The sequence below is a fragment of the Podarcis gaigeae genome (genome assembly GCF_964106915.1).
Source record: "Podarcis gaigeae genome assembly, chromosome: 4".
Lineage (NCBI taxonomy): Eukaryota > Metazoa > Chordata > Lepidosauria > Squamata > Lacertidae > Podarcis > Podarcis gaigeae.
In genome coordinates, this window is record NC_139677.1 from 26,454,178 (window position 1) to 26,526,266 (window position 72,089).

A 72,089-nucleotide genomic window follows, 5' to 3' on the forward strand; every position below is an offset into this window, starting at 1 on the left:
ATGGAAAGCCACAATATGACTGAATTGTAGAGTCCCACCCCAGGAAACTTTTTGCCCAATGTGGGGCTTGGACTCATGAACCTGAGATTAAGAGTCTCGTGCTCTACTGACTGAGGGGGTCATAGCTCTAAAAATATCTTTTTGCACCTGTACCAGTTCTCTGGAAATCTAGGAGATCCATGCAAGTGAGCACTGCATCTATGCATTTTATTATAGAGATCACTGTTTCATCACAGTCAGACTCCTATATCTATAGGACCTCCTTAGGATTCTTTTCAGAATATATCCCAGTAAGTTGGCTGCCCAGTGTTTGTGGGATGGGTTTACTCATTAATTAATGGGAAAAGGTAGAGGAGAATTTTTGACCCAGTACTCGACCTCAATTCAAGGAGTATTCATGGCACAGCAGGTGGGGGACTAAGTGCTGTGAGTTTCAAATGCACTCACAAAGCCACACAACCTTATTTTTAGCAAAGATTTCTCATTTGAAGTGAAAGGCCTAATGCAAAAATCACAGCTATCAAATACATAGGCAAGTGACAAGTCTGAAAGGGCACAGTCTCTGTTTGGACTTCAAAATAAGAACTTTGATTATGAATAATGGTCTAATCACAGAGTCCTATGAAGCAGTGCGCTTTAGGCCTAATTGTAATCATTATTTTTAAGCAGTTAAAATTACTTGGCCTTCACCTTTGTGTCCTACAGAACTAGCAAAGCCCGCTGTCAAATGCCAGCAAAACCAAATATCTGCCATGTTGATTAAGAAGAATGAATGTGTAGATTCTAGCACAATGTGTATGTTAGCCTGAAACTTTCATTTCCAAATATGTGTTCCCCTTTTCCTAACCACTCCTCCTCCTCCTCCTCCTCCTCCTCCTCCTCCTCTTCTTCTTCTTCTTCTTCTTCTTCTTCTTCTTCTTCTTCTTCTTCTTCTTTAAAATGGGAAGAATGCACAGTAGCCCAGTCTGTTTTGTTTTGTTTTGTTTTGTTTTGTTTTGTTTTGCAATGGACTAGCCTGTCTTGTCCCATGAACATGTTCATATGACAGATGACTTAGCAGAAGCCTTGGAGCATTTTCATGACTTGATGACTGCAGCATCCAGAGATTATTTATGTGCATGGACCTCAATGCATAGACCTCTTGTGCTGCCTCACATCACTGTAAGCACAAGATGGGTGTTTGCTAAGGAGATTGTTCCTTATGGATTCATCATTTCAATGGAATGACCTATCCTCTCCCCTTGCATGCTGTTTGGGGGGGGGGGTTCTTCTGACCCCCCAAGCAGATCAAGGGGAGAGACAGGGGCATGCATTGTGCCAGCAGGAGTCATGATGCTGGATTCACAAGCAGAACTGGGTAGCTGAATCCAGTAGAGCCAGAAAATGCACTTAAGCTGCAAACCTAGCCCCTCTTTCTAGGATGTAAGCCCCACTGAATTCAATGGGATTTACTTCTGAGCAGACATGGTTGTGACTAGCAGCTGGCTATCAATCCTAAAGTGTATTGCAACTGAATATAGAGGGATTAAGTGTTATGTGTTCGTGTATGAACCAAATCTTGGCATCTGCCATCTGTGGGCAAAGTGTGGCAGAGTTGGTTGTTTTAGGAACATAGGAAACCGCCTTAAACTGAATCCGACTATTTGGTCATATTTCCCACGATTTGTTATGAACCCCGGGGGTAGCCAATGGGGGTAGCTATCAGATGTTGTTGGTTTTCCAATTCCACACAGCACCGGCTTGCATGGCCAATGGTCTGGGATGGTGGAATTTGTAGTCCAATGACATATGGAGAACATCACATAGTCCCGATCTAATCTAAATAGTATCAGATCTCCACATCACATGTCCCTTTTACCTGGGAAGTTTTGCATGCAAACCCTGGACTTTGATGGGATCCTCATAACAGAGGGTCCTGGTTGCGCGTGGGACCCAAGAGGTCACCTGATAGGGTTAAAATGGGGGGGGGAGCAAGAAGTCCTGGCCATTCCCCTGGGATCACACCAGGTGATTTTAGCCAATAGCCAGTGGGTGGCATGATCCCAGGGGCTTTAAAAACGGCAGCGTGATGCAAGGAGGGGCACTTGCTTCACACTGTTGAACACCCGCCCACCCTCCCTAGTTTAGTTAGAGTCGCTTGGCCTTGCTTTGGTTTGGGTCGCCTGTTTTGGAACAGGGGCTGGGTAGGAATTTTTCCATTTGGCAGATTGGCTTTAGCCATTTGGTTTTCGCCTACTCCTTAGCAAATCGTCACAACTTGTAAGGTGGCGGTTAGGCATTGGCTCAGTTGGATTGTGGGGAGGGGAGGTGTGGCCATCACCTGCCCCTCCAGGAACTGGGTATTCCATTAAAGGAATCTGGGGGTCCTGGATCTCGTCTGAAGTCCGCTTGAGGGGCTAGGGCCATGCCAGGATCCCAGGAACCCTGGGGTGAGCTTAGGTTGGTCTTCATCGACCTGGCTCCCTCGTTTGGTTTACTCCATTTGACGATCACCCTGAGAGGTGGAGCCAGTTATAGCGAGGAGTCAATGCCTAAGCCAACACCGCTCACGTGATTGTATTTCAATAAAGTTATGACCAAAAATTTTGCCCAAAAACATAAACTAATATAAGTGTCTGTGTGTATTTATTTTGGGGGTGGGTCTTGGGGCCTCGAGACGCAACCACTGATTTGCAGCCATTCCCCTGGTGGCCATCTTAAAGTGAAAACATATAGCAGCACAAATGGCTTGGGTGCATATGCAGCAATGCCTATTTCAAGCTTGATGGTTCATGTGGAAGAAAAGGGTCAAGATGGAAAGCAAGCATTAAAAGACCTTCAACCAACTGATGTGTCTTCTTGTGTCTCAAAAGCGCAATCTTGTGCCTGGCCAGCTCTCTGACACAGTGTTTTAAAATGACAAAGAGAAGCACAGCTGCATGATTCTTTAGGAAGTGATACCCCCTTGGACCTTGTTGCTGCAACACTATACTGGAGTGTTGTACAAAGGTGTTAAATGGTGATGAGGCTAGGACCCACGTTTATTTCACAGCAGGTTAAATATATAGACTTTATTGAACTGAGATGTGAAGATTGGTTTGTGAAGGGCAAGGAGGGAACGCTTGGCTACCGAATGTGTCAATGTGTCAAACCTTCCTTTAATAATTCAGCTACAAAGAGAAAAAATCTCTCCATTCTGTGTTCCTGTCAACTTAGAATTTAGCTCCAGTTCCTCTCAATGCTACAGACATTCTGTCATACGCTTTTATGGTACAATCCTATGCGTACCGTTACTGAAGCCCCACTGAGCATATAGAGACTTGCTCCCAGGGAAGTGTGCATGCAGCTGTATGGCACAATCCTCTATATGTCTACTTAGAAGTAAGTCCTATTGAGTTTGATGGGACTAACACCCAGGTAAGATGGGATAGGACTGCAGCTTCAAACATGTAAGAAGCAGTCACTCCAATGAGCTTTGATTTTTGTTTATGTGATGGTGATAGTTGTAGAAATTGAAATTACTTATTTAGAAAAGGGAATTCTATACTGCCTTTCACATGGTGAATCAAAGCAGTGTGTAACAAGCTTATAACAATATTACATTAAAAACAAATGTGTAACAAGTACATGAACGCACCTACAGTGTGGTGGTGCAGGCAGAGAAGATGGTTCAGGCTGCCACCTCTGCATCTTCAAGTAGCTGTCTAGTTTTTGAAGGTTGTCCAGGGTGTTTTGACATCTATCTCAGTCAAGTGAATCCCTTGATCCTTCAGTTGCCCATTGTGAGCTACTCCAAAGGCATTTTGGACACAAAATTGCTCAACTTCGCAACAGTCCTGGCACTGTTATTATAGCGACTCCAGATGAGGTGTCTAATATTACATCCAACCAAGTTTTATGAGACTAGTTTTAGTTGATGTGGCCCACAGATGTGGACAAGTATTCATCCATCCATCCAGGCTTTTGACCATTGTCCATCTTGGCTGATTGAAGCTAGGTTAGACTGTGTGGATCCAGACAATAGTGAATGTGTCATTACGTGAAGGAATAATGCATGGAAGCTATTCTATGGCCTCTCCTGAAGAAGACAACTTTAGATCAAACTATTATTGGTGGCAGGACTATTATTAACTAGAAGCTAATAGTCTTTTTGGTGGCACTGACGGTTAGTACATTATCAGGTTAAGTTCAAGGGATGAAGTCTTAAATGGCCTAGGACATGGTTAGCTGAAGGACCACCTTGTTCTTTACACACCAGCCATCGAGAGAAGCCCTTCAGACAGTCTCACCTTTATATCATCTTCATTTCATTTCTACACAGCTACACAACTTTGTGGTATATGAAATGTACACGCCTGTGTGCACGTGCCTTTTTGCTTTTCTTGTTTCTGAACTGCTGTTTGTTGGCAAAGACTGACTATGTGCACTAAGATGAATCTTAACCATGTTTACTCAGAAGTAATTCCCACTGAAGTTAATGAGGCGTACTTTCAGGGTTAGGATTTCAGTTTTAATCTGGCTCCTAATATGGATTTTAAAAATCAATTTAATATATCAATTATTGGTGTTCTTTTCACACACAAAGAAATGATCTGTTATGTAGGTTTAAACTGTAGCCTCTTTGTCAAAGTTGTGAGAACCAGCTGGATTTGACTGCTCATTGTTGATTACCCTTAATCTCATATTAAGTGTAAATTTTAATTTTAAATCCCCTTCCTTCTTTCCCTTAAAGTTTTATTGACTTACAGCAAAACAGCCCCTTTCTGAGGGAAAGGAGATAGGATGACAAGTTTATACTGAACTTTATAATCAAGGTAATGAGATTGACCACAATCCTATGGGGCTTACTTCTGAGTAGGCATGATTAGGTTTGCAGCTATAGATGGCTTAGCAATTGGTCCTTGGTCATTTTATTAGCTATGCCTTTAAGGCTTCTTTTGCTGCAAAACAGAACCACCACTTTGTAAAATTCAGTATCTTTGAAAGGGAACATGAAGGGAAGGTGATTAATTTGCAAATATTTGCCTATAGCTGAGATATACTTTAACATATTTATGTAGCACATGCATATTTCCACATCAGCAGATGATCAAACGGAACACAGACTTGTCCAAAAGAAACCAATTGGAAAATACCAGCTATAAGGGTGAATGAATATTGGAGTAGACTGAGGCATGTTCATACATCCCTACATCCACCACTTCTAAGCACAGAAAGCTAAAATCTTGTAGCTATCTCAGCTCTCTATTTTTATGAAGTGGCCAGAAGCAGAAACCACTCCAGTGGCTGCTACTGCTGAAAATTAGGGGCATAATCCTATTCACATTCACTTGTCAGTAAACCTCATTGAGCACATTGGGAGCTACATCTAAATAATCATTCTTGGGATTCAGCTGTTAAATGAAAATTGATTTATGTGTAGGAATTGGACGTGATTCACGGCGATTACTGGAATACGTTATGCTACGATTTGTTAACAATTCTGTGGTGTTCCAACAAAACAGCCTAAGAGTGGTTACTAACATTACTAACATCTGTTACAGCTGACAGGAAGGGTTGTGTGTGTTGAACATTAGAAGATTCAGGCCAACAGGTAACCTATGTGTGACCTGTTTAGTAGGAAAGGGATATGTTTAGAATTTTCCCCCCTTATTAAAAAATGTAAGTGCTTCATTCTTGGAGAAAGGAGAAAGGTTAAGGTAAAACTGAACTTGCACTTATTAAAACAGTCCATCATAAAAGGACAGATATAATAGAGTTTGACATTAGTTTCTCATCTCAGCCAGACTGATTTTATCTTTCTCCCATGGTCTCCCTTTGGTTTCAACAAAATGATTTCTTTGCAAGTCTTTCCCCCTCCCACCTCAAATGACCAATGAACATTTATTTCATTACTGGGAGGAATCTACCCCCTCTTCCATCCCAAAGCTCAGAGAGTTGTTGACGGTAAAGCAAAAGCATGGCCAGTTATTCTCAAACTGGCAGAGATCTTCACTTCTTTTCCAAATATCTCTCCCAGTTTTTCCCAGGTTGTGAAAAGAAAAATGAGAAGTGTCCTTCAGATATCTTATCTACAGCTACCTTAGGGTACAGCAGCCCTGGTGCATATCAAAGTGGTCTATTGACTGAAGAAGAAACCTGCTGCCTTTTACAAACAACTGCTTGTTTATTCCAAAGACAAGACAAGGCCGAGAGTGGAACAGACGGCAATGCATTTGAAATAGTTTTTGCCATATATTTAGATCTCTGTGTTATATTGATTGGAGGATGAGCATATTGTAGGCCATTCATTGGGCTAATTTGGCACACACAGAGAGAGATTCCCCTGTTACTTATGGAAGCAAGTCTCTCCCAACTTTCTTGAAAGCCTTAGGAAGATCTTGGTTTCATGGGTTCACAGAGAGTAAAGGTTAAGGTAAAGGGACCCCTGACTGTTAGGTCCAGTCGCGGATGACTCTGGGGTTGCGGCGCTCTTGCTTTACTGGCTGAGGGAGCCGGCGTACAGCTTCTGGGTCATGTGGTCAGCATGACTAAGCTGCTTCTGGCAAACCAGAGCAGCGCACGGAAACGCCGTTTACCTTCCCACCAGAGCGATATCTATTTATCTACTTGCACTTTGACGTACTTTCGAACTGCTAGGTGGGCAGGAGCTGGGACTGAGCAACAGGAGCTCACCCCATCATGGGGATTCGAACTGCCGACCTTCTGATTGGCAAGCCCTAGGCTCTGTGGTTTAACCCACAGTGCCACCCGCTGGGTTCACAGAGAGTAGAGCGAGCCAATAGATAGAGGGAACTCCAGATAGAGGGAACTATGACCCCCACCAGCCCTGTCTGTGGCAATGCTAGGTGGGGCTCATGGGAGTTGTAGTCTACAACTTCTGAAGAGCCCCATATTGGCTGATGTTGAGCATGAAATGAAGTTGGATATCACTAAAGCAGCGAGGTTGTGACTCCCCCTCAAAACTCTATGGATGTTGGACTAATGGAGTAATTAGGAAAAATAGGGCAGTTGCTCTAAAGCACTTCACACCAAAGTGCTCAAAAAGAAAGGGATAGTACTTGAATTCTTAGCCTTGGTTCATATCTTACTTGGGGATGGGTCTGTCCTCGTGTGACTCAAGAATAAGCTTGCTGCCTCCACTATGAAGATACCATTTCATGCAAGCCAATGATACTTGATCATGCAGATGCACAGTTTGAGAGATTATTTCCCTGAAGAGAGAGAACCACGTCAGAAAGGGGAGGTCAAGGAGAAGGTAAATAGCAACTGGGGGATTTCAGCGGAGAAATGAATGCAGGAGAACGGGTTCAAACTACCTCGCCCAGCCTCGTGATCCCAGTTGAAATTGCCTCCTTCCACAATCACTGTTCTACAAAACCACAACTGAAATGTGCAGTGAAACTCATTGGTATTACCTATTCAGGCTTCTGGTAGGGAACTTTTCAGAATAAGTTATTGGGAAATGAATGCTAATGTTCCAGGCTGCTTAGATATAGATAGATGCCCTGGTGACAGACACTTAGAAAATGGCACAAGCGAATTTACATGGCAACTTCTTTCTTCCTTTTTGCCACATCAATTGTTATGAAAGAAAAAGCCCGGTTTTTATCTGCCTGTGAATAAATCTAGCTAATCTTTAAGGACAGAAGGAAGCAACCCTGTTTTATAAATGCCTCTCGGTGTGATCTAAACAATACTTTCCATCTCATATTCTTAATGGCACTCATTTTACAGCAGGATGTAGCTGTGATTGAAAATAGGATTCCAATATCCCAATGAGTTGTAATTAGTGTAATTCATTTATCTGGAGATTTTTATCTGGTGGAAAGCTGAGGTGAAGAAATGTGCTAGAGGACTGTCCAAGACAGTCTAAAAATCCGCTGTTTGAAAAATCAGAAACAAAAAACCCAGGGCTCTCTGCTGTATTAGCTGTGGCTTTGTAGATAGACATCTAGTGGCTGGATGTCAAGGGGAGAATGTCAGGAAACGAGCAATATGCATTTTTTAAAGGTTTCCATTTCAACTGTAATTTTGCCACCAGTATTTAATTAGCATATTCATGAACATATGTGAGAGTTAGGGATATTTTTGTTATTGAAAGCACTGCCCCTTTGAGGTGGAATGGGCAGAAAGTAAATATCATTGGCCAACGAGAGATTGTGTCCTTCCTCAAAGAGGGCATGTGGTGAGACCTGGAGACTGACCCCCTGTGTTGTGGGTGGGTTTGATTGGTTAGCCACAACACCCGATTGGTAGGTCCTTCAATGTTGGGTTCAATCAGACCAATGGGATGCAGTCTAAACAGTTCGAAGGACCTATTTATGCGGATGCACATGACCCAGAGCTTCCTCTTTCTGTGCGTGCATTCGGAACACCCGCCCACCTCTCCCTACTTTTAGGGCTTTACACTTGACCTTGCTATGCCATTGCGTGTTGTCTGTCATTGGGGCAGGGGCACTGCAAGAATTTCCCCATTTGGCTGATTGGCTGTTGCCATTTGGGTTTTGCCTGCCGCATAGCAAATTGTCACATCTTGTAAGGTTGCAGATAGGCACTGGTTCAAGGGATAGGGATGGGGGAGGAGTCTCGCTATCCCTATGTGAAGGGTAATCCATTAAAGGAATCCAGGGACTCAACTGGTTTGATCAACCCCTGAGAGGGGGTTGTGCCCGTACCTGAGTCCAGGGAGGGGGCATCTGGTTGGTGAACAGAGTCTGTACCTGGCTTTTCGCCTTCCCAGGTGTTCACCCTTGGCTGACCTATGCTGGTGCCCTGGGTCAGCGCTGCTTGCAAGAGTGCAGGGTGCTAGTCGAACCAAAGCCTATGCAACCAGTCACCTTCTGTAATCAATAAAGTTGTGGCCTAAATTTTGCCAACAACCAAAACTAAAATTTGAGTCATGTGTGAATTTATTTAGGGGGGAGATCTCTGGGTCTGAACACACAACAACAATCTCAGGTCTCAAGGATTTCGGTTCAAGACCTGTTCAAGACCGGCAATGACAATCTGAAGGTGGGCAGAACGTTGGATGTGAGTCCAGAGCTAGGGTAATCATCCTTGGGCTTTTGCCTACATCGTAGTGTTCTGCCAAAAGCCCCCTCTCCTTTTTTGTTACTGATGAGTGCTGCAGGGTGAAATGTCAGGTACAAGTGTAAGCTATAGAAAGAGCAGCCATGTTCCCAGGTCTGCTTTCTCCTGCTAAGAACCCAACATGCAACATTGCTCTGGAGCATTGTGTGAAATTATAGTGACAACTCCAAAGCATTGTACAGTGGTACCTCGGGTTAAGTACTTAATTCGTTCCAGAGGTCCGTTCTTAACCTGAAACTGTTCTTAACCTGAAGCACTACTTTAGCTAATGGGGCCTCCTGCTACTGCCGCGCTGTTGGAGCACGATTTCTGTTCTCATCCTGAAGCAAAGTTCTTAACCTGAGGTACTAGTTCTGGGTTAGCGGAGTCTGTAACCTGAAGTGTATGTAACCCGAGGTACCACTGTACAGGACTGCTGATGCTGTCTCACCAGGTAAGCCTGCCAAAGGCTCTAACATAGGAGGTTCCCACTAGAAGACACTATGCAAACAGTCCCCGCCAACCTGGATCCAGCCCTTCTGTCAGGTAATAGGAAGCATAGCTTGCATTTGGTTTACAGAAACATCAACCTGCCTTCCTCCCTCAAAAAAAATTGCATTGCATCTGCAGACACTGATATGCCACTCCAAAGAAGGGAGGAATCCAACTGACAGTGCCTAATAGGTATCTTCAGCAAAACCCTTGCTCTCCATATTTAGCAATTTTGTGTGTGTGTCAAATGCACCACATCAGAAAGAAAACAAATTTGTTAAAAGCTGAATTTTAAAACGATACTTGAAGGAAGTTAAACTAATCCAGAAGATTTTGTTCTAACCCTGCGCTGAGTGTTTAATTTTCCCTTAGAGGCTGGTTCAAAGGGCGAAATGTCATGTACAAATGTAAGAGCTATAAAAGCAGATATGCTCCAGGGACTGGCATTCTCCTGACTGGAAGTATCTGAGCACTGAAAGAGTATATTGAAGCTGCAGAAGCAGACTGGAAATCTTGTAACTTTTGCAACGCCACCTGCCACGCAATTTATGCAGCAGATTTCACAGCAGTTAAATTAAGAAACCATTTGTCTGTCCTCAAGACTGGAGACAAGGCATCCTATCACATGTGCTGTAAACTGGATACATGAAGAAACATTAATATCTTATTGCACTGAGACGTTGTCTTGGAGATCCAGACAACAACTTGGGAACGAAGTTGCGAACAGGATCCACACAAAGGAACAGATTATTGCTGGCTAGGCCTGGAGAGCCATAGCACCCAACATTTCATAGCTGAAAACAGAGACAGTACCAGATACCTACCTATTGCCTTGATGGGAACTTAAAAATTAAATTGATCATCATCAAGAGTGCATGGGGAATGCACTGGAGAAACTCAGCTTCCAGCCCACTGCTAATGGTCAGTAAAATGAACATATGGGCATAAGAAGAGTCCTGTAGGATCAGAACAAGGCCTTCTGCCTCACATTCTGTTCTCACAGTGGCCAATCAGATGCCCTTGGGAAGCCAATAAGCAGGAAATGAGCCTAATGGCACTCCACTTATGAGTGCCGTCATCTGGTATTAGTGCGGGACTACTAAATAGGCAAGGGATGTGTGTGGCGCTGTAGGTTAAACCACAGAGCCTAGGGCTTGCCGATCCGAAGGTTGGCGGTTCGAATCCCCGTGATGGGGTGAGCTCCCGTTGCTTGGTCGCTGCTCCTGCCATGTCAAAGTGCAAGTAGATAAATAGGTACCACTCTGGCGGGAAGGTAAACGGCGTTTCTGTGCGCTGCTCTGGTTGCCAGAAGTGGCTTAGTCATGCTGGCCACATGACCCGGAAGCTGTACACTGGCTCCCTCGGCCAATAAAGCGAGATGAGCGCCGCAACTCCAGAGCCGGCCACGACTGGACCTAACAGTCAGGGGTCCCTTTACCTTTACCCTACTTACCTACTTGTGAGATGCCAGGACTGAGTTCTGGTAAGTTCTTGCTGGGGGGAAAAAGCCCCAACTAGCTGCAATTGATAACCTTATCCACCAAAGTCTAGATTTGCCTGTGATGGGTGGATTAACAAAAACAATTCAAAAGAAGAGAAAGCGTACAACGAGCAAGCAATGTAGCAAATCAGTGGATAAACTTCTATTGGAATGCACACTGTATGGACCTGTAAGGCTTGACAGAAGTCTTTCTGTAGGTTTTGTTGCTAAATCTACTATGTTTTCCCTTGAAAATATATTTGTAAAGTCTTCATTTCATCAAAAGTTCTCTCCCCCCCTCTAAACCTGCTGTGTACTTGAAACAGCCCTATGCTCACACCAAGAATTACGGCCTGGATGAATTGAACCTTGCCAACTTTGATGCTTCTCCTTTAACCCTGACAGATGAAACTAAAAACACTGCTGGATACTTAAAGCAGTCCTGCTCTCATGCTAGATATTGCTGCGTAAACAGCCTCCTCTCCCAATAGTCCACCTTGCAGGATACCTACCATAGAGTGTATTTCCTTACTTTTGAATCTAACCTGTCCTGCGCAGTATTCAGAAGTAGGTGTGGTAAGAAAACGGCGCACAACAGTTTCCTTTTAAAAACAAGCAAATCCCAAGCTACAAACCCACACACTTAACAGTGTTTAATAGAATATTCTCATTGTGGCTGCATTCTTCTCAAAGAACATCTGCAGCTTGAAAATGTTCTGCAACACCTACTGTTCAGATAGACAGTCATGGGTATGGCCCTATAAATTAAAATTAGCTGCACATGCTCAGTGAAGTATTCTCAGTCTGCCAGCCTCCTCTTTCACTTGGTGCTCTTGCTGTGGCGGTCTGAGTCACCTCAGAAAAATTTGCTAAAAATTAAAATTTCAAACCCTGAGCAGCTTAGGAAGATATGTATTTAGAGTTTGAAAATGACCAAAAAATGTCAATAATATTTGTCTGTGGCTGACTTGTAAAGGGTAAAAAACAACAACACATTTTTCTCAACGCTTTTTGTAAAGGGTAAAAAATATATATTTTTCGCTAGGCTTTTTGTGCCTTGCCTTCAGGAAGAGAAAGAACTGGAAGGTTACATCTTTAATGCAGAAGATAGGAACATCTGGACAAGGATTTGAGGAATAATGATGTTAACAATAACAACAACATCAAAAACATGTTATAATTAAAAATGCTTATTTATTTGGTTTGATTGCCTCTTGATCAGTTTCTATGTCAGTCCATATAATTTAAATTCCAGTTTAAAATCAACAAGTTTTTTTTTAAAAAAATGTATCACCCCAAACCTTCCAGGAACAGGTACCAGAAGATCACAGGGCAGTTTACAATATAAAAACACAAAAATATGTAACATAACAATAACAATAGCTCCCTCCCTTAGTTTAAAAGGCAGTAGATCATTTAATTAGGCCTGGGAGAAGAGGAATGTTTTTGCACAGCGCCTAAAGATATGTAACAAAGGTGCCAGGTGAGCCTCCCTGGGGATGGCATTCCACAAGCCGGGAGTCACCACAGAAAAGGCCCTTTCTTGTGTTGCTGCCCCCCTGACCTCTTGTGGAGGGGGCACATGAAGAAGGGCCTCAGATTATGATTGCAGCAGTGCTTTTTTTCTTTAAAAATGTTACGTATTTTGACTCAAGAAAATCAGCATTTTGTAGTTCAAATCGGGGAAAATAAATACAGTAAATGGACAAAAGTACAAAGATTCACAAAATGTTTAGGGGTATCCGTACCCCTGCATTCCCCCAGAAAAAAGCACTGGGTTGCAGGGTCCAGGTCAGCTCATATAGGAAGAGGCTGTCCTTGAGGCATCAGATGTTAGGAAATCTCTTAGCCATGTCAGAGGAATGTGCCACTCTCCAGGCACCCGGCTAGATTTCCTGTTGACCTCCCCGTCTGCGACTCCCGGCAGGATACAGGCGAGGTGTCTATTGGCGATCCTCCTCAACGTGAGAAGAACACACCACTCCTCCCTCCTCCCTGCCTTTCCCAGGGAGGGGAAAGAGACAGACAGAAATATATTTACATGCCTTTATTTCTGTCTTTGCAGCAGTACAGAGAAACACGTCTGCACTCTCCAAACACCAACAGCAGAGAGACTCCACCCCTGTACTTCCAGTACAGGTCAGATGACACTCTGAGCTAACATCAGTCAGATGACACTCTGAGCTAACATCACTGCTCAGTGCAGTGAATAGACTGTCCCTTTGTTACCACGATACAGTCCCAAACATCAACATCCTGTTTGGCTTTCCAGCCAGCTGCAGCTCGCTGCTGCATTGCTCCTTTTTCGTAACATCACACTCCCAAGTCATTTAAGGCTTTCTAGGTCAAAACCAGGACTTTGAATTGGGCCCAGAAACTAAATGGCAGCCAGGGCCAGGACTTGTTCAAGCCATTTTGCCTGGGTGAGCAACCTGGCCGCGGAATTCTGCACCAGCTGAAGTTTCCGAACCATCTTCAGAGGCAGCCCCGCATATAATGTGTTGCAGTAATCTAACCTAGATTTTTATTACTATGGTATCTTGACACTCAGGGTTGCATCTCACTTATAATTCAAGACTGATCTTCAAACACAAACATTTCTGAAAGAAACTTAAATCCAGCTTAAATAATTCATCCAAATATTGATTGGCTGTTCTTAGACTTGGCTCTTCTTCCTGCCAGAATCCAGAATAACCAACAACAATCTTAAAATACAATCCATATATCATAAAATAATAATTAGAATGGCACCAATTTAAAACCCAGAGGAAGGACAATAGACTCTCCCTATTAGAAAGCCATACTGAATGGCTTTAAAAGAGGTTTAGACAAATTAATGGAGGTAAAAAAAGGTAAAGGACCCCTGGACAGTTAAGTCCAATCAAAGGCAACTATGGGGTTGCAGCACTCATCTCACTTTCAGGCCGAGGGAGCCGGCGTTTGTCCATAACAGTTTTCCAGGTCATGTGGCCAGCAGGACTAAACTGCTTCTAGTGCAATGGGACACCATGACGGAAGTCAGAATACATGGAAGTGCCATTTACCTTCCCACTGGAGTGGTACCTATTAATCTACTTGCACTGGTGTGCTTTCGAACTGCTAGGTTGGCAGGAGCAGGGACTGAGCAACGGGAGCTCACCCTGTCACGGGGATTCAAACCACCAACCTTCTGATCGGCAAGCCCAAGAGGCTCAGTGGTTTAGACCACAGCGCCACCCGCGTCATGGAGGCTAAGCCAGAGGCTCTGCTTGTGTTATTAGGTGCAGCTACATGTCAAAAGCTGGTCTAAGCAAATGCATTCTAAGAGGATGCCTAAATGTCAACAATGTGGGGAACCATTAAATTCATACAAATGGACTTGAGTAGCAGAATACTGGGAAAGGAGCAAGCAAACTACTGTAGACACATGAGGAGTTATTTGCACACTGGCTGATACTGAACTGCCTCTTATACCTAGGAAGGATGCCTGCAAAAGATCTCCAGAAAAGATGCCCAATGGATGGGTGAGACCGGCCTCACCAAATTCAATTTTCTATTGTGCCGATCTAGCACAATATCCATTTCTTTTACCACTACTGCTCTTTTGCTCAGCGTATAATACCTATATAGGTTTTGAAGAAAAAGATTGAAATAAGCCAAAAGCTTTCTTCTTCCCCCCCCCCCTTTGCTTATCATTGTTAATATAAAAGACTGTTATTCTCCTCTATCTGCTTTTGTTCATCCGCTTTTATTTACCTGAAAGACAACAGAACAATACAGGCTTCTGAGAAGACTCACGTTTTATGGCCCTGGACATTGGTTCAGTTGACTCATTGTCATACAAAAGGCGACTATTTCAAGTGCCAATAATAAAACGCAGAGGTTAGGGTGAGCAAACTCTTAAAGATGAAAAGCTGATTGACATTTCCGACGCTGGCCTCAAAACTAGATTATGTGTCACCAAATATTTAGAGAAGCAGCGAATGTCTGTGGTTTTCTCTTCTTAAAGTAAAAACTAGGCATTTGCTACATCAAATAATTGTCTAAAATGTGACATGGGTATTAGCTACCTGAAGAGAGCCCCAACATGTAGATGAAGCTGTATGAGGTGTGTGTGTGTGTGTGTGTGTGTCCAGATGCTCCAGTGAAAGTATATAGGATTTGGAACATAAGGCAAGCCAAATACATTTTCCTTCTCAAAGTGCTCTTCTCCAATTCCACATACACAAGTTAACTGGACTTGCAATTGAATCATAGCACAACACTCTTCTTCTTTCTTCTGTGGTGATCACTCATAGCTCAGTAAGATTGTCTTACATAAACACGGTTTTAAAAGTGAGTCCATAAGTGACTGTGGAAGCCTATTCAGGATCCACACGTCCTTCCACAGTGGGAACAAAGGTTTCTGGGCAGGAGTTGATCATAGTGAGGGTTTACCAAGTGTGCCTTCCTCTTGACATGTTTCTCCCTTTCATCCTGAGTTCAAGCATCTTCCAAGCCCATGACACCTTTGGTAAAGGCTGTTCTCCAACTGGAGCACTTACAGGCCAATGTTTCCCAGTTGCCAATGTTTTCCCAGTTACTACATTTTTTTTTTTTTAGATTTGCCTTGAAAGAGTCTTTGAACCTCTTTTGCTGACCACCAGCATTATGCTTTCCATTTTTAAGTTTGGAATAGAGGAGTCACTTTGGAATACGATAATCAGGCACCCGAGCAACACAACCAGTCCAACGAAGTTGATGTTGAAGAATCATTGCTTTGACACTGGTGATGTTTGCTTCTTCCAGTACACCAACATTAGTTTGCCTAATCTTCGCAGCACAACACTGATGATGGTGAACAACATCTTCCTTTTCCACCATATTTGAGGGCAGCAGGTTAGCTTAGGACACATGGGGTGATCACAGCACCATCACTTTGCTCTTACATTCTGCACCCCTGTATCCGTCCCCTGAGGTAGCCCGCTCACTCTGCCAAATAGTAGAGCTGGCTCTTGGGGGGGGGGCAATCCTGCCACTGCACTGCCACTCTCCAATGCATGAAGTTTACCCTGAATGCCTTTAAGTATTTTTAGTTTATTCAAAAAGCTTTGCACACTGAAATCTGTACTTGATATAGCACCATAAGACCCATCCTTACTGCTGAAACCGTTGCTAAGAAGGAAAATGCTACAGCTCCTGCAGAGACTATAAGACAGGCTTCATGTGGTGCAAATGAAACAATAGAATTTGGTTTTCAAGTCATCTTGCCAGGCCATCAATTAAAAGCCACAATTATTGGGTGCATTCCCCCCTGCCCACAAAAAAATAAAAAAAATCTGGTATTATTGCACATGGATATATGTATGTTAATGTGCAAAGAAATGTTTAGTAAATGATACGGAAAATAAAATGATTATCTGCCTGTACCTACTAGTAATTTTTATGTTCAGGCAATTACAGCTGTACAAAGAACTGTCAATTTGTCTTGAGTGAATTAAGGCTTAATTAACCTCACATCCCCTTAAAATCATTGATCTGGAAACAGAAAGCCAGTAATTGGAAGAAGTTACTTCTGCCACCACCTTGTTTCTTGGAGTAGGAAGCAATTCGCTTTACTAAGAACTCTCTTCAATTATTACTTAAGCTGTGGCTTGCAGTAACATGCTGCCATGCAGCTCTTTTGCTCATCCAACCCATTCTTAAACCCCATGCCACACTTCTTGGATAATTCAAAAAGCACGCTGCCTTTTAGGGCAAATGTAGCTGGTGGCAAGGGCCTCTGGGAGCACTGCCTAACTCACCACCACCAAAGTGTGGTCAGGAAGCAATGTTTCTTGAAAGCTATATGTAGGAGCAAGATCCAAGAGCTTGGTTCATCTTCTCTGGAGGATGCTTGGGAGAAGAGACAAGGTCGCGGCCCTGAAACTGCCTTTGTCATCCTGGTTGATGACATTCATTGGGAGAGAGATCGGGGAGTGCTTGTTTCCCTCAATATCTCAGCAGCTTTCCATACTATTGACCATGGTGTTCTTCTGGGGCATCTCAGGGATCAGGCATTGGGGGCATTGTGCTTTGGTAGTTCTTCTCGTACCTCCAGTGCTCTTTCCAGAAAGCAGTCATAGTACTCTACTGTGCAGCACCATGGGAGTTTTCCTGTAGTGTCCAGAGGGTTTTAATTGTGGCAACCTGCCCTGGGACCTTAGGGTGAAAGGTAGACAATAATGATGGTGATTGTGATGGGTAGCATTTTTAATAGAGCCTTTGCCTCGGTATAAGCATTGACTTACCTGGTTGGAGGGTAAGTTTGCTTGGGAAGAGGGAGTGGCAGAAAGAGATGGTACAAGCTCCCAAAAACTTGGTTTTGTTTATTTCTTGGGGAGGAAATGGAATAGGTATTCCCCATGAAATCTCAGGGGGGAAACCCACAATTCATTGCAAAATGGAGGGGATTTTGTCCATCTGTAAAATTCATTCATTTTATTTGTATGGTGCTTTTCCACAACAGAATCATGATTGAAGAGGCTTTCAACAAAGAAACAGGGATGTATTTCCACACTACAAAAACAATTTCATAAAAACATAGCAGAACAATTCAATAATAACGTAGCAAAAAAAAAGAATAATACAAAATTTCCAAAACAAAACATTTCAATGCTATCAATATAACAAGATTGCTTAAATAACATGAAACATCCAATAACAAAAATAACATGGGAGCTTCACACTTTCACCTTAGTCCTAGAAGCACCCCTCCCATGATGTTGCTCACATTTTCCATCCATTGTATAGTTATGTTCATTCAGGTCCCATCGGTTTCTGTGGGGCTTATCAGAATATAGACTGTACTGAGGCTCCAGCAGACACAGAACAGAACTTTTTAGACGAAAAAGGGGCGGGGGTGGGGCAGTAGTAAAGCCTAAATTCCAGGAAGCACATTTCTAGTGCACCTGTAGACTAATGACAAACATGATTTAGTAGGAAACTACCATGGAAGGACTTGCTGAAAGAAATGAAGGCTTGGATATTGCTTTCAAAGCGTGATGCAGTACAGGACTGTGTGACAAACGAGATAAAGTAGTAGCTCAGTTAGGAGGCTTTAGAGAAAGGGAAACACCTCCACACCCTGTAGCCTCCCTCTTTTCTTCTTTGTCACTGCTGTTTGTGAGACTTTCTGGGCAGCTGATCATTTCCTGAATCCAACCATGAAGTTTTCTTGGGCCGCAAGCAAGAAGCCTGCTCTGACTCCCCAGCATGCTTTATGAATAGTGCCAGAGCTGTGCTTATTGGAAATGCCTGCTAACTCGTGCGGCAACCATCAGCAGCACATTGACACGTCCACGTGCTGCTACAGTTGTGGATATGGCAGCTGATTCACCCTGCCTGCAACCTGAATCCTGCTAACAATTTCTCACCTGCAAAATGGAGGTGCTGAAGACTGAGAGCTGATCATTAGGAAATCTGTAAGACGACTACGATGATGATGATGCTATGCTCACACCACCACCCCTTTGCTGATATGGGTGGTGAGGTTTCTTCTGAAGCATATTTCACTTACATGAAAACTAGGAATGGCTCACCTATGCAAGGCAATTCGTTATATTCTCTAAGGCACTCTCTTCAATATACAGTGGGACCTCGTGTTACATAGGCTTCAGGTTACATATGCTTCAGGTTACAGACTCTGTTAACCGAGAAATAGTGCTTCAGGTTAAGAACTTTGCTTCAGGATAAGAACAGAAATTGGGCTCTGGCAGCGTGGCGGCAGCAGGAGGCCCCATTAGCTAAAGTGGTGCTTCAGGTTAAGAACAGTTTCAGGTTAAGAACGGACCTCCGGAATGAATTAAGTACTTAACCCGAGGTACCACTGTATTGTACCATGTAGAAAAACCCACTGTGTGAATTAGACTTAAGAAAGATATAGTCAAGTCTATAAATTCTGGCAGAAGGATCTATGCTCCTATACTCAGTCACCATAGGTACCTTCCTGCTTGCTTCTGGTCATTTATTTAAATACACATAATTTTAAAGTTGATTTAAAATGTAGTATTATGGGACCTTTCAAAGCTTGGCTTTAAAAAAAAAAATCATCTGAAAGCTCATGGAGGATTCAATTGTTCAAAATACCCGAGGGAGTGACAAAAAAACCCTGAGCCTCTAATCTCACATAGTAGGGTGTAATGTGGCTTTGTGTGCTGAGCACACAAAGGTGTCATTCATGCCAACCTTTCCTCAACAGGGACGCCACCTGTGGTCTAAACCACTGAGCCTCTTTGGCTTGCCAATAAGAAGGTCAGCAGTTCGAATCCCCACGATGGTGTGAGCTCCCGTTGCTCTGTCCCAGTTCCTGCCAACCTAGCAGTTCAAAAGCACGCCAGTAGATAAATAGGTACTGCTGCAACAGGAAGGTAAATGGCCTTTCCATGTGCTCTGGTTTCCATCACAGTGTTTTGTTGCACAAGAGGTTGTTTAGTCATGCTGGCTACATGACCTGGAAAGCTGTCTGTGGACAAACACCAGCTCCCTTGGCCTGAAAACAAGATGAGTGCTACAACCCCATAGTCGCCTTTGACTGGACTTAACCGTCCAGGGTCCTTTACTTTTTTACACCACCTGCCAAAATGGTGGGTGTAAGAAGTGCCTGCTGGATCAGGCCAGTGGCCCCTCTAGTCCAACATCCTGTTCTCACCTGGCCAACCAGATCCTTATGGGAAACCCACAAGGACGACTTGAGATCAAGAGCACGATCCCCTCCAGCAACTGGTTTTCAGAAGCATATTGTCTCCAGCTGTGGAGGAAGACTATAGCCATCCTGGCTAGTAGCCGTCAATAACATGTTGGAAAAGTCTTGATAAACAAGTAATATATTTTGAGCAATGCTACAATGATAATGAATTTTTGGGGCTGGCACACTGGCTGTCTAGAGAGATGAGATCGATTGGGGAAAGGGAGGAAAAAATAATGAGAGATAATAAAAAGGGAAATATAGAAATGCCTATCTCTCTCTCTCTCTCTCTCTCTCTCTCTCTCTCCTCTTAATGCGACTTGGTCTTGGTCTATGAAGAAACTAGAATGATAAATGTAATGTTGTACTTCCTAATAAATGCAGCAGTAGAAAAATGAGAGATTTACTGGAGACAGATGCCATACTGCAGAGATTGCATTCTTTAGATTATGTGCAACAGGTGCTTGGAGAAGGCTGTGTGCATGCTGCGGGTGTGCATGTATCTAGGAAAAAGAACACCATACACTAAAACCTGACTGACATGTCGCAGGTCACCATCAGATGGATATAAATTCTAGTTTCTGAGCTATCCTGTTCCAAGCAACTGTTGGGAATGAATCAGCCTTTTGCTTCAGTTTTAAAACTGAGCATTCCCATCTCCTTCCAGTTGTATGCTACTATGGCTACAACCCAGATTTCTTTCAGAAGGGTGTGTGTGTGTTTAAGGTTATGTGTAGTTCAAGGCATGTGCATTTGTATTTGTGTGTATTTATTAAAATGTAAACCACTTACTGAAAACAATTCTCCGAGCAGTATATGAATCCAATCAAATATAAAACATGACTAAAATGCACGAAGCACTTAAAAGCAAATATACATAAACCATCATTGAAAACAAAGCTAAAAATTATTAGAACACAAATGTAGCTAAATCATGTGTCTGCATAGGCTTCCCAGAACAGAAAAAGGTTTTTAGCATATCCATCTCTAGATAGATGGATAGAATAGATACCTAATAAATTTTGCACATTATTTGTTAAATCCAAATATTGAAAAGGGAAAAGGAAGCAGAAATTGATGCAGTTCATTGGCGGTCAGGAATGGAAGTCAGTCAGATGATTAAAACCAGTTCTTGTTCACAGAGTTGTTGTTATTTAAAGTCTGCAAATGATACACAGATAATGAGTTTTGTTACATTGCTTTGACATTTTATTTACATTAAAATGAATGTTAAGTTATGTAACTTATGTAAAGGGTGATGTAATTTACATAACTTACATTAAATAGGGGCCAGCGAGATGAATAACGTCGTATTTGGTGGGAACCAAACTACAGTGGAATGGAAACAGCATTGATTGTGACAAACACAGGTTGGAATAGAAACTGCTGCCTTCTTATATCCCTAATTAAACCCAAATGTAATATGATGGCACAAAATTGATTTGTTTAGACCTGGAGCTCGAGTCAGGAGCAGAAAGCAGACTTGGCTGGGGACTGATTTTAAGAGTGAAAATGTATGCAGGGACGAAGTACTAAGCACTCTTGCAATCCATGTCATGTCTCATGGCAGTTTATCCTCCCTCAGTGGGGCTTTGGTAACAGAAATGAGGCTACCTAACAAAGACTACCATGAGGTCAGCAGTGGACAGAGGGGAGGTTATAGCATCCCTCATCTATACATAGCTCTTAAAACTGGATCCTATTTTTCTATGTGATTCAGGGAGTCTAGATTGAAACAATAAAAAATGGCACCATTACAACTAATTTGACTAGATGATCCTCAGGGTCCTATGATCCTATGACCCTGTTGTTATGGAGGATAGAGGGTGGTGCTGTGGTCTAAACCACTGAGCCTCTTGGGCTTGCCAATAAGAAGGTCGGCAGTTTGAATCCACGTGACTGGGTGAGCTCCCGTTGCTCAGTCCCTGCTCCTGCCAACCTAGCAGTTCTAAAGCACGCCAGTGCAAGTAGATAAATAGGTACTGCTGGGCAGGAAGATAAACAGTGTTTCTGTGCGCTCGGGTTTCCGTCACAGTTCTCCATGCACCAGTAGCAGTTTAGTCATGCTGGCCACATGACCTGGAAAGCTGTCTGTGGACAAATGCTGGCTTCCTCAGCCTGAAAGCAAGATGAGCGCTGCAACCCCATAGTCACCTTTGACTGGGGTCCTTTACCTTTACTTTTACCTATTGTTATGGAAAAATAACTATTTGTCCTCCTTACTGCGGTTTGGGAAGAACTGAGAAAGAGCTTCTGTTTGTCAAGCATTCATTACATCTGCCCCCCCCCCCCAAAAAAGACTGAAATAATCTTGGAATCAAACAGCCAAATCTTTTATTTCTGGAGTGGGTTGTTAAGGCTTAAAAAAAAGCAAAAAACTCAGATAGGAAAATTGACAGCTGTAGTATATTGCAATATATTGGAGTGAATAGTGAAGGGGCTTTACTTTGTCAAAGAACCTAGTTACTTGTACAGTGTCTTTGGCATGGTATCACTCAACCAGCTGCTAAGATGTATAATCACAGAGAAAATCAGATTGGTGATGACAGCAGAGAAAAGGCTCCTAGCCAATGGAGGAAATATGCACATGAAAGACAACATTAAATAATATATAAGAACATAGCAATGAATAAATAATACATGTACATAGGAACCAAATGGGATGTGTCATAATTATGACCCACATACAGACACTGTCCTGTATGGTATGATATTTCATATCTAAAGTAATATTCTTTGCTATCTTTCATGAATTAGTCCAGACATCCGCCACCTACCCCCCCCCCCCAGCAACCATGGAATTGTTTCCATACGTAAAAATGGGAATTAAATTTTACTATTAGAAATAGAGGTTTCAGGGGTATTGACACGAGGTCCCTAGAGGCTTATGGATGAATTGTAATATTTGTGATTCTTTGCAAATATACAGGTTGGGCCCAGATGGAGACACAGCTTAAATAAATATGCCAACAGACAACATTCACTGCTCCCATATCAAATCTCTTGGCTGAGGTGGGATGGAGGAGATACACTGGCTTATCTCTGGATGAGCCAAAGATGAGGAAGTTAAGCTGCAACAGGAACCTCCTGGTCTAGCCAGAGATGATATGGATTCTAATCCAATCATCCCAGTAGATCTTGCTATAAGATTGCTCCCCTAGCTTGTTTAACTCCAACAGAACACATTAATGGGACATCAGGACCACCAACACTCTTTTGTCAACTCCAGGAAGTATTTCTGGTAGTATCTCAGGTCTGGCTTCAGGGCAACTCACAATAATAGCCCTACTTACAGAAATCTGATAGGGAGTCCATGGCAATTAATTTTCAAAAACCAATTCTCTTTCAGTACCATCCCCTCCCCGTCATGTCCATTAACGTAATCTATTGTACTGTGAGGGCTTTACAGAACATAGGCATATATAATTAAATTGCTCTTAGTCACACGGAGCCTTCAGGATAGGTGGGTGGGATATAAATCCAATTAAATAAACAAAAAGTGAAGTAGATGGAAAAATATTCACTCACCATTTATGAGATGGGATTAGGGGAAAGGTTGTTTACGACTCTTGTACTCCTTAGGTGGGGAGGCTTTTCATTCCATGAACAGAAGTGATAGAAACTTTCCTGGATGGAAAATTAGCACGAGGCTGTTAAACATTCTGTAGGGAATGAGCTTTCATAATGTAATTGTGCTTCCTCATCAGTGTCCCCTAAACAGAGCAAGGCGCCCTGTAATAATTTACAACCTCGCACCAGGGAGAGGCTTAAAATGATCCATTGCATTTTCAAGCTGTGAAGCTGTGTAAAGTGATGGGCAGAATGTTTTCAGCTGAGAGAATTGCTAGCAAATCACAGTGGCTTCAGCAGGTGAAAAATGGTAATAATATCAGGTAAGTGGTTTCCCTGTTGAGAAGAGGATCTTTCAGATTCCCTTTTTGTACGAGCAAGGCTTTACTAAAATAGATTTGTGCTCCATGTGAATCAATATAGAAGGACCAGGGAAACAAAATCAGGCAGTAGATTAATTCAAATATAAAAGTTATACTTCACAGAAACTTGCCTTGGAAAAAAGCTGAATCTCTACTACATCTCTACTACATTCACTGACCGCTGATTAAAACTGAATAAAATGCAACCACTCCTTCTCCCCACACCCTTCACAGTATGTTTTGCATGAGGGCAGTATCACGACATATGGGCCTCACCTCCTGGGCCCAGCCCCTGCCCCCACCTGCACAAGTCCATATACCACTCAAGAGTCCAGCAGCAGATAAAGTCTGGCTCTAGCTAAGGAGCCAGACCAGGTTCAGAGCCCACTGCTAGACAGGAGCCCCCAGGAGAACCTCCCAGACCACCAGGGAACATAGGACTAGAGTCCAACTGCTATTTGGTGTTTTCTCCTGAGCCAGAGGAACTGAATGCCTCCACATTATCTTACCAGTCCAGCAGAAACATACCAAATGAGAAGTTATAGAATAGAGGAGGAATTCCCATCTCGAGGCTTGGAAGATGGCCCTATAGGGATCTGAAGTTATCTGCAATGGGGCAGAGTCTACTAGACGTAGTTTGGGAATAGAGGCTTGAAAAGGCTCAATTGGTTCTCAGCCTTTGTCAGAACAAGTTGTTCAGCTGGAACTATCCATGGTCCTGAAACTCCTGAATTGCAATGCCCCATGGCATCTGGTATCAGACCAGAACACTAGTATTTTCCCCCTTCAGGTAAGAAGTTCCCATGTGCTCTGGAAACCAGTTTGGCCAGATGTCTTGATCATGTAGAAGCCTGCTCATAATGTAAGCTTCTTCCCAGCAGATGATCAATCTAATAATAATTTAATAATGTTTATTATTTATACCCCACCCATGTAGCTGGGTTTCCTCAACCATTCTGGGCAGCTAATGTGTCAGTTTGGGTCATCAGTGGTAGGAAGTGTGACCAGTGACAGAGCCAGAGCCAAAAGTGTAGCTCCGTTTTCCTGTAATCATATAATGACCATTTCATGTGGATAACAATTGGATGCATGCTTGTTAGCAAGGTTAAGGGAGGATGGGAAATATGTTCATTACAAAGGAACACCATGGAGGGTCAGGTATGCATTATTTATTGATGTAACTTGTTAAATTAGATACTTATTTATTAAGTTATTTTATTAAAAGCATTTATATCCTGCCTTCCCAATGCAGAGCAATGCTCAAGGCAGCTCTGCAATACTCAAACTTTATGTCCTCAGTCATGAGGGTTGTTGTGTGTTTTTTTTTAATTGAAAAGTGAATCATGGCATTACATTTTAGCAATACTAATGTGGAAATGAATGATTGCCACACACACACACTGGGCGGAATACTTTCCAAGTAGACCTTCTGCAAAGGAAGATGGCAGAATAATAGAATTATGGAGTCCAACTCCCTGCAATCAATCTCAACTTGAATAAAATATTGGGGGTCAGATAAGCCCCACCCCACATTGTCAATCACATGATGTGGTGCATGCAACCATTTGAATGGCAATGTCCATCAACTTTTGGGGGCCCCAGCCCCCTCACATATATTATTGGGGGGCAAAGACCCCTCAGCCCCTAGGAGTTGGTTCCTATGCCTGCAATGCAGGAATCTCAACTAAAGTATCCTTAACATACAGCCATCCAACCTTCTTAAAAAACCTCTAAGGAAGGATAGTCGACAACTTCCTGACGGAGTCTGTGCCACTGTTGAACAGCTCTTGCCATCAAAAAGTTATTCCTGATGTTTCATCTTGGAACTTGAAGCCATTGATTCGGGTCTTACCCTCCAGAGCAGGAGAAACAAGCTTGTTCTTCAGAGCCCTTCAGATATTTGAAGATGACTATCATACCTCCTCTCAGTCTCTTCTTTTCCAGGCTAAACATACCCAGCTCCTTCAACTGTTTCTTATAAGGCTTGGTTTCCAGACCCTTCATCAGCTTGTTGGCCCTCCCTCAACACTTTCCAGCTGGACAATATTCTTAAATTGTGGTGGCCAGAACTGGAAACATGATTCCAGGTGTGTTCTGAACAAGGCAGAATAGACTAGTACTATGACTTCCCTTGATCGGGACACTTTACTTCTGTTGATTCAGCCTAGAGTAGCAATAACTTTTTATTTTGCTGCTGCATCACACTGTTGAATCTTATTTTTGCCTACCTACAGAACCTTAAGGGACGCGGGTGGCGCTGTGGGTAAAAGCCTCAGCGCCTAGGGCTTGCCGATCGAAAGGTCGGCGGTTCGAATCCCTGTGGCGGGGTGCGCTCCCGCTGCTCGGTCCCAGCGCCTGCCAACCTAGCAGTTCGAAAGCACCCTCGGGTGCAAGTAGATAAATAGGGACCGCTTTCTAGCGGGAAGGTAAACGGCGTTTCCGTGTGCAGCTCTGGCGCGCCAGAGCAGCGATGTCACGCTGGCCACGTGACCCGGAAGTGTCTTCGGACAGCGCTGGCTCCTGGCCTCTTGAGTGAGATGGGCGCACAACCCCAGAGTCTGGCAAGACTGGCCCGTACGGGCAGGGGTACCTTTACCTTTACCTTTTTACAGAACCTTAGAAGGCTGATCGCCGAAGAATTGATGCTTTTGAATTATGGTGCTGGAGGAGACTCTTGAGAGTCCCATGGGGGTTGCAAGAAGATCAAACCTATCCATTCTGAAGGAAATCAGCCCTGAGTGCTCACTGGAAGGACAGATCCTGAAGCTGAGGCTCCAATACTTTGGCCACCTCATGAGAAGAGAAGACTCCCTGGAAAAGACCCTGATGTTGGGAAAGATGGACGGCACAAGGAGAAGGGGACGGCAGAGGATGAGATGGTTGGACAGTGTTCTTGAAGCTACAAACATGAGTCTGACCAAACTGCGGGAGGCAGTGGAAGACAGGGGTGTCTGGCATGCTCTGGTCTATGGGGTCACGAAGAGTCGGACACGACTAAACGACTAAACAACAACAACAGAACCTTACATTTGTCCTTATTGCAACTCATTTTGTTTGGGCCCAGTTCTCCAATCTGTTAAGGCAATCTTGAATCCTGCTTCGAATACCAGTTTGGTGCCATCTGCAAATTTGATGAGAGTTCCCTCAATTCCTTCAACCAAGTCATTTATAAAGCTGTTGTTTCCTCACATTTAGAATTTGCTGTGAACATCAACAACTGTGTAAATAGAGTGATTCAGGGGACATCAATTCCAGGGACTTTCAAAGGCATTTGATTAAGTGTTTTTCTGAAGATTGCTAAGAAAATCTGACAGTGATGGGATAAGAAGATCCACTTGACTCCATATTTATTATTTATTATTCACTCACATTTAGCTCCTGCCTTCCTTCTGGTCCTTTTCTGGACCTTCTGGACCCCACCATTTTCTCATTCAAAGGTTGTATACCTGAGTCTCAGGTGTTGGGAACAGATAATACAGAAGGGCATTTGCCTTCAAACTGTGGTTGAGAACACACAGGAACATTTGTCTGGATGCAATTAATGATAGGATTCTGGACTATATGTACCTTGAATCCAGCAGGGAATTTTGTATGTTTGGAGCAGATTTTAGCTAGGGCCAAGCTGAAATGTCTTGGAACAGAATTTTCTTGACAAATTTGTGAATATCCCCCCTTTAAAAGCTTTACTTGAACTGTTGGAAAATTTCAGTCCTCCCCTGGAGAATATTTAGAAAATGGCCTCCTCAATTTCACCATCTGCATATTTTCAGGATGGCTATGGATCCAGGTATTTAATATAATTAGGATATTATCAACGGAAACAATTGTCTGGTTATGTACTCATTCCAGTGATCCTTTCTTAGTCTGCTGCTTCTTTCATCTACCAATATGAACCAATAATAAAGTTCCATTCAATATTAAATGAGTCTAAGTTTCTCAGAATTGTCTGAGAACATTTTGAAAATGTTATTATTATTTTTTACACCCCTTCTGAACTGTTGGAGAATTTGGGGGAGCCATTTTGTCTCAGCTCCAATTTAATCACCTCCTCTCCTGTGCCAGATATTAAACTCTGTAAGAAGAAACTTGGTAAGGAAAAAATGTCAAAATACAAGTACACTTGACAGGTCAGTAGCTAGCAAACAAGAAACCAGCAGCACGGCTCCGTATCCAATCTCAAAGTTATATCAGAAGAATATGAGAACTTTTAAATCAGATGTTTATTCAAAAATTGTCACACTGTATATGTTTTTCACTGCATCTGAAGTGATCAAGAAAGGTGACGCTCATACCCTAAGTTCCCTTCTCTCCAACCCTTCTGATTACTGCATTTCCCCCCATAAATAAATGCTATATTTTAATTATACCCATTGAGTATAGAACAAGATGGAAATCCTGCTAAATAAACTATATGAAGCTTTGAACTCACACGGCAGGCGACTGAAGTGAGAATTAAAGCTGACATGTTCTTTAAGTTCACACATTTTTAATATTCTACTTCAAGGCAGCCACTGATGGTTAAGATCCCTCTAGCCCTGTGATATAATTAATTGGTTTAATTTCAGATATTTCAAAAGCAAACAAGTCCTTCATTCTGTGTTAATGAGGAGCCTTCACAGGAGCTAAGTATTTTGTTTGCATATAGCAATGGAAAGTATCATTAAAGATCCGGGATACCAATTACTTTTACATCTGTTTAGAAATAGAGGGTCACGCCTTGACCTTTCCTCACACCCTTTCAACCCCACTGACACCAGTTCGCTTAATTATTTTAAGCAGCTTTTGCACTTTGAAGCCTATCACTTGAACATTCTCCCGATACGTACGGGAAGGCTCGATCTCCCTCCATTGCTAAAAGTGGAACAAAAGGCCTGTTGAAGCACACAAAGAAGAATTCAAAGAAAATTCATGCTCCTTTTGCCACAAGCAATAATTAATTCAGCATAATACCCCCGGCTTTGCAAAGCAAGGAGTGATATGGAGCCATCAGCAGGATTACTTGGCACCTAGCGAGATTTCACAGCTAAATATTGTAATGGACAAATGAGGCAGCTTTTTCACGCATTTATTGAGAATGGTCTGGCATTTCCAGTTTAAATGATCTCAGGTGGCTGGGCTGGGAGAGAGAAGAAGTGGCAGGTCTCAATGAGAGTCCTTGAAGAGCAGCTGCCTGTCTAAGCAGACAATAAGGAGCTACATGGCATGGCTTTCTGATGCAGCATAAGACAGCTTCAGGTGATGAACAATAGTCTTCTTGGTTCTCTGCAAAATTGTTACAGATTGAGAAATCTGTGGAGTTTATGATGGAATCTGTCAAATGCTAATAGGATGAGACATTCTGTATCCATAATTCAAGACTTTCTTTTTTTATTTTTAGATCCCATCTTGAGCATTTTCCACGTCTGAATCATTATGTGAAGAGGGATTGTTTGGGAGCAAACTTTCAAAGTGTGACTTTCTCAGAAGGTTCCTATGAAATGACTGGATGAAAGACTGGCAAAGGATAGCTTTTGGAGTATGCCAAAATGGCAAAACTGACTGGAAAGCTCAGGAACCAAGAGGACCAAAACTTTAATAAAGAATGGGGGGGGGGGGATTGTAATTTATCTGGGAGACCACTGTAAGCAGATGGAAACATCAACAGGATTTTAATAGCATTTGTAATGTAGCAAATATCATCAACATTATATATTATATGGACTATGAAATAATATGCAGTTGAAAAGGTTGACAATAGGACCCATGGAGGGGAAGGTGGGAAGAATAGAGATTCAGATAAATCACTAAATATGGATGTGTATTTTGTTTGTTGTAAAATCAAATAAAAAATATTTTTTAAAAAAGAAGAAGAGAGAGAATGACAAAAGACGAAGTCAAAAGCTTGGCTGGGCTGTGTCACTGCTTTGACGGCATTGCATCAAACTTTTAAAAGAAAAAAATATTATTATTATTTAAGAAAACAACTGACACAAAACTGTCTAAGTTATAGTTGCGCCCTCATTTTTCTTACTAACTTTTATTTGGTTGATAAATAATTATATTGTTTTTTTTTAAAAAAATCCAACTACCATAGAGGGGGAAATGTGTATGTTGATGTCACTGTCCATAGCCTCTCTCCACTATCCCTCCCCACTTTCTCCAACACTGCATCCCATTCCAAGTGAAATATACCAAATGTGCTTCATTGACTGCTTTATCATTCACTTGTCACCACCACCACAGTTGTCCAGACGTCCTAATTGCTTATGCATGTGTAACTTTCTTTCTTCTTTCTTCTTTAAAGGACAAAGTCAGGCCCTTGTCTTGTTCACTTAATTATTTTTGTGCCAAGGCAGCTGGTGGGAGGAGAACCAGGATTGTGGTGTCCATTAATCACAGCAAAGACGACACCAGACTGCCTCCTCCTTTACTATCCTGTAATCTGGTGGGTGGGTTCCTCTGCTGTGGTCCTGGAGGAAAGGAAATGTCAGACGGCAAGGATGCATCATTCCATCAAGCTAATGCTAGCCTTCTCACCGCCAGTGTTTTCAAACCTTTTCCACTTTCCTTTCCACGGCTACTAAAAGAAAAGAAAAAAAGAGGCTCTGCACGGAATGAAAGGCGTGATTCGTCCTCCCCCTGCCCCACTTCTAACTAATGATATTGGCACCCTGTTGAATACAGGAAAGCTTCAAAGAGAAGTGACAGGGCTGGGGTCATGCAGCACAGGGCAAGGGTATGGGATGCTGCTGATATTGTGCGTTTGTAAGACTTCATCTGGGCTGCTCTCCAAACACAGACTTAGGGGGCTTGTCTTATGGCAAGCATTCAGTTCCCAGCTGCTGCTAGGGGAACTAAGTCTGCTACCTGCCTCCAAACTGCATATTATGAGCAGCTAAGTAATAATAATAATAAAAGGAAATAGTTTCATTGAACTGTAGCTTAAGAGAAAGTCATTACAGTGGTACCTCGGGATAAGTACTTATTTTGTTCCGGAGGTCCGTTCTTAACCTGAAATTGTTCTTAACCTGAAGCACCACTTTAGCTAATGGGGCCTCCTGCTGCCGCTGCACCTCCGGAGCCCGATTTCTGTTCTTATCCTGAAGCAAAGTTCTTAACCTGAAGCACTATTTCTGGCTTAGTGGAGTGGGTAACCTGAAGCGTATGTAACCTGAAGCATATGTAACCTAAGGTACCACTGTACATATTTTTTTACTTCCTCATTTTCTGTTCAGCTTTGATTTTTGTTTTCTTACCCCATTTCTTATATTATAAACCTTGGATGAACATTCTCTGATAAGAACTTTCAGCTCAGATTTGTGGGAGAGGCAAAAGTGAGGGTGAAACCAGGTTCCCTTTCACATCACCCCCCACAATTTTCTCCCCAAGAAGCTGTGGAACGATGCCTTGTCAAATTCTTCCAGGGCCTTGCGGGGATGCGGGTCAGGAATGCAGCTAGCTGTCACTCCAAAGTTTGGAGCAATTTTGTCACAGCACTAGAATATGAAGAATGCAAAAGTGGCATGTCATGGTCACAAAGAAAACACGATCCAGCCTTTGGATCTCACTTCAGATCTTCTAACTCTTCTTCGTTGTCTCTGAGAACAGCAGTTGATTAAAAGAAATGTCAACCCCTCCAGTCCACCCCAATTCACTACATGTATTTATTTTTGTTAATTTAACATTTTGTAAACTGAACCCAGACAGAACCCAAAATGGCATAGAATACTAAAAATGACCATAGAACAAAAATACAAACAATATATAATGCCTAAGATTCACAGCAGATGAAGTGAAGGAGAAAGCACTGCTGTTTTTCCTCTATAGTTACCACTTCTGTTTCATACCTGAATGATGGTGAATAGTCGCTGGACAATATCTGTCAATCCATTTGTAAACCTTTCTCTTCTAATGAGAATCCTCAAAGACCACAAATGTTCCTTTACTTCAGGGTGGGCCCCTTGCTTCTGAAGAAGAAAGTGTCCCTTATCATCACAGGTTTCCTCTTGCTGACTCTTTAAAAGCATTCAAGTGAATCCCCAGCTATAGGCAGAGTTTCTCGCCTAGCCCTCCTCCCCTTTGTGCGATTCCACTGCCTTCTGTATCCTCTGTGATCTTTCATCTCCTCGGAGCAAGATAGCTTCCCTCTTTCCCCTGTACCTCTGTGTTTCTTTTTTCCAGTCCTTAGATCCTCAATACTGCAGTGTTCAGAGCCAACAGTCACCTCTGTTGCTTCTGATAGATGCTTTTTATGCAGCCTTAGGAATTGCCAGAGAATCCCCCTTGATTTGACATTTCTTCGGCAATCCAATTGCACCAGTTGGCAGAAGCTGACTCCACGCCCTGCCTGACCATGAGGCAGGGTGAAGCAAGCACCTCAGGTGGTGGAAGCCCCCAAGGTGGTGCCCTGTGAGTGCCCTGCCAACCCCACCACTGGGAAAGAATTGTCATCAGCATTGTCATCTTCATCTTCTTCACCATCATCACTATATCCTGCCTTTTTCCCTGACAGGGACACAAGGCAGCCAGTGTGGTGTAGTGGTTAAGAGCGGTAGTCACGTAATCTGGGGAACCGGGTTCGCGTCTCCGCTCCTCCACATGCAGCTGCTGGGTGACCTTGGGCCAGTCACACTTCTCTGAAGTCTCTCAGCCCCACTCACCTCACAGAGTGTTTGTTGTGGGGAAGGAAGGGAAAGGAGAATGTTAGCCGCTTTGAGACTCCTTAAAGGGAGTGAAAGGTGGGATATCAAATCCAAACTACTATTCTTCTTCTTCTTCTTCTTCTTCTTCTAAAATGCTATTTTATTCTATTTATATGTGGAAGGTGTTGTACATGGTTCCTTGCCCTCAAACATTTGTTCTTTACAACAATCCTTTGTGGTAGCTTCAGTGGAGAGGTTGTAATTGGCTCAGGGTGACAGATGTAGATGTGTATATGATGTTGATGATATCTGGCAAGATCAGAAGCTTCCTGATGTAGAATAGGGTGTCCCTATTTTCATTGGAGAACTGTTAGAGGGTATGTAAAGACAGAACAATGTGCTATTGATGGAAAGGGGTTTGACAGGGAAGGGAATAGGCAGCATGAAAGATGTGGGTTAGGCTGTGAGTATGAATGTCATGTGAACCCTCATATGACATTCATAAGGTAAAGGTAATGGGACCCCCGACCATTAGGTCCAGTCGCGACCGACTCTGGGGTTGCGGCGCTCATCTCACTTTATTGGCCGAGGGAGCTGGCGTACAGCTTCCGGGTTATGTGGCCAGCATGACTAAGCCACTTCTGGCGAACCAGAGCAGCACACGGAAACGCCGTTTACCTTCCCACCGGAGCGGTAACTATTTATCTACTTGCACTTTGACATGCTTTTGAACTGCTAGGTTGGCAGGAGCAGGGACCGAACAACAGGAGCTCACCCCGTCTTGGGGATTTGAGCCGCCGACCTTCTGATTGGCAAGCCCTAGGCTCTGTGGTTTAACCCACAGGGCCACCCACATATGAGTATGACATTCCTACTCACAGCCTAATCCACATGCACATATGCATTCACACAGAAGTATTTTGGCGACCACTTGTAGCTGAGTAAGATTGTCTTCCATGAATATCGTCTTACGAGTCCATTAGTGACTGTGGAGGTCAATTCTGAATCTACACGTCCTTCCACACTGGGGACATAGGTTTCCGGGCAGGAGTTGATTACGGTGAAGGTTTGCCAAGCGTGCCTTCCTCTCAGCACATTTCTCCCTTGTGTCCTGAGTTTGAGCATCTTCAAAGTCCATGACACCTTTGGTAAAGGCTGTTCTCCAACTGGAACACTCGCAGGCCAGTGTTTCCCAGCTATTGGTGTTTATACTACATTTTTTTTAGATTTGCCTTGAGAGTGTCTTTAAACCTCTTTTGTTGACCACCAGCATTACACTTTTCATTTTTAAGTTCGGAAGAGTGTAGTTGCTTTGGAAGACGATAACCAGGCATCTGAACAACATGACCAGTCCAACAAAGTTGATGTTGAAGAATCATTGCTTTGACACTGGTGATATTTGCTTCTTCCAGTCTGAATTCCAGTTTGCTTCTAGCCTGTCTGAATAGGTTTATGTATTAGAGATAGCGTAAGAGACATGGGGGAAGTTAATACAGGGTAAGGTGTGGGACGCAGGTGGCGCTGTGGGTTAAAGCCTCAGCGCCTAGGACTTGCCGATCGAAAGGTCGGCGGTTCGAATCCCTGCGGCGGGGTGCGCTCCCGCTGCTTGGTCCCAGCGCCTGCCAACCTAGCAGTTCGAAAGCACCTCCGGGTGCAAGTAGATAAATAGGGACCGCTTACCAGCGGGAAGGTAAACGGCGTTTCCGTGTGCGGCTCTGGCTCGCCAGATGCAGCTTTGTCACGCTGGCCACGTGACCCGGAAGTGTCTCCGGACAGCGCTGGCCCCTGGCCTCTTGAGTGAGATGGGCGCACAACCCCAGAGTCTGTCAAGACTGGCCCGTACGGGCAGGGGTACCTTTACCTTTACCTTTAAGGTGTGGCTTGAGGAGAGGCAGTGTGGCTGGGGATGTGTATATGGCATGGAGAGAGTCCTGAGAGAGCCAGTGTGGTATAGTGGTTAAGAGCGGTAGTCTTGTAATCTGGGAAACCGGGTTCGCGTCTCCGCTCCTCCACATGCAGCTGCTGGGTGACCTTGGGCCAGTCACACTTCTTTGAAGTCTCTCAGCCCCACTCACCTCACAGAGTGTTTGTTGTGGGGGAGGAAGGGAAAGGAGAATGTTAGCCGCTTTGAGACTCCTTAAAGGGAGTGAAAGGCGGGATATCAAATCCAAACTCTTCTTATGATGATGATGATGACCAGAGAGAGTCTTTGAGGCCAGACTTTGGTCTTGACAGTGGCGAGTTGTGAAATTTTTCTCAGGAGAACAGTTAGGGCCAGAGGTGCCAACTTGCAATGGTGATTTTCGGGGGGAGGGGGTGTCATGTGTGAGCATCACGCCCCCTTCCCTAAGCTGGGCAGAAGCTTCCTGGGCTTTGGAAAAGAGGCACCAGGGGAACATTTAGTAGACTAGCCTAGTCCTCCTAGTCAACTGACCGCACACCACTGATCCCAAAGCTCCCCACTTCTGAAGTATGGAGTGGGTTTTCACAGTACATAGCAGAGAAGCTCAAGGAACAACCTCCCCCTTTTCTTTTAGAGTTAAGAGACAGCAACAGTTTCTTTTTGACTTACAGTCAAAGGTGAGACTGTTTGCAAGACATATAGTTAGATTAATGTGGAACAGAGGAAAGGAAAAAGCAGAGCAACTGGTTCAGACAAGGCATCTTTTCTATTACTTTGTCCTATTGATCTCTCACACTTGCTGGTGTGTTCTTCCAATGTTCCCAGGCAGAAGAAAAACAACAAGTGGGAAGCAAATGCTCTCATACCAGATAAGGAAGATAACAAGAAAAAGACAAATCCTCCACACAGCATTTGTTTTGACTGAATTGTGGGCTGTGGGGAGGGGGTGAAATAACTTAGGTGCAGATAATAATTCACAGGACAGCTCTGTGAATCGTTGTCCTCCTCCATAACACCACTGCTTTAATAAAAAAATACTGCTAAACATCTTACAAAATAGACCTTCTGGTGGGAGCCATTCTTCTTCCTGCTTTGTAAACTCCACTAGTATATCCTGGCCAGGGATAGTCTATCTCTCATCCTTGGTTGAAGATGGAAAAACAAGCCCACAATTTTCTACAGTCTACTGTGCATTTGAACATTTAGACAGCAAGCTCACATTTTTCCTCCCTGCCCTCTGGCTTGTGAACTTTTTTTTATATAAGAGTATTATTTGTGAGCATTGCTATATTCATTCATGGTAAGCTAAGCTCATCTATCTCTATGGGCAGATAACGAAGGATGTTCTACATTGTATATCAGATCCCATCCCATGATTAAATGCAAGAGCTTGAATTAAAATAGGACATCTGTCTTTTCACAGAGTTCAGCATATTATAGGTCTGAACGATGAGAGATAACCAGAAATATATGGGATGAATTACAAATCACATTGAAACAGTATCAGTAAGTTGTATGATTAGCTGGGAAGATTGTTATGCGCAAAGCAGAATTAGAAAACCATAGGGTTTAAGTTTTAATTCAGTGACATTCATCTCATATTGCTGAAAGGCTGAATTCATGAACACATTCTACAAAATAATCATAAGGCCTTGAAGGCCTAATGCAAAGCTAGTTACATAACTCCCACTTACTGTTCCATTGCTTAAAATTACGTTCTTCCCATGCTGCTTTGAAGCTATTTAGCAGAGACTGGGATTCCCAGATCCAGAACTCTATCTAGCATTCTGGATATCCTAATTCGACTCAATGGGACAGAGAAGTTTAAAACCTTTGTTTAGTTGTGCCCATTTAATTCTGAACCAAGTCAAATTACATGTTTTGATGGGAAGGATAATTTTGTTCTACTCCATATTTATACCTCAAGCTAAACATCTTCAAGAATAGGCTCTTTCTCCCAAAGAGACATATTTACTTTCTCCTGTATTTCAACGGAATTTGCTTCAATGGACTCGACCCCACCCCCTCAAGTGCAACTGTCAAAAAAGTGGCAAAGAAAAGAATGCTAACTCTAAGTGACAGTCACAGACTTCTTTTGAAAGCTCACATCTGGTTTGGATTTAGTTAGACAATTGTAGTGAAGGAGTGCTGAAGTAGAATTTTTTTCCAAGGAGCAAGATGCACTTGGAGTTCTCTAAGTCAAGCTCAAGTATGGAAACACATGGCAGGAAAGAATGGTGTTGATGGATTTGGCTGACTCAAGTGAGCAAGAAGGCACTTCTACTTTGGCTTCTCAGCTTTCACAATCTAGTGTTCCAAGTCAAACATGTCAAATCCAGTTCATTGTTACTAATGCACCACAAAACTTTTAGCTCACCTGGGGTTTGTGTCATGAAGGAAGCCACAAACAGCATAAGTCAGAGAGTGTTGAAATGCAAGGCTTCCAGGTTTGCTCCCCTACCTGGTCCTTGCTGTTTAATTGCAGAGTGACCTCCTTTCAGGTTATTTGTTGAACAATTTGCTGCAATTCAGTACAATACGCAGAAAGCAGACTAGGCTTCCATAAAACACAAGACATCACTTCACAGGGAACAAACCTGTCATGAACTTGCATTGACTGCACTTTTAACTGTTCCATGCATGAAGCAAGGAGTTTTCAGCAGTAAAGAAGCAATCCTCTGAAGGTTCCTCAGCAAATCCAGCAAGGTTTATGGAAACCTTGAACACATGTTTGTAGACTCTCGGTGGTTCTGTGATCTCATCACCATAGGTGCATAGGAAGGATCAGACTTTTTGTCAAAATGTCTATTTTGTACTGTCTGGGCTCAAGGAGAGTTTCCCCCCACAATCTGCTACATGATTCTTTGATACCAGGGGATTGAACCTGTGATCTTCTGCATTCTAAGTATGTGTTCCACCACCAAACTATGGTGTTTTTCAGCTTCTTCCTAACAAGGAGGACATGCTATTAAATAAATGCTTAATCGAAAGGTGGGCAGGTACCTTGGTTGGATAGCTGTCAAGCATGCAACAGATCAAAGGCTGATCATCTTGACAGCAGCCTCCCTCCCTTGGCAAAATGTTGTCCAGACTTAGGGAAGGAAACTCAGGAAAGAAATCTATATTCTAGGAGCATATTTCTATTAGTTGAAAAACTATATCCTTATTTGAGAAGGAAATTGTTTCTATACTTCTCAGAGGGAAATAAAAAGGAACAATGTACAAAAATATAATGAACTGAAACATGCTAGAAAGTCAGTGCATCATTACAGTGGTACAGTAATGGAGGACTCTGAACTGCTATATGAACATCCTGGCTGGAACTGCTTCCAATTCGTGGAGAGAGACTACAAGCAGCAGCCATACAAGAACAGAGACCTAGTGTCTGATCTATGCAGGGCTTCCAGTTATATCTTTAGATCTTCTTTTCTACAGCTTCAAGCCTTCTCTTTCCACTTTCTTCTTCTTCTTGGGTATCCCACCCTCCTCTTTCTTCCTGAGCATCTTCAGAAGAGCATCTCCATGATGGCTGAAACACAGGAACAAGATTGTAGAATACTGAATGAATTGTACCTATATAATACAGCACCAAGTCACTGGAGTTGATGGTCAGGTCTTTCCCAAGCATAGAGAACACATTTCCCAAGGCTATGGAGGAAAAGGATAGAAGAAAAGCCTCAGTTACTTTGCTTGTGTGTCTCTGTAATAGACACACTCAAAAAGTTACTTCCAGGTTTATAATGTCAAGGGTTTCAAGGTTTCTGTTAAATATTGTATTTTTATGGAACCTCAAACTTCATGCAAAACTCCTTTCAGAGAAAGAGAAATTTGTGTAGCATTACCAGTGCTCAAATTAATAGTGGATGAAAAGGCCCCAATCTCTTTATATTTGGCAAAGCCTTCACAACTACTGTTTGGGCAGATTATCAAGGGGGAGGGGGAGTTAAAATTGAGGGGACTCAAGAAGTGGGACTTTTTAGTCTTGTTAAGGACTCCCTACTTTCTCCCTCATTGATTCTACCACTATCTTGGTACTGAAAACGGACTGTGTTTTCATTTTAATGAGTTTTAGTTTTAATGGCCCATGATCATTCATAGGGTGAAACATGTTCACAGGAAATCCTCTATGGTCACTGGCACTGCAGAGAAAGGTCTCCAAAATGCCAGAAGACCTTTGTTTCTCAGAACTGCCAAATGGACACCATCTCTGTAGAGAGAACTGAATTACACTACCTCGGCAAATAAAATCCGGCAATAATGTATTTCTTAGTCATACAGTGAAACATGAAAAGACCCCCAAATGGTTTAATGTCTCTATTTGTGCTCATGGAACTTTGTCCAAGTGCACTTTTAAAATGTCTTGGGGGGGGGGGGGCTGGAATTCTCAGGCCCAGTTTATAGCTTTTTGCTGCCAAATTTGAACCAAAAGGAATTTTTTACTGCTGAGTTATAAACTCCTAAATAGCGGCACTTTAGTGGAGAAGGAAGCCTAGCCACTATGACTGTGTCACTTAAGTCTTGGCAGAGGGGAAGATTTTAATTTCAGTGAGGCTAAACAAAGTTGAAACGTTACAGCCAGAAACTCACAAATACAGCTGCTTTTTTCTTTTTCTTTTTTGAAAAGCATCCTGGAGAAAATGAATAAAGTTGGGCTGAAGGCAAATAAAATTTGCTGAAGGTAAGCAAAGTCCAGATCTGACTGATGCTTGGACAGGAGACTGTATACAAGGCCCATGAATGCAGTTTTGAGCTTTGTTGAAGATAAATAGAAATAAGAAAAAAAAAATCATACCAGTAATCATGAAATTAAAAACTGTTTGCTATAATACCTCATATTTTCACAGATGAAAATAGAGACACTTGGGTATTTATAATACAGGTGATTCCCCACTTAAGCAGGGGTTATGCACATATAAGTGAAACTGCATAAAGCTGGGAGCACCCTTTAAACACCCTCTTTGCTGTGCTCTCTTCAATCCAAACCAAAAATACAATATCCAAAAATATTTGCAACTAGAATTGAAGCTCTGGAACTGACAGGAGGCTGGAGGATGTGTGGGAAAGCAGCTGCGGCTGCTGCGCTACCCCGTGCACCAGCTGTTAGGCGGGGAGGCTGAGCAGCCTAAACAAAGCCCCGCTGTGCCTCCAGTCAATTCCAGGCTTCCTCCGCCCTCACTGACATCCTCTTTGGGCTTCTCACGAGCCACAAGGACTCTCCAGCTCTCACCCACCATTTCCGGGTTTGAATCGAATTATTCAATTATTTCCTGGCACCGCACATATACGTGGTTGCGCATGAGTCAATCATGCTGGGGGGTAGGAGTGGGGGAGACACCTGTACCTCCATTCCCACACAAAGATGCATTCTATGAGCAGCTCCTTTCCTTCTCTCCCAGCATTACACATTGCTGAATCCTCAGGGCATGTGGTGGTTTGAGCAGTGAAACAAAACTCTGGCATTTTGTGCTACAACAACCAACAAAGAATCGACTGAACCACAGGTTTCTTTTAAAGTCGACGTGGGTATTAATGATATTTCAGAGGAACTTATTTGTGTCCTACAACACTGAATCATGTGAACAACTCTGTCATTATAACTTCCACCTTACAATGATTTCATTATATTAATAACCCAGGAAGGGTGGGTGGTTGTGGCTTCCTTAATGGGAGCTGATATCTGGCAGACAGTGGGAAACTTCTCTGTTTGCCATCAGAGGTTGGAGAAGGTGGAGCTCCCAGCTAAGGAGAAGGGGCAGATGGGAAAGGTGAGTGAATGTGTAAAAGGGGGAGACACAGAGTGGAAAGAAATAGTAGGTTAGTAGTCTTTGAACGAGCGACGCGGGTGGCACTGTGGGTTAAACCACTGAGCCTAGGGCTTGCCGATCAGAAGGTCGGCGGTTCGAATCCCCGCGACGGGGTGAGCTCCCTTTGCTCAGTCCCAGCTCCTGCCAACCTAGCAGTTTGAAAGCATGTCCAAGTGCAAGTAGATCAATAGGTACCGCTCTGGCGGGAAGGTAAACGGTCATGACCCAGAAGCTATACGCCGGCTCCCTCAGCCAATAAAGCGAGATGAGCGCCGCAACCCCAGAGTCGGCCACGACTGGACCTAATGGTGGTCAGGGATCCCTTTATCTTTTAGTCTTTGAACAGATGTAGAATGTGTGTATATGTGTGTGTGTGTGTGTGTGAGAGAGAGAGAGAGAGAGAGAGCGCGCGAGAGAGAGAGAGCGCTGACTGAATGCACACTGGAGGTTCCTCTTAACAGGAGTGTGTATGTTCTGTACATCCATTTAAACTCTGCTTTTATATCTGTAAGTAAAGGATATGTTACAATAACACCACACATCTTTAGTGCTCTGTCCTCCAAAAAGAAATGGATACTGGAGAGCGTTGACCTTTGGGAGTATTCACTACTCGGGTAAGTGGAGAGCCTGCAACACTCTTGTAGTTCAAGATGATGCTCACCGGGTTTTTATTTTATTTTATTCTAGCATGGAATAAAAAGCTGTCCCCTTAAGTAAAAGCAAGACTCCTTCCCTGTCTCCCCCTTCCCAGTCTGTCCTGCAGATAAAACCCTGCTACAGGTAGGTGTGGCTGCAGTGTGAAATTACTGACAGGCAACTGGAACCAGAATGCAATAAGCAAAGTTCACTGGACAACATTCTTAGCAACTGTGGCAAGTAGAATGGCAGTGGGGGTGGGCTGCAACCCTGAGAATGGCAACTGTAGTTAATGCATATATCACCAAAGGACAAGGATGGGACATGAATCTGTCCATTTCAGATCTCCTCGTTTCTCATTTTTCCAATCTCAACTTCAGTTTTGCACATCTCTGAAGCATTTCTTTTTTAATCCTTATGAAAACTAATCAGCATTTTTTGTGCGACGTTCTCATAATAAACACATTTTTGTGTGAAGTTTTGATTCATGTCCACATTTTCTGGCAAGCAATTACCCCTAATATTTGCATTCCTGTAAACATTTTTACAGGGACGCGGGTGGCATTGTGGGTTAAACCACAGAGCCTAGGACTTGCCAATCAGAAGGTCGGCGGTTTGAATCCCTGCAAGGGGGTGAGCTCCCGTTGCTCAGTCCTTGCTCCTGCCAACCTAGCAGATACAAAAGCACATCAAAGTGCAAGGAGATAAATAGGTACCACTCTGGCGGGAAGGTAAATGGCGTTTCCGTGTGCTGCTCTAGTTCGCCAGAAGCGGCTTAGTCATGCTGGCCACATGACCTGGAAGCTGTACGCCGGCTCCCTCGGCCAATAAAGCGAGATGAATGCCGCAACCTCAGAGTTAGCCACTAATGGTCAGGGGTCCCTTTACCTTTAAACATTTTATAGTTGTAGACTTGCACCACAAAATTCTGATAAGCCCAGATTTTGAAGGATGGTTGTGTTTCAGTTCCCAATTTTTTTTTCCAGAGAGTGTGAATGTGAACATTAAATGCAAACTGAATCAAATTTATCTCCTATTTATAACCAGGAGACTGGCGAGCTGCAGTTGAATGGCATCTGCACCGATAGATATAGCTCTGTAAGCACCAAATAAGAATTAAAAACACCACCTTATATGTAAAGCATGCAACTACAGAGACACACATGATTGCAGAAGCCTGGTTTTATGAGTATAAAGACTTAGATTTAGCAGAATTAAACTGTATCATTTAGGAGAGATGAAATATGAACTTCCCTAATGTGCAATTGAAATTTATGCAGTCACAAGCTGTCTGTAATAAATGCTAATTGATTAGGATTCATACCTTTGGTCTTCATCCCAGATGCTATGAAGTCTCAGTGCTTGGAAAATTTCAGTGACTGTCTGCCCAGAGGGAGAGCCTAGCAAGTTAGCTTGAAGTACAGAGATCACACCATTTATGTCTGGTTGTAATGCCCAAAAGCACGCCTTGCGTTTAAAAGAAGGGACTTCTAAATCAAATGGGTGTGATTACTTAAACACATCTTGATTCTTCCATTTTCTAATGCTAAATATGGCACACACGGGATCGTTGAACAGCTCCAGCTGACTCCCGTATAAACCCTTTTGGCTGTTGATGTGGGAACCAGGCCGAAAACGTTATCCCATAGTAAGAGTCTAGTGGTTGGAACCCTTATTTGGACAACATGTGGAAATTTGAATAATGTCTTACCAGCTGCCTGAAATCTGTACTTCAATGATTAATTATAACAGCCCATGTTCAAGACAACTATGCATGTTAGTGACAATAGAAATATTTTCCAAAGAGCTAGGGAAAATATGTCAGGCAGAGGAAGCTTGCGAAATTATGAAACATGAATCATCCTTGGATGCCTACTCAAATGTAATTAGTAGAATGTAATTAGCATCTACTTTTCAGTATGACAAATCTTGGCTGTGTTTTGCCTAGTTCTAGCCAGAGTATAGTTAGAAATAATGTGACTTCTGAATTTTTTGAAGCACAGAGAGAACCTTCCTTTTTAATTTACCTTGTTTTGCAGATAACAGTGCTTTATCACTAATTTATCTAAACATCCAAAGTTGAGTTGCCGCCTGCCCTGAAACGGCTGATTTACCACTGGAAATATGGGAAGGAAACCTCCTGGTTTTTGCTATATCTGCGTGCCTACCTACCTCTGAGATTGACTACAGAATAGCAACAAGACTGAGCTTAGTGTGCTTTAAATTCTAGTCACTTCTCAACCTGTTCATTTTCCCAAATAGTCAAAATCTGATCCAGCACAGTGGTACCTTGGTTCTCAAACTTAATCCGTTCCGGAAGTCTGTTCCAAAAGCAAAACATTCCAAGCCAAGTTACGCTTTCCCATAGATAGTAATGCAAAACGGATCAATCCATTCCAGGCTTTTAAAAACAACTCCTAAAACAGCAATTTAACATGAATTTTACTATCTAACAAGACAATTGATCCATAAAATGCGCCAATGATAGTCATTGTTTGGATGGGGGACTTTTATCCATTTCATCCATTTTATCCAAGTTGTCCATGAACTAAGCTGTTCGAAAACCGGGGTACCACTGTACTTATTTTTCAATATGGGTAACATTTATCCAGGCTAGTCCATTTCAGAATGTAACAATCATAATCCAACATAAAGAGAGAGTTCATAAATGGACTGGGATCACCTAAGTTCGTACTGGAGTGTGACCGAAATATGTTCAATAAATTCACATGAAGGAAGCGATAGGGTTCAGCATGCCGGTGAACGTCATTCACCATGGACACCTGTAAGATAAATCCCAACACCCTCCCATAAGGTCAGACATGGAGAACTTGTGAGCCCTCCAGATATTGGCAAAGTACAACAACTGTTTCTCCTGACTATTGGCTATGTTTGCTGTAGCTATTAGAGTCCATCCACATTTGGAGAGCCATGGGCTCCCCATCCCTGCAGGATATTATTACTTTCCCCTTTAGCTAATTTGTCCATTTGCAGGTTCGGTTCCAGACTAAGTTTAATTTAAACCTCTACATGCAATATTTGAATGTGGGTGGGCATGTGCAAAGGCGGGGGCAGGTACAACTTCCCCATCTCTGCCCATCCTATCCTAACCATCATGTGTAGAATGGGGAGACCTGAAGTTGACTCCAAAGTACGTGTTGCAACTTTGCCAACGAAATGCCAACTGAGTGTAAATCAAAACTAATTTGAGGTCTTTTCTCAAGTGTGTGTTTCAATTAGTGAACTGTGGAGGAGTTTTGTACAGCCTTAGGTTAGCAAGAGACTTCTCCTAAAGCAAAATTTAAAATGAAATGGGAAGCCCCTCCTTTGGCAAAACATCTGAGGAATTTCAAAGGAAGCCCAAAAAGGTTTGATTGGGAAAATTTCTCAGGGCAGTTTCTGGATGCCAGATTCATTTTCTGTTCTCTAAAAAAACCCAAAAACTTGGCGATCCCTAAACCTTTCATGAGAGGACTGGGTATACTTCAGCTGAATAGTGTCTAGACTATAAGCCACTGAATATCTTATCTGAATACCAGCATTCCAATGTCTCCTTTAAATCCCTTGAAGGTATCATTTGGAGTGCTATATAGCACTGTATGGAGTTTTGAAATGTGGTGAGAATACATGGGAAAACCGTGGATTTCTCTCCTCCCCCCATGTGTGTGTTTCTGTTTCTTCCATTGATCTTTGCCATCCCATGGGCCCCGTGCTCAGCAGCGGGTTCTGTCAGCAGCCAGGCCCTTGAGAAGGCTTGTGTTAGTTGCGTTGCAAGCCTTGCTCCCATTATTGTGTGACAGAGCTCACAGGAGAAAGTGTGGCTTTCTGCCAACGCTAATATTCATTCAAACAAAGCTCACTAAAAGGACGGAAAAGGATTTGGCCCAACTCACTTGGGGAACATAAATAGGGGAGTGGAATGTTAGCACGATTGTTCTTCGCGAAAGGGATATAGTTCTGTATTAATTCAGGGAGGATATGGCTATCATTAGCAACAAGCCATATACTGTCTCCAAGATCACAGGCAGAATCCTCAAGAAGCACTGCCCCTGCCCTGACTTTGGGTGTCATGAAAAGGGCAGAAATATTATTATAGGATTATTATTTTTCTGCTAAGGGGAGATGCTTGTGGGATTTTCTGCCTCAGCTGCCAAAATAATGGGGATAACCTTGGATACTATGCACTTTGACTAGGGGAGAAGGGAGCATCATTTTATCCAGATAGCCCCCACCCCTACTTATGGGTTTCCTGAAAGGCATCTGGTCGCCAGTTAGTTTTGGGGCCCAATTCAAAATGCTGGTTTTGACCTATAAGGCCTTAAATGGCTCAGGACTGCAATACCTGAAAGACCACCTTTCCCTGTATAAACCGCCCCAGACTCTGCGTTCATCGTCTGAGGCCCTTCTTCATGTGCCTCCTCCATGTGAGGAATAGTGGCTCCACTCTCTGTAGTGGCTCCACTTTTGTGGAATGCTCTGTCCAGAGAGGTTGGCTTGGCACCTTCAGTATATACTTTTAGGTGCCAGGGGAAAAATGTTCCTCTTCAACCAGGACTTTGTCTGATTACTATTCTACAGCCTTTTAAATGTGTCTGTGGGAAGGGAAATTTGAGGAGCCTCCCCTCAGTTCCTTCATCTATAAACATGTTGAACAACACCAGGCCAAGGATGCATTTAGCTTAGTTTATTTAGTTTACATCCTACTTTTCCTCACAGTGGAGCTCAGGGAGACATGTGATTCTCCAAGGAGAACATGGTATTGGAATAAGTTGCCTGTTCCGAGACCACCTTGAATGGATCTTCTAAGCAGCCATATCGAACCACGTAGATTTCCAAATACAGTGGTACCTTGGGTTACAGACGCTTCAGGTTACAGACTCCGATAACCCAGAAATAGTACCTCGGGTTAAGAACTTTGCTTCAGGATGAGAACAGAAATTGTGTGGCGATGGCACAGCAGCAGTGGGAGGCCCCATTAGCTAAAGTGGTACCTCAAGTTAAGAACGGTTTCAGGTTAAGAACAGTCCTCCAGAACAAATTAAGTTCTTAACCCGAGGTACCACTATAATTTTGTTTCTTCTTCTTTTCTTCTTCTTCTTCTTCTTCTTCTTCTTCTTCTTCTTCTTCTTCTTCTTCTTCTTCTTCTTCTCCTCCTCCTCCTCCTCCTCCTCCTCCTCCTCCTCCTCTTTAAAGAAATCACAATATCTGAGAAAACTGATTTTCAGAGATGAGCAACAAAAATTGCCGTTTCATCGTCTTCTCGTCACATTGAGCTGTTTACCTGGGACATAAAAGTATGGCTGGATATTAAGGGAATGAGTGCAGAGAAGCAATGACACAGAACTGCATTATATGCTGATGATGTTATCACAAACAGTAATTGCCACTGCTCAGATTCAACAAATGTACTGAGAGTGCTGTGCTCTGACAATAATAAAAAAAGTCAAAAAAGAATCTAGAGCGAAAGAAGGAATATTTTGCTTGTGAAGAAAGGATTTCAAGGCCCTAATCATTGAAAGGCTTTGTACATATGCAAACCACTATTTCTTTAGTTCTCATACACTGCAGGGCTAAAGGAACAAGCAAGTCATCTGTATGTCCGGAATCCTCTATGCAAAGCAGTGGGAAAACTGCAGAGGCAGACATTATACTTCAGCCTTTGCAGGTGCAGCCCCATCGCCAACTGAGCAATACTTGATGTTCTGACTGCCTACAGAAATGGCCCAAGGCATTTTGTGAAAAAGAAAAAATCCAAATGGTGCCCCTGTGGCGGTAAAACACAATTATAAGCTGAATAGCTGACCATTTGCTCTCCTTAACTTTCGTGAGGCAGGCTCTCTGCTTGAATTATAGAAATGGTTTCTAAATTAGCATTTATACATATAAAGTAGCATCTGCAAATTTTATACAAGCGACCTCTTCTCAGCCCATTTCTGGTGCTGGATAAGTAGCCACGGTTATCAGGCCAGATAGCACCATCCACCAGCATCTAACCAAGATGTACAGTGGAACTTTGGTTAGCGAACAGCTTAGTTGATGAACAAATTGGCTCCCAAACACCGAAAACCCGGAAGTAAGTGTTCTGGTTTTCCAACGTTTTTTGGAAGCTGAACATCCGAAGCAGCTGTCAGCTATTGTGTCCATGGTGCCTGCGCCAATTGGAAGCTGTGCCTTGGTTTTTGAATGTTTCGGGAGTCGAATGGACTTCCGGAACGGATTAAGTTTGAGGACCAAACCAAGGTACCACTGTACTCAAGAGTAGACCCATTGAAATGAATGCACTCAAAGTAGGCATTCCCATTCATTTCAACATGCCGATCTACTCTGAGTATGGCTAACATTAGATGCAACCCACTGTTTTCTTTTTATTTCTGGGCAATGGCTGAAGAGTATTAATTGTTCTCTCTTTTTTTACAGTGATAACAATAACTGTTGTGGAAGATGACTAATAGTGATAATATGCTTATTGTATTTATTGGTTACATAATAATCATGGCTCTCTAGCAAATGTACATCTTATTTTATTATGATTAATAATAACATCAACGTTAAAGAAATAATGTTATTCTTGCTGCTGCTACATTCTGAGGACTGTTAGTGTGTATTAAAGACGGCTTTTATTTTAAATTATGGTACAAAACCAGACTGCAAGTAGCCTTTGAGAAAACAACCCACTACAGTTGAAAACCACTCGGAGAAACCAAAAACCAAAGGCAAATATGAATAAAATCAAAATCAAAAGGGTGCTATCCTGCTCTATATATCCCAACTCAGAATGCAACCTAATGAAGCAGAGATAGGTAGTGATCTATATTCAAGCTGAATGTCCAAGCTAAATTCTGTTCCTATCAATATTATATAAGAACCATAAAGGAAACCCTGTGGACTGAATACTGTAATGCAAAAAGGATGCATGCTACCGCTTTGATATTGGATATGCGTAATAAATACACAATTTAAAATCAGATCGCATGAAATAATTAGTATAAAGGCCATAGTCTAGATTGTGTCTTGGATAAACTCCTTTTAAGTGCTGCAAGACAGTCTAATGAGAATCATTTGGAATCAATAGTTTATATATACTGCTGCAAGCAGTTATGTGCGTTTTATGGATTTTTTATTTTTTTTAAAAAAAGCTTTCCTCATCAATTTAATTAAAAAATAATGGCACTAAAATTTTGTTCATAGGGGAAGGGATCCTGGTTTCTAATTAAATTAATAATGGCATGCAATGTGTAATTTCAGTGCACGTCCTTTTAATGAGCTTAGGTTTTCATAAACTCAATAGTTTGTCATTAACTTTAACAAAAAATCCTCTGTGTAAATTACAGTATGCAGTCTCTCATCTGGTATTGGTAAAGGTGATGGAGCTTGTCTCGTTGCAATTTCTCTACTGCTATATATAGTTTAACAATTCCATAGGAGGACTCGGGAATGATTTATCAGATTTCCACAAGTTCCTTAAAATCAGAATGGACGAGGACAAATTGCTCATGGTTTGGGCTGGAATCACATGCCTGCTTGGTAGCAAATTTCACTGCATCCAGAAATGCTTGCATTTAAATTAAAGGGGACGCGGGTGGCGCTGTGGGTTAAACCACAGAGCCTAGGACTTGCCAATCAGAAGGTCGGCGGTTTGAATCCCTGCAAGGGGGTGAGCTCCCGTTGCTCGGTCCCTGCTCCTGTCAACCTAGCAGTTCAAAAGCACGTCAAAGTGCAAGGAGATAAATAGGTACCACTCCAGCAGGAAGGTAAATGGTGTTTCCATGTGCTGCTCTTGCTCTAGTTCGCCAGAAGTGGCTTAGTCATGCTGACCACATGACCCGGAAGCTGTACACTGGCTCCCTTGGCCAATAAAGCGAGATGAGCGCCACAACCCCAGAGTTGGACACGACTGGACCTAATGGTCAGGGGTCCCTTTACCTTTACCTTAATGTACACTATGGCCTAGGACTGCCACACTCAGGGATGTTGGAGTGTGCAGCCCCATGGCCCATGCTCACATTGCCGTTTTCTGTTCATGCACAGTGGCTGAATATGGATAGAGTTGCTTGCGGCCAGTAAAAACAATCTGATATGTGGTTAAGTGTATGGCATTGGGATGGATCTGTTTTGCATCATGGGAATGCTTCCTGGCCTGGAAGCTCAGGCAGCTGTTGAGATGAGGGTTTTCCTAGCTGAACCCTTTCCCACAATGTAGAGTTAGTCAACAAAACCCTCTCCCACTAGAGCAGGCCTTTTCTGCAGTGGCTCCGTTTTTGGAATGTTCTCCCCAAGGAGGCTCGCTTGGCACCTTCATTACATATCTTTAGGTGCCAGGCGAAAACATCTCTCTTTAAGCAGGTCTTTTAGCTGATTTGATGTCCTTTTAAATGTGTTTGTGGGAGGGGTTCTTGGTTTGTTTTCATTTTCCTTCTTGTTTTTATTATGTGTTTTGTGTTCTCATTTTGCATTTTTATGTTATGAACCGCCCTGTGATCTTCGGATGAAAGGCGGTATACAGATTTAATAAATAATAACAATCTATTGTTCTGACCAGTAGGAATATGTGGGTTTTGTCATGCTTGATAAGATTTACTTTACTGATTTCAAAAAATGTAACGTCTTTAGACATACAGCAAGACAGTGGATGTGCAAAGTGAACTAGCTTTCATTTTATTTGGCATATGATTCTGAAAAAATAACAAGCTTTGTGATGTGCAGTTTTATTTAATTGTTTGTTTATTGAAAATTGCCATCCCAGGCCATTTCAATGGGAAATGAAACACACAGGTGTGTTCATTAAAGAGGGTGGAATCTGGATGGAGTAGATATGTAAGAGTTTTGCAATGGTCTCGGCAATGGTCCTTTCCTTTCCCCTTCTTGATGCCCTTTTCGTTTGTTGGTTGTCTGGGCAACTGTTTTAATAAAGTCACCTACTTATCATCCACTTGAAGACTTTGCCTTGATGTTGCATTATTGTTCTTGGCCTCTGCTTTTAATATATTCCCCCCACCCTGAAGGAAAAGGAGTCTGTCTGGGTTTGGAGGGCGAACATTGCCTATTTCTAGAATAAACTGGTATGAGATTTCAGGGCTATCTCAGACAAGATTGTTTATGATAGTCAACAACACCCCTTGATAATCTGCATTTTTCAGTACTGGTAAGAAATGTGTAGGATACAGCATCAAACAGTGTGTTCAACTTTAGAATTTAATAAGTTTCATTTAAAGCCTTCCACGTACAATCACTGCGAAATTTGGGAGACAATTTATCCTAACCCTAGAGACATACTTGACATGATGATGCAGTGAGGCCTACTTTCCATACAGATTCGGCTAGTTATTTTTAGCGGAACAAATATGTCTCCATATTTTTCTTAGGACAAAGAAAATAAGGGCCTATCTTATATATTTGTGCAGCTGCAGGGGAGTAAAAGGTGACAGGTAAACTCCCTCAAGGCAGGCTGCAAGAGCCATCTAACTGATGGCCGCATTAGCTGTACAGTGTATTTTTCCGAAGTACTCAAAATGCACATAGTTTGATAAACAATTTTTAAAACCACCTTATTATGTGGGCCACGTTTAGTACAGCCCAGAGGTAGGGACTTGGAGGCAGCAGGTGATAGCCAACGGATTCAATGTCAGAACAGGCCCATTGAAATCAATGAGTTTATGTCCACTGAGTCTGTTGGTCAGATCTCCTTGTAAGTTCAGAGTTCACCCAAGATTTTTCATTAGGGACTTCCAGTTCAGAGTTCATCTTCTTCACCAGCATGTTATACAATCATCTTTAGTTTCCACTTGTGTACCTAGCTCACAAGGTGCAGAGCCAAGAACAGCCCTGATTCCGACACCCCACAGGGTTCCTCCTGTGCTATACATTTAAAGCAGTATTATACAACTTTAAATGGGATGCGTGTGGCACTGTGGGTTAAACCACAGAGCCTAGGACTTGCTGATCAGAAGGTTGCGGTTCGAATCCCTGCGACAGGGTGAGCTATTGTTGCTTGGTCCCTGCTCCTGCCAACCTAGCAGTTCAAAAGCATGTCAAAGTGCAAGTAGATAAATAGGTACCCGTCAGGGAACTGCCATCGGAGCCAGAGGTGGAGGGAAGGCTCCAGAGGGATGCTGGAGAGGGTCCCAGTAGGGAGAGAGGCAGCCCATCTGCTGGGGAAGGAAATCAGCGTAACACCAGTGGAGAAGGGGGGCAGATGGGGGAATCGAAGAGGAGGCTCCAGGACTCCTCACCGGAGACCAGCGGGGAGAGCACGGGTACTCCGCTGCCCACACCCTCCCTGTGCAGAAGACATCCGCGCAGGGAGAGTAGGAGGAGACTTGGCGTCAGAGAACTTCTTTGCTGGAAGAAGTTCAAGAAACGCCCACTGACGGATTCTGCCAGCCACGGGTGAGAGGCTGTCCAGACAGAAAGGGTTCAACCAGGTAACCTAGCCAGGAGTGGTGATAACTTACGCACGAGCAACCCCTAGAACCATTACAGTACCGCTCTGGCGGGAAGGTAAACACCGTTTCTGTGCGCTGCTCTGGTTCACCAGAAGCGGCTTAGTCATGTTGGCCACATGACCCGGAAGCTGTATGCCGGCTCCCTTGGCCAATAAAGCGAGATGAGCGCCGCAACCCCAGAGTCGGCCACAACTGGATCTAATGGTCAGGGGTCCCTTTACCTTTATACAACTTTAAATAGTCATGCCAGACCCTCCAAGTGTCCCCATTTTCAAGGGATAGTACTGTATTTACACAAGCTGCCCCATTGTCTGATTTGATCCCAGAATGTCTCACTTTTCCTTATGATGCCCCTATTATTATTGAAGAAATGTTGGAGGGTATGGAGTTATCTGACCCCCTGAGCCATCTGAATGCAGCCCTGTATAGGGAAGTGTTTTAATGTTTAATGTTTTATTATATTTTTATATTTGTTGGAAGCCACCCTGTGTGGCTGGTAGGGTCTTCTTCTTCTTCTTCTTCTTCTTCTTCTTCTTCTTCTTCTTCTTCTTCTTCTTCTTCTTCTTCCTACCACCACTACTACGGACATCCAATTTTCATCAGACGGCATGTGGGACGGCATTTCATGGCTTCCCCAAAGCTCCTGGGAACTGTAGTTTGTTAAGGGTACGGAGAGTTGTTAGGAGACCCCTATTCCCCACAAAGAGCTACAGTTCTCAAGAGTATCCTGAAAAGAGGGATTGATTGTTAAACCATTGTTAAACCATTACCACCTTAAATGCATAGTGCAGGTGGGACCTAAATCAGACATAAGTGTTCATGAAGGTGAATCTCACCAAGTCACCTCTGAAAACTTCAGTAGACCTGGGACTCTGAAGGGATCCTATCACACTTCAGGGCCTATAGACTCAGACACAATGTTATAGAGGCACCACAGACACATTTCTTTTAGCAGCTTCAGATGAATGTTACTAAATAACTCCAAAATCTAATCTTTTGATTTGAACATTGCGTGCACTTTCTTTTATAACTTTGAGATTAGCAGGAGGTCTCCTGGTTCTGCCCTTGCCCAAGCTGACATAATCCTTTTACTTGGGCAATTTTCCAGCTAGTTAAGGAAGACACTTCTTGATTGCAGTTTCTCCCCAAAGACAGTAGGGCCAACATGGGACATGGAAGATGAAGTAGCTCAAAAAAAAAAAAAAAGAGGGGAGAGATACCTACTAGTTTCAGGCATTGGCACAGCACCTGCCTGGGTTGCAGGTGTCAAATACATTTGCACAACCTTCCATCTGGAAGCACCCTCTTGATAGTTGATACATGCCAGTGTGATGAATAGTGACTGATTCCAAGAGCTATGATTAAACTTTACAAGGCAATTTTCCACTTGCGTATAGTTTTATGCTTGGATCATGAGAGGCTTCTACTGTTTTGCAAAAACAAAGCTCGCTCTTTGGAAAGGTTTGCTTTCTGGAACTTGCAATTCAAAACACGCAAGAAAATGTTTTCTTTCCGTATTCAGTGTCGGAACGGTCTGTGAATTCCTGCCCTCCTCTCATGCTGATAAGGGAAAGATCTTCCCTTCCCAGCTGCTGCGACTACAGCTCCGAAAGAATGCTAACAGTTGTGCTATAAACACCCGGTAATGAAGGTTCTCATCTCGGTTAAGAATAACATTGCAAATGGCACAGCCATAATGCAGCAAAATGAGCTGGCATCCTCTATCCACTAAACGTTACTGTCCATCAACTCTTTCTCAGCAAGAGAGCAATAGGGCAGGAACTGCAAGTTCCCGTATACATAGAAATTCCCTTGGGAAATGCCCAGTCCGGTTAATTTACTGGTGGCAGTGAGAGAACAGTTGTCAAAGTGCCTGGAAGAAGACCAGCAGACTGTTGACTTAATTATGCCAGACAACAGAGCCAACATTTTAAAGCTGTGAAAGATGGCAATTTTTCATATCCCCCCCCCCCCCGGTTTTTCCACTACTGTCAGGAATGCACTGAGACAACAAGTCTATTCAAGCCATTAAAGGCAGAAGCCAATGGCAAACACACACACAATTTTATTGTCAGTCTCCCCCCTTCCTTTTTATTGGAATTTGGAATGCTGTCCTAGACAAACAAAACTTTAGCAGATGAGCAGATAATGGAATTCTAAGTTGTAGAAGAAGAAGAAGAGTTTGGATTTGATATCCCACCTTTCACTCCCTTTAAGGAGTCTCAAAGCGGCTAACATTCTCCTTTCCCTTCCTCCCCCACAACAAACACTCTGTGAGGTGAGTGGGGCTGAGAGACTTCAAAGAAGTGTCACCCAGCAGCTGCATGTGGAGGAGCGGAGACGCGAACCCGGTTCCCCAGATTACGAGACTACTGCTCTTAACCACTACACCACACTTGTGACATTGGGGCCTATATAATTTTTTTGTGGGGGGTGGTATTATGTGTGAATGGACACATTTTGAATTCTGATAAAGCACTGGGGGTGCCATGGGGGGTGGCATAACATAAAATGTGAGTGTGATGTTGCATTAAACGGCTGTTGCATCTAAAAGAGCAGAAAAAGAGACAGGACCACAAAATGGTATGGGCATACCACCACCACCACCACCACCCTTTAGCTCCCCATCAGTGGGATGGTAGCCATCCAATTCTGAGCTGAGCAGGAACTGAGAAGAAAGTACAAATAGTTTCTCATGCACTGTGGATTTTTGAGGGGATATTTATTGAGATATTTTGTGAGCATCATAGGAGGCACTGAAGGGAGTCCTGGTGCCCGTGGGCACCTTGTTGGTGACCCATGTGTTAGAACCTTGGCAGTGAATATGCTATACAATATCTGCATCACTTTCCGACTAGCTCAACAATACAACTTTCCAGGAACTTGATAAACCCCCTGTTTCTGTTGCCTGCCTAATATACAGTCAAACCTCAGCTCCCGAACGATTCTGTTTTGGAATGTTTCATCTCCCGAATGCCAAAAACCTGGAAGTAAATGCTCCAGTTTTCAAAAGTTTTTCGGAAGCTGAACATCTGACGCAGCTTCCGTTTGAGTTCAGGAAGCTCTTGCAGCCAATCGGAAACCCCATCTTGGTTGTTGAATATTTTGGAAGCCGAATGGGCTTCCAGAATGGATTATGTTCGACAACCAAGGTTTGACTGTACAGTGGTACCTCAGGTTAAGAACTTAATTCGTTCCGGAGGTCCGTTCTTAACCTGAAACTGTTCTTAACCTGAAGCACCACTTTAGCTAATGGGGCCTCCCGCTGCCGCTGCGCCGCTGGAGCACAATTTCTGTTCTCATCCTGAAGCAAAGTTCTTAACCTGAGGTACTATTTCTGGGTTAGTGGAGTCTGTAACCTGAAGCGTCTGTAACCTGAAGTGTATGTAACCTGAGGTACCATTGTACTGTATAGTTTACTGGGCTGTGCTCAGCATGGTGGGTCGCAAGTTGGAAAGACTGTGGTATACCGAATGCAGTAAGTAACATCTTTCTCAATATATGCTTAATTATCACTTTGACATATTTATGAGTCATTTGACATATTCATTGATCTATGGCTCTGCATTACCCTACTTAAACATGGCACAGACTGTGTAGGTTTTTTCTGTGGGGAGCAGAGTAAGGGGGATCCTTGTGCACCCCTAGTTTTGTGCCATGTTAAAGCATTAAAACCTATCTATGCAGTTCTGCAGTGAAACTAAGTAAGCATCTCTTCCTTTCATGGCCACTCAATCCCAGAGATGCTTCGCAGGGCTGGCCTATGTAACCTGTGACCCACCAGCCGAAACATAGCTTAGCAGCCATGTATGGCAGCCCACCAGGGACCCAATAAGCTTCCTGATTTGGCTGCCTGCCTGGGACTACAAAAACAAATGAGTTATCAAGCACCTGGCATTCACATGTCATGCCTAGTGGGCTACATTTGGCTCGGTGCGCTGCAAGTTGTGTAGGCCTGTCGCAGACTTCAGCAATGGATCAGCAATTAACATACGAAGGATGAACAGAAGCAACAAACCGAAAAACAAAACAAAACCGAAGCGAAGTTATATATGCGTTCAAGTTCAAACATGAGGAACAGCATTTGCGCATAGGTGGGCTAAGCAAAAAATATATGCATGTGAAAAGCCTAGATGTGTTTTGACTGCTATGATTTTCTATGGCAGAGGAGAGAAGCACAGATTGCTATCTGTCTTCCGAGTGGGTTTTGCAACATTTGCTTAGATTAAGAAACACAGGCAGTCTGTAGATAGTAATCTCAGCTACCTGCGGCACCACAGCTTTGGCCTTTGCTCTACCTCTTAGTCTTAGACAAGGCTTTTACTAGCCTCCAGGCTTCTGATATATTTTCAGAGTCCAGTTTTCTTGCAAGTTGCCCAGCCAGTACAGCTGCTCTTCATATCAGACTCTAAGTTAAATCTTGGTATGGTTTTTGTAGGGTTTGGGTTTTTTTTAAAGCATTTTAATACACAGCAAGGAGTTCTTCAGTGTGGCAGTGTGTGCATTTAATTTCCTGTGCAAATCCGCTAATGATAAAGGGATAAAGGAAACATGATTGATCAATGTTAGCTGATGACAGTTATTAATGTTGCTGACGGAAACTGAGACAAAGCAAAATTTGTAAATCATTGTGCCTAAAGAACATCCTCCCCCAGATTTAGAAAGGCGTGGGATAAGAAGTTAAATATAGATAATAGTCACTTTGCTGGAATAAATTGGTAACTTGTCAGCTATAATATACTGGGAAACTGAGTGCATGTGCGATCGCATGCTTATGTGCATAAACACACACATCCAGCCTCTCCTGCTATCAACAATCTGGGGCAATATGTGGCAGAGTTGAGGATGGAAACCATGGCAAGCAGCTCAATTCTGCATTCTCTGCAGAAGTATTCCAGAGATGAGATAAACTCAGCCACGTTTCTCCTACACATGCATGCCAAAGAAATCTAGGAAAAGAAGAAGCTGCTTATACTGAGCCAAACCATGGGTCTACTTAGTTCAGTAGTGTCAACACCAGGTGTAACCAACCTGTGATGTTCTCCAGATGTTGGACTGAAATTCCTAACACTCCCCAGCCAACAGTCAGGCATGGCAGGAGCTACAGTTTAGCAGCATCTTGAAGGTACCATGCTGGCTGCCTTAGGTCTTCAATGGTTGGCAGAGGGTCTCCAATGTTTCAGACACGGAACATCCTCAGTTTTACATGGCGATGCAAGAGTTAAACCTGGGACCTTCTGAATTAAAAGCAGGTCCTTTAGCACACCAGTACGGCCCCTCCCCAAGTTGCCTGCTATCTTTTCCTACTCACAATAGTTTCTGGGTCAAGTCCTGCTAAGTACAGTGAGCAAAGGAAGAGCAACATCTCATGATTGAATGATTGTTACTCTTAGTAGGACCCATTCAAGAAAACAAAGGCAGGTCTGCATGGAGAAACCACATTTTGACAGGATAAAAAGTGCTAGAAAGCCCCTTTTCTGTATACCAGCTGCAGATCCTCCAAGTGTCCCTATTTTCCAGGGTCCCTAAATTCCAGTCCTGGATTTACAGAAGCCACCCCGGTTTCTGATTTGAACCTGGAATGTTCTGCTTTTCCTTGGGACAGCCCTGTTTTCATTGGAGAAATCACAGAATAACAGAACTGGAGCATTTGAAGGGAACCTGAAGATCATCTAGCCCAATGCAGGAATATGCCGACAGCCCATGTGGGGATTGAACCCACATTATCAGCACCACACTCTAACCAACTGAGCTAACCCCACAATATGTTGGTGGGCATAGAGTTATGTGACCCCCCCAGCCAAGGAGGTAAGTAACTATGCAACCTTTAGAATACATCTGAAAACAGCCCTGTACAGTGGTACCTCGGGTTACAGACGCTTCAGGTTACATACGCTTCAGGTTACAGACTCCACTAACCCAGAAACAGTACCTCGGGTTAAGAACTTTGCTTCAGGTTGAGAACAGAAATTGTGCGGCAGCAGCGCAGCAGCAGCGAGAGGCCCCATTAGCTAAAGTGGTGCTTCAAGTTAAGAACAGTTTCAGGTTAAGAATGGACCTCTGAAATGAATTAAGTTCTTAACCTGAGGTACCACTGTATAGGGAAGGGTTTTTTTTAATGCTTATTGTTTCATTATGTTTTTATATATGTTGGAAACTGCCCAGATGTGTGGGGTGTAAATAAAATCATCATCATCATCATCATCATCATCATCATCATCATCTAGAGGGGCATCAGAATGGCAAAACCCAACTTTAAGAGTACTTCCTGACTAATTTATCTCCTAAAATCAAAGGTAAGGAGACATTTCTATTTGGAGCGATAAAAGGAAGGTTGGAAACAGCTAATCCCACATGCAGACAGGCATGCATTAGCTCAGTGGTCATTGAATTCCTTCTGAGGAAGGTTGAGGGGCGGGGAGCCACAGGAACTATGTGGGAGGTGAGAGCAAGCAGGAATGATCAGGCAGGGTGCCTATCTGCAGCTATCACTGAAACCAGCTTCTTTTCAAACTCTTGAGAAGCATGGCAGAGGCTGAATGATGATGTGAGGCTTCCCTTCTCGCTGTGAAAATGTAGGGTTCTTTTAACAGTTGGTGGGGAACTAGATATGGATATTGTTATGTACTGAAGTTTTCACCGTGGTCCAGCAGGAATACTCAGGTCCACATATGCAAATAAGGGATTGAAAGTGACGTTCAGTGATTGGATAGTTACAGAAAATGGTTACTGTTGCGTTCTAGTGGAGCTCTATATAAACAGGCTGGCTGAACCCTTCAGTTCAGTTCTGTTCTGGCCTGTGAATAAACAAGAGCTGTTTGAAGAATCACTGTGTCGTCTGATATGTTCACCCACAACTTAACAGATATAATCTTCCTGCTCCATTGCCACATTCCTCCACCCAATAGCCAGGCCAGCAGCTATAGGTCCACTCAGACTCTTCCCTTCTTCTGCTCTTATGAGGACGGAACCAGAATCTTGCCAGTGCCTGCCCTGATTTCCTTGATTTCCTTTCTGCAGAACTTGCTGCTCCTTCTGCTGCGTGGAGCCCTGACCTTCTGTCCCAAAGTCCTGCCCTGACAGCTCCAGTGACAGTGGATGGAGGCAGAGGAAGAGAAGGTCCTAGCAGAGGTCTCTCGTATGCGGCAAAATCCACCGGCGTTAGCCAAGTGCATGTGGATAAGCCACATGCGAGCTGCACAGTATTTATTCATCCTGCAGCATGTCCACCTCCGTGCTTCTCCATTTGAGGTGACAAAAGATAAATGAACAAGGCTCCCCCTGCCTCTTTGCTTCACCAGCTGCCCTAGTTACGCTGAGCCATCCTGTCTCCACATTCAGTCCCTGTTCAGACTGACTGCTGCAGCAGCTGTGTGAGGTGCACTGCGGCTACTGCAGCAGCTCTTCCGAGACCAGCTGGACTTTATTTTCAGCTCCCTGAGCATCTCCTGGATGCCCTAAATCTCTGTCCGAAAGCCAAGTCACAGTTAGCAACTAAAACACCTTTCCCCTCATTTTGATTCATTTTTTTTCTTGCTCTTCGCTGTCTTGCTAAATTGTTAATAGCCATAAAACGGTGAGCGTTACATGCAGTTTTAATAACATCCTGGTAATCTTTTTTTTTTTTTTGCAGCCTTTTAAATAACTGTTCAGTTATTTAAACTATTTTGCTACTTTTTTTAAGGATACATGACAAATACTTTTCTGGGACAGAGGACAATGTTTTGAGGGGTGGAGAATGAGGCTGCTAGGATTATTTCACACATAACGTGAAGCTTGGTTGGATCATTCACATTGTATTTTTTGAGGCTACATGCATACTGTGCATTGAAAGTGGCAAGGGCAATGCCTCTCTGAAACAGTGTTCTGAGAGCCAGTGTGGTGTAGCGGTTAAGAGCAGTAGTCTCGTAATCTGGGGAACCGGGTTCACGTCTCCGCTCCTCCACATGCAGCTGCTGGGTGACCTTGGGCCAGTCACACTTCTTTGAAGTCTCTCAGCCCCACTCACCTCACAGAGTGTTTGTTGTGGGGGAGGAAGGGAAAGGAGAATGTGAGCCGCTTTGAGAATCCTTAAGGGGAGTGAAAGGAGGGATATCAAATCCAAACTCTTCTTCTCTTCTTCTTCTTTATTTAACAAGTTTTGGGAGAAAGTGTTGGACTGCGTAACTATGACTGTGCAGAAAAAGTTTAATCTTTCAGCGGATAATATTTTATTGAACTATATACCTGCAGTATGGAAATTATCAACGGGACAACGGAAATGGATTTTCCATGCCCTAATGGCGGCCAAGAGATGGAGATTGTGGAATTGAAAAAATAAAGATATGATACCTTCAATCAATGGACTGGTGATATGACATCACTGGCAATTTATGAACGGGCTGTTTACAGGAGCAGATTCTGTATGGATAAATATCATAACATTTGGAATGAGTTTATACAACATGTAGTAGGCTATTAGCATTTACATAAGCACTAGGACAATAACACTCTACCAATTGATACAAGAATGTATGGGAATATCGTATATTGCTTTTTTCTTTCCATATTTTCATTTTTATATGTATCTTTGTTGTTGTTCTTCTTCTCCCTCTCACTTTTCCTTCTTTTTTCTGTATCACTTTATTTCTTTTAACTGAAATCACCTTAATAAAATATAAATGAGAAACCTATACATTTAAAGTACACACACACACACACACACACACACACACATCATGGGAACTATAGTTTGCTAACAGTGCTAGCAATAGTAGCTCTATAGAAATCTAGGGAGGAGGAACCTGTGGCCCACTGGGTGCTTTTGTACTACAACTCCCATCACCCCTGGCTAGCTGGGGCTGATAAGAGCTGGAATGAAAAGCGTCTGGAAGGCCACAAATTCACTATCTCTCATGCAAGGAAGAAATTCAGACCCTCCAAGTGTCTTTATTTTCCAGGGACGTTCCTTGTTTAGAGAAGATGTCCTGTTTCCTGATTTGATCCCGGAATGTCCCACTTTTCTTTAGGATGTCCCTATTTTCATTGGAGAAATGTTGGAGGGTACGGAGTTATTTGACTCCCAAGCTGTCTGAAGGCAATCCTGTACAGGGAAGGTTTTTTAAATGTTTAATGTATTATTATGTTATTATATAAGTTGGAAGCTGCCCAGAGTAGCTGGGGCAACTCAGTAAGATGTGTGGGGTATAAATAGTAAACTTATAATTATGGAATGTGATGTCCCTATTTTCATCAGAGAAATGTTGGCAGGTATGGAAACTGCTCAAGGAAGAAATTACATGCACAATAAATGGGTTTAGAATATTCAAAATTTCAGAAATACGAGTTTTGCAGGGTGCTGGGCTTTTGAATCATTGGTGGTGACCTTGGGCCCATCACCATCTCTCATCCTAATTTATCTCACAGGATTGTTGTGAGCATAACATGAGGAAGGGAGAACCACAAATACCACCTTGAGTTCCTTGGAGGGAAAAGTAGCATATAAGTGCAACAAACAAAATGCATTTGTACCCACTCAGTACATAGCTGGGTTTACTCCCCATAGTGAATTCCATCATTTGAAAAACACTTCTAATGTCCCGTTTTCTGTTTTCAGAGGTAAATGTGTATGTGTCTTTTTTTTTATTCTAAAACTGCTGGAGCAATAAATTATCACATTATTTTCCTTTAGGGCAATGTAAATATGCTTCACATTCCTAACCACTATGTTCTGGATTGGGTTTGCTTTAGAATTTTTACTTTATTTTTAAGGAGCACTTTTGGCTAAGAGACTTAATTTGGGACAGGGGGGAAGAGATTGAAAAAAGAATGCTGCAAGAAATTAAATCACTGCCAGGTTTTTGTGATGGAATGATTTTGTTCTGTATTCCACACTGACAGCCTTGATTATGTTTGGTTAGGTGCAGACACTTCTCTCTCTCCTCCACTGCCCAGACTAAGGAATAGGAAATTCACTATATATCATGGTCAACATGTACCCCTGGGTGCTGTGCTTGCTGTACTAGCTCTGGTCTCCTGCAGGCAAAAAGTAGAGGACTTGAGCAAGTTAATCATCCAAGTGGCAAAACACTAAGCCACTTGGATGCTTAACTTGCTCAAGATGCTTAACCTGCTCAAACACTAAGCCACTTGGATGCTTAACTTGCTCACTAAGTTTGAGAGAGGAAGATAGAAATGTTCAACGTCCCATTCTTGGAGATAACATAATAAAGTGCCCACGTCAAAACAACTTGAAGTGTATTTGACCACTCTGGTGGAATAAGTACAAGTTGGATCCTCCTAACAGAGGGTCCATGTTGTGCTCGGCCCTGAAACTCTTCCGTAACCAGCTTGTGGGCAGGGCTTGCTCCGCTCCAAGCCGGTGGTGCCACAATTATGCCAATGGCCTTTAGCCAATCAGCAGCGTGGCAAGGTTGGGGGTTGGGGGTATCTATTTGGCAGCGCGACGTAGGGACCTCCTTTTGCTTCGTGCTGCTGAACACCCACCCACCTGTTAATTAGGTCGTGTTTGGCCTTGCTTTGGACTTCGATTGGTCGTCTGTTTTTGGAATGGGGGTCAGGTATGAATTTTTTCCCAATGTGGCAGATTGGCTGTGTCCACTTGGTTTTTGCCTACCTCTTAGCAATTGTCACAACTTTGTAAGGTTTGGCGGTTAGGCATTGGTTTAGGGGGATGTGGGGAGGTGAGGTGCTGTCATCACCTGCCTCTCCAATGAATAGGGTATTCCGTTAAAGGAATTTGGGGGTCTGGATCTCGCCCGAAGCCCAGAGAGGGGCTAGGGCCATGCCAGAACCACCAGGAACCCCAGGGTGAGCACCAGTCAATATACAATGACGGAGATCCCCCTGCTGGTTGTTTACCCTTCCAGACTTCCTGCAGGGTGGGGCAGGAGCCAAATATAGTTTGATGCCAATGCCAATACAGTCACATTTCTGTATTTTAATAAAGTTGTGGCCAAAATTTGCCCATTAACATTTAAACTAAATTCTGTCTCCACTGTGTCTTTATTTCCATGGGGGATGGGTTTTGGGGCTCGAAGCACAAATGGATGTAAGGAGGGGTTGTAAGATTTAGTGCTAACCAATCACTGCCACTATTGTACAACAGTCTTCCTGGAAGATAAGGCCAACCATGGTTCATACCAGCCATGATGGCTGTAGTCTTCATCCAGGATAGGGAAGAACAGTCAGAATCTCATATCCTGCTTGCATGCTTCCTGGAGGTGTCTGTTTCATGGCTGTGGGGAACAGAATGCTGGGCTAGACGGGTCTTTGGTCTAATCAAATGGGGCAGCCCGGGAGTCATTTTGGACTCACAGCTGTCCATGGAGGCACAAGACAGTTGTGGCCAGGGCAGTTCTCTACCAGCTCCATCTGGTACGCCAGCTAAGTGTGGCATGTAATCCATTGGTGCATTCAAATGCAACATCCCTTATTTCCCTAGAGTGGGCACAAGCAGGGGATATCTAGTCAGTGTAACTTCCTGTTCCAGTGGTCTGGAGCTTCCTCCCCCTGCATGTGATTTGGGAGATGGGCGGGACTCTGGCAGACTCCATAAAAGAGCCGAGTCATGCAGTCATTTTCTCAGTCTGTTTTGTCTCGAAGTTGTCTTGCTCCACTGTTGTCTTGTTCTGTCTTTTGCTGCAATGTTGCTCTTCTGCAGCCATTTTGTCTCAACGTAAATTTTGTGTGAGTAATGGAAGGATAATACTTATTCAGTATATCTTTTCCTACTATCCTTAACATTCCCACACTGAGACTCTACCTGCTTGTGAACTGTATCACCAGAGTGATACGTGCTCTGGTTATCTCCCGCTTGGACTACTGCAGTGTGCTCTACGTGCTAATCCAGAATGCGGCAGCTAGACTGGTAACTGGGAGTGGCTGCTGGGACCACCAGTCCTAAAGGATCTACATTGGCTCCCAGTATGTTTCCAAGCACAATTAAAAGTGTTAGAGCTGACATTTAAAGCCCTAAATGGCCTCAGCCCAGTATACCTGAAGGAACATCTCCACCTCCATTGTTCAGCCCAGACACTGAGGTCCAGCTCCGAGGGCCTTCTGGTGGTTCCCTCACTGCAAGACGTGGAGTTAGAGGGAACCAGGCAGAGGACCTTCTCCGTTTGGCAAGCATCCTTTAGAGCCACAGTGCATACAACAGCGGACATCCAGGAGGAGGAAGAGAGGTTGTGATGCATAAATGGTTCAGGCCTATTGTGCAGCCTGACTTTGAGGCTGAGCAATGGGCATTTGGATTCCTGATTCGGTTTTTGTAAGGTCCCTCACTGGGCAGGAGAAGATGCATGGCTGGAGAAATGATAACAACGTCTGAATACATATCTGCATATCAAAATATTTTTTAAAAGGTCTTTGGGAAATAACAACAGCAAAAAGGGAAGCCAGCTGACAGCATCTGATTGAGTGATCAAGTTGGGCCAATAAAACTTGAGCGTGAGATCAAAGAAATAGTGTTTATATAAATGGGGGGGGGGGGAGAACGAGAGGCCTGCACAGCTTTCACTTTTGGCTGACATTCTTTGAGAACTCACATTAACGGCAGCCATTTGCACTTTGTGTCCATTTCACTTATGTAAATACCACATGTTATCCAGACCCCTTTATGCTTTCCTAAAGCTTGCTCTAAGCACATCAGCTTTTCCTCGCCTAGAAATAGAATGCCAACAAAAGCTCCACATATTCATCCAGTTTCTTCCTATCCATGCTGTTAGAACCTGAGCTCTGGTAGCCTTTAAAAGAAAAGAATTTGTGCTCTTAACGCTGACCTATATTTTTTTGATGGTAAGCCCAGTGAGTTTGTTGCATGTTGGAAGTGATGGATGGATAGTTGGTGTGAACTGCCCATTTTGTGATATGAGAAAACTCGGTGCTGAGGACAAAGAGGCCACATGGCCCTGTATTCCAAGTTACTAAGGCCAAACAGTTGTCCTTTTTGTTCTCGTGTTCTGTGTGCACATGTTTCATAAGCATGTTCTGCTCCAGCAGGGATCTTCTTATGTTCTTGCCAAAAATATATATGGAGTCTTAAGGCAGTCACTGAAAAGCAAGGAGAGCAGCACCCAATGGACCAAATGAGGTGAGGAGTTCTGCAGTTTAGGTGTGGCCAAGGGAAAGCCCGCATTGCAACCTGTTGTGCCTTGATCCTTGTTGGGACATGATCAAAATCCTTTCCAGCAGATCTGAGGAAGTGACCAGGCTGCTTTGCAAGGTCCTTCATGTACTCTGGAGCCAAGTCACTGAGGGCTTAGTCACCAAGGAATGAAGTGGTAAAAGGTGTAGATGTAAGAGAGGCACCCACTAACATCCTTCCTGTTGCATTCTGGACCAAAAGAACTTCCCAGAGACTCTTCAAATGTCACACCATGACAATTATCCAATCTGTAAGAAGCTAAGCTGTGCGTCATCCTGACCAGGTCAAGAATGGGCCCTGTTGGCATACTGGCCCAAGCTGGGTAAAAATACTTCCACCCCCCCCCCCAGGTCACAGCTACTATCAGGATAGGCAGATCAAGAAGACCCACATACTACAAACCTGACATTTTTCATGGAGCTGCCCCATAGGTTGAATCCATGTTCCAGGATCGATCCCTTTCCTGAACAGGAACTTTTCTGCCAGCCAGTTTCTTGGTGGTCATCTAGACTATTACTGCCACCAAACACTGTTCCGGATTCACACTCTGAGCGGACACTTGTACCAAACGGCTGCAGGCATTTTCTAGGACACATACCGTACCTCAGGCCAACTGCCTTTGCATGACAGAAGCTGTCCTGTTCACTTCAACAACAGGAGGGAATGCTCAGCATGCATAGTAGCATAGAGAACAGAACAGGCCCTACTCAGCCAGATGACCTCATGCTCATTTGAGCCCTACAAAGTTTTTGACTGAAGTTTGGAGGATGCTTGAAAGCTCAGCGGCTGCGGAATTCTGGGAGGCATTTATCTTAAGTGGGTCCTGTACATAAACTATTGGGCCAGAAAGAGGCCATGATTAAAACCATTTCACAATGCCTTGGTTCCCCATCTGCAGAATAAAAATGACAATGACCTTCACAGCATTGGTTTTTGCACATTCTTAGATTAGTCATCTCTTAGTAACTGTTCAGAAGTGGCAATGAATCAGATATAGTGTTAAATAATGACCAGATGCAAAGGAATTTTGGGCTCCTGCTCTGGCAGGTGCAGCTTATCATACAGGCATGAAAAAGGCCCACCAGTTGAGCCAGCCAACTTTCCCTTTTACACAGATACAAAGCCTACATTTGCATCTTCTAACCATAGCTGTCAAATGTCCCTTATTTGAAGGGACAGTCCCTTATTCCAGCGCCACGTCTCGCTGCTGTCCCTTATTGATGGATGTCCCTTAAATGATGTCCCTTAAATTTCAAAGGAAGCAGCTCCTCTCCCTCCCTCCCTGCCGGCCAGGTTCGAATCCCCACAACGGGGTGAGCTCCCATTGCTCAGTCCCTGCTCCTGCCAACCTAGCAGTTCGAAAGCACATCAAAGTGTAAGTAGATAAATAGGTACCGCTCTAACGGGAAGGTAAACAGCGTTTCCGTGCGCTGCTCTGGTTTGCTAGAAGCGGCTTAGTCATGCTGGCCATGTGACCCGGAAGCTGTACGCCAGCTCCCTTGGTCAATAAAGTGAGATGAGCACCGCAACCCCATAGTCAGTCACGACAGGACCCAATGGTCAGGGGACCCTTTACCCTTACCTTTTATAATTAAGGGTGCAGCCCAAAGGAATGAAAGCTGCTGGAGCTGAAATCATTTGAGAAACATTTCCCTGCCCCAGAAATGTTGTGCGGTTTTTCATCCCTCCTGTCCCTGCCCCTTTAGAAAAGAAGGCCATCAGAGGATATTCCGTCAGAATATTCTCTAATATTTTCTTCTTGTGACAGCTGTCATTCCCCCTGCTCCGGAATGATACTAGGTTTGAGGCATTGTGAAGGATGCAAATTGAGAAGAAGAAGAAGAAGAAGAAGAAGAAGAAGAAGAAGAAGAAGAAGAAGAAGAAGAAGAAGAAGAAGAAGAAGAAGAAGCAGCTGTCCCCGTCCCTGAGAGTATTGAATAATTTCTTTTCCCTCCTAGAAATTTTCAGTTAAATGATCCTCCCAGTTCCTCTTGCCCACAAATGGAGAATTTCAAGAAAACATTTGCAGAGAGCTCTAGCCAAAACAAGTACAATTTTGAGACCACATTTTGGTAACCTAAATATGAATTTCAAAATCTGAGGATTTTTTAAACCCAGACATAATTTGGGACCAACTATTATTCCAGGGCTAATGAACTTCGTCCACTTCCAGGAGTTTCTTCACTTGCTCTGCACTTCCAACAGGACATTTTGTGCAGAAGCTGGTGGAAGAAAACTGTTAAATTCTTATTTAATGTAAGGCAAGGTTACTCAGGTTGTAGACCCAGAACAAGAGGCAGTTTATTGATGAGCAGGCTCACACAGTACTGTGTAGGAAAATGAAAATAACCACTGGAACAGGCAAAAGTGGGGAGTCTTAGTTCCAACCCATAATAACTGGAGACTATGTTTAACTCTGTCATTACCAGAAAGATGCCACTCACAGTACACCTGGGTGAACAACATGTATTCGTGTTTTTTGTGGGTCCCTGATGGAGCTGCACAGTGCTGCTGAGAAATGTTTTTAACTATCTTTGTGTATTTCCCTCAACATTCTTCATATGTTTTGCTCAAACACGAACCACCAAATTTGCCTTGAAATTTTGCTCCAGGCCAAAATTTGCGGGTTACATGGAAGGAAACATAACCTGTTGCACAGCAAGACCTGCTATGCATTTTAAACAGGAACGCAATAAACAGCCAGGCCACACACATACTGAGATTTGCATGTAGATTCAAGAACAGTAGATGTTTCCCATGCTTGTAATTTTTTTTTTAAATAAGGAGAAAAGGAAATCTAAGGGTAAGCCCAGCTGTGTATGTTTAAGAAAAAATTCAACTTGCTGTGTCAATGGGCAATATTCCAGGACCTGAAGCAGCCTTTGTGTTCCAAAGTCAAAATCCAAGGTTACTTATCAGTTCTCTCTATCTTACTTACTGTATTTCTAGTCAGCCAATCAGCTCTCTTACAGTTTGTCTCCTGTTAATTTTTTTAAGGTAGTATGCACTCAATGCAAATCTGTTGAGTTTCAATACTACTCAGAAAAAATTCCTTCCTAGTCAGATCAAACCATTGTTTCTAAGGCTGCTCGCAGACTGTCTCTATTTCCAGATGGGGTTCAGTCACATTTTGAATCATATAAAGGTAAAGGTAAAGGTACCCCTGCCCATACGGGCCAGTCGTGTCCGACTCTAGGGTTGTGCGCCCATCTCACTTAAGAGGCCGGGGGCCAGCGCTGTCCGGAGACACTTCCGGGTCACGTGGCCAGCGTGACGAAGCTGCTCTGGCGAGCCAGCACCAGCACAGCACACGGAAACGCCGTTTAGCTTCCCGCTATAAAGCGGTACCTATTTATCTACTTGCACTTAAGGGTGCTTTTGAACTGCAAGGTGGGCAGATGCTGGGACCGAACAATGGGAGCTCACCCTGCTGCGGGGATTCGAACAGCCGACCATGCGATCGGCAAGTCCTAGGCACTGAGGTTTTACCCACAGCGCCACCCGCGTCCCTTTTTGAATCATATGCACTTGAGCAAAAAGCCAATGAAAAAATTAGGGTCACTGAAGGAGGCTTCAAAGTAGAAATGCATTTGATCAAAGTTTTAGACATAGTACAACTTTTATCTTTTGCTATCTATTGAGTTATAGTGTTGTTTTAAGTTTAGGTGTTATGTTCTTATTCAGTTATGTTCTTATTCACAGTTGTTATGTAAAATCTTTTTCGTTGAATTTTTGGTCAAGCATACATGGCTCAAGGTTTGATCCCAACTTGTTCTTTTGCAATTGTCATGTTTTTGCTCAACTGCGATTTAATCGCGTACTGGCAAATTCAGCTTAAGCCATTAAAGTGACTAACTATAGGTTGATGCAAGGTAATCTAACTTCCCTGTAAACAAATCAAAATGAATGCTCATTTAACAGCTGACATTGTCTAAGCTCCCTGCAAACATTCTGCAAACAAATCAAGATGGATGCTTAATATGTGGTTGTCTGGATGTGACCTAAAATATACAGCATTGCAAGATTTACTGAAATCAAGTCTTTGGCTTTATGTATCATTGTTTAATTGACACCGAAATGAGGAATGCGTAAAAGTGTATTACTGGATGCTTTAACATGGGGAAATTCCACTGAAGTATACTAAATCGTCTCTGAACTCCTTGATGAATTGATAATTAAATATTGCTGTTTTTTTCTGCTAGACAACAAGTGAGTGTTTAACCTTAGATCAGGTGACAAAGATATTTGCTTGCAAATCTCCATTTTAAAAGGGAGTTGCCTTTAGTCATTTTTCTCAAGCTGTGTAGAAGTAAGGACATATATATGACCCTCTCCAGTGAGTGAATACAGCTCCAGGCAAAATGGAGACTTGTAAGGACAGACCAACCTCTGATTTCAAATCTGTATGGAGTATTTCATATTTTATAAGAAGCTAAGCCTGTGTTGGACTTGCACTTGATCTTATGGATATCTTGGATGTATCTTGGATATGTGTGGGTTTTTTTGTTCTGTTTTTGCAAGTAAAGCTTTAATTAAACTTACAGGTCTTGGCAATGCTTTATTTCCAAAGGGAGCCAGTTTTTATGCACCCAGTAGCTGCAAGCTGTCCAGTATTAATATCTGCAATAAGCGGGACTCCCCCCCCCATTCATAAAAAGGAGAATTCCCCACCACTTAGCATATTATGTGCTGCAGGTACTATTTCACTAAAAGAGAAAATGTATTCAGCCAGCTTTCTTGCTTAGGTCTCTGAAAGTTCCATCTATGCTTTTTCTTTCTTACTAAGGAGTGCTGAGCTATCTTTAGAACAACCATGCCATTATCCTCACTGCCTTCTGATAGAACTACTTAACACATCTGTACGTTTTATTTAGGAACCTACTGAAACTGTATGTTTGAAATGAGATGTGTCAGCGATAGGTTTGTTCATGCCGACAACGAGGTGGTCTTCATTACTTGGTATATAATAACTTATTTTTGTGGTATCAAAATCAAATGGAAGAACAACTTCAATTTTCTTTTCCAAACACAGACCAAGTTATTAACCTGTACGTTAGATTCTAGTGTTTGAAAGACAGGACAACACCTCTTTTGTGCTTGTCAATAGACACAAACCTATTTGGGCTTCAGAGGGTGGGGTAGAGCCCAGAGAAAAAAGATTTCTACCTGACATGAGCTACATATATAGTAGGTGACTTTTTGACCACTGGTGACTTGCAGAATTTTGTCTACTGGCTTGCTACCATACATCTATAAATACAGAGTGATAAGAAAGATAACCTGCCCTTAACAATAATTCAGTTTGACGCTGAATGCATATCAGTGGCACAGCATGGGGGACACAGGGGTGGTTGCCCCAGTTGAGAAAATGTTAGGGGGTGAAGAATTTCAACACCCGGTGCATCCTCAGTACAGCTGTGTGCTTCTGTCACTGGGTTCTGTTGCAAACGGCTTCTCCATGTGAACCTCTCCAGACAACAGAACAACTCTTTTCTTTTCTTATCTCTGCAGCTGTGATCTGCTGTGTGACATGGATGCCATTAGGCAGTTGAATGTGTATGTGTACTCCTACCGTTTCCCTCTCTCCCTCCCTCCAACCCACCACCCTCCATGTGGCCCCGGGCACTGGAAACCCACACGATGCCACTGCTGCATAATTGTATACTATACATACACGTTAGTATAAGGCACATATTAAAAGAACAAGTATGTAAACTTCTACCTTTGTGATATGTTGGCTGTTTCAGTAAAAAGGTAAAGGTAAAGGACCCCTGACAGTTAAGTCCAGTCGCGAACGACTCTGGAGATGAGGCGTTCATCTTGCTTTACTGGACGAGGGAGCTGATGTTTGTCCTCTGACAGTTTTTCCAGGTTATGTGGCCAGCATGACTAAGTCGCTTCTAGCAAACCAGAGCAGCCCACGGAAACGCTGTTTACCTTCCCACTGGAGCAGTACCTATTTATCTACTTGCACTTTGAGGGGCTTTCGAACTGCTAGGTTGGCAGGAGCAGGGACCGGGCAACAGGAGCTCACCCCGTCGCAGGGATTTGAACCGACAACCTTCCGATCAGCAAGCCCTAGGCTCTGTGGTTTAGGCCACAGCGCCACCCACAGTTTCAATAGAGATACTCATATTGCTTCTTCAGATTTTATCATATTTATTGAAGGCCTTTAAATGTTACTTGTCTGTGAAGACTGTTTCTGTTCATGCTGTTGGTTCGAATACAGTATCGGAAGATTCTTTATTAATGGTAAGGAATGAAATCTGCTGTACCAAGAGCCAAATGAGGCGTTATTTCAAATGTACATTTCCATTTGCAGATTTACTTTTGAAATAAGCTAAATTAGCAGCCATGAATGGGGTTCTGGTGATCTGGATTGGGGCTGGATTAGGTGTGGAGGGTTGTGGTTTTTTTTTAACTCCCCTTTCCCTGGTGCCAGGTTCCAAGTTAGAATCGCCCTGCTCATGAACATCCTGTTTGTGCTTGGAAAGAAGTATAAACAAGCCTTCACAACATTATTAATTAATTAATTAATTAAAGATATGCAAGTATAATCACACAATTGATATATCATCTTGGTTGGCCTTAAATCCTAATTTTTATTGAGCTAAGTAAGCTTATATCTCAGCGGAACCCTTTCAGACCATAGATTGGGGTTCTCCTAGGGTTGCCATATTTCAAAAAGTAAAATTCCTGACATCTGCAAAGTTGTTGAGCTTTGGGTATAATTAGATTTGTAGCTTCTATGGCTCACACATCTCATGTATCCCATTTAGTTGAGTTCCTTGATACCTAGGCCTGACTCTATCACAAATTTCATTTCACCCAGCTTCACGCAATGGATTTTGCATGGAAAATTAATTGGAAGAAATGAAATTTATCTGGATCCGAGTGTACAACGCAACCACAATGTATTGCTTCCTTGATTGCTTGAAACTGCTTTAAAAGGCTTTTAAGGGTAAGTTATCCATTGGTATTTGTGAAGTTACAGTCTACTTTATCTAGGCATGTTAGAAGGCATCATTTTCCATTCCACCCTGTATTTTTCACACGCAGCAATGTTTCCGCTCTACTGCAGTTCAGCTTCCACCCAAAACTTCTGACTTGCAGTGACAAAATTATATAAGTTACAAAAATTACGTAGTTAACGATGTAAATCACACTGTCATTACATTATTCTATCCCATTCATTTCAATGCAAAGGAATCACAATGCAAATGAAGGGGGAAGAAAAAATTACATACTGCAAATTGAAGGCAAGAAGACTGAATACCGATCATATTCAATGGCTTGAGTTCTCTTCTAGACACAGATTTTTCAGGCATCCCTCATGTCAGATTTTTCAGGCATCCCTCATGTTATCCTAAATTTTCAGATGAGTAAAATGGTGGGTTATCGTTAAGTTTGATCCTTAGAATTCACATTATAAATTTTGACTTTACATTTAGAGAGCTGACATTGTAGAGTTGGAAGGGACCCAAAGCGCCATCTAGTCGAATCACCTGCAATGCAGGAATCACAGGTAAAGAATCCCTGACAGATGGCCACTCAACCTCTGCTTACAAACTTCTAATGAAGGAAAGTCCACCAGCCATCAGGGTAGTCCACTCCACTGCCTCAGGAGGTGACAACAACAACAACAACAACAACAACAACAGCAACAACAACAACTTATTTATACCTCACCCATCTGGCTGGGTTCTAGGGGTTGCTCATGTGTAAGCCGGTGCTTATCTCCCCGGCTGGGTGCAAACACCTGGCTGGGTTGCCAAAGTGAACCTTTTCTGTCCGGACAGCTACTCACCCGTGGCTGACTCAATCGCTGGCAGAATCCATCAGTGGGCGTTTCTTAAACTTCTTCCAGCAAAGAAGCTCTTTGACGCCTAGTCTCCTCC